At 35.6% G+C, this 72,089-nt stretch overlaps 1 long non-coding RNA gene across 2 annotated transcripts; it reads left to right on the top strand.

Moving 5' to 3' along the window:
* Positions 1-19,228: 19,228 nt before the first annotated feature.
* Positions 19,229-58,004, top strand: LOC106993271 (uncharacterized). Of its 2 annotated transcripts, XR_013404517.1 has the most exons (5): positions 19,229-19,561; positions 21,800-21,981; positions 32,639-32,752; positions 49,477-49,575; positions 57,234-58,004. It is a non-coding gene; the product is annotated as an uncharacterized LOC106993271 (long non-coding RNA). The 2 variants fall into 2 exon arrangements; XR_013404516.1 differs by lacking the exon at positions 19,229-19,561 and having other exon boundaries at positions 21,588-21,981.
* The last annotated feature ends 14,085 nt before the right edge of the window (positions 58,005-72,089 follow it).

Raw genomic sequence — 72,089 nt, forward strand, 5'->3', positions numbered from 1 at the left:
ATTCCCACAATAGTCTGTCATGTTGACTAACATAGAGATACTTGTTTCAAAGAGAATCATAGGGTAAACTTTTGTCAAATGAACTTACTTATCATTTATAAATAGAAGCCCTGCATTTTAAGGGTGACATATCATCAGAACACCACTAACAGTTGGTGAAAAGAACCTGAGACTTTTTAAATTTTCAAAATACTACTGGGCTTCCAAATTTCTAAGGCAGGAAGCAGTCTCACTGGGAAGACCTGGGAAAAGAAACCATTATTTTCTAACCTAGCAAGTACTATCTCTGGCACTTTCAACATTCTACCTGAAAATCATCTTAGAAAGATCTATAAGTACATTAAATACATATTCTGTCTTCAAAATTCACGAAGGCAAGAATTTTGCCAATATTTTTACACTATTATATGACACAAGTTACTACATTTCCAGCATGCTATATCAGCTTCTTTCTGAGTTTTCCAGCCTCTGCTAATGCTGTGCTTGCCTTTTTTCCAGTCTTTGGCAATGGTTTTTTTCATTGCTTTTACAGACACTGCATGCTGATCAGTCCTGATTTAGCTTATGATTCCTGTATGTTCTATATTTAGCTTATGATTCTATATATTGACTGATTAGATCTTTGGATCTGTGTCAGGTAAGTTAGTGGCTCCATAGTCTGTGACGGCATTATTCATATCTGGTGGTTATTTTTTTACTTGCAATGACAAGGGCAATTGGGCCATCTATCTCTTCATACATATCGCTCGTCATCCAGTAGACTACACTGAGCTTTGACACATGGCAGCAGTGTTCCAAGAATAGCAAGAATTTAAGTCCCTATGTGCAAGTGCTTTTACAAGCTTCTGTATGCGTGACATTTGCTTATACAAAATTGGTCAAGGCAAATAATAAGGCACTCTTAGTATAGGAGGGAATTATTAAATGGGATATATAAAGAAAGATAATTCATTTGCATTTTTCAATATATGCAATTTCATAATCTACAAATACTGTTTTTATTAATTTTCTGATGAAAATTTTGTTAACTTTTTTCATTATTCTCTTACATGAAGAGTGTCATTTTACTCTGGCTGATTGTAAGATTTTATCTTTATCTTTGTATTTCAGCATTTTGGCTATCAAGTGTCTATCTGCAGTTATCTCTGTTGGTGTTTGCTGAGGTTCTTGGCTTCATGCATTTAATACTTTCATGAATTTACAAAATCACTAGGCAGTATTTCTTAAATATTGTCCTCTGTCTCAGACGTTTTCTGCTATTCATCTAGTATTTGATTTAGATATGTGTCAAAAGGCTAAATCCTTGCCCACATGCTATTAAAGCTCACTTTCACATTTTCAATCTATTTGTAAATCTATTTGCATAATTTCTATCGCCTTGTCCTTCAGTACACAGATATTTTACTATGCATTGTCTAATTTCCTATTAAGCCCATTCATTAAACTATTGGTTTCAGGTATTGCATATTTTCAGGTTTAGAATTTTCATTTTATACATTTTTTAACAGTTTTCATTATTCTCCTGACATTTTCCACCATGTGGAAACTCTGACCTCTTAGTCCTCAGCCCATTAAATTAGCCTCCTTCTACTTGAGCTCTTACCGCTCATTAGCTTTGTGGACTGTGGAGTTCCTTTAAGGGAAAAGCAAGATGAATGTATATTTCTGTGTTCCCCTGGTTTCAAGAGCCATCTCACCTCCAGTTTCTGCCTGCTTTGTTTGCTTCCCAGTGTCTTCAAAGAGTTGTTAGTGCATTTGATTCTTTTCCAAAGTTTATACTTTTTACAGGCAGGAGGGTAAATCTGATATAAGGTTCTTCTTGGAAGCTACAAGGTTAGGGATGAATGTATTTAATTTCTACCAAAGTATTGAATATTAATTTATTGCATTTAACTGATATAAATAAATATTATAGGAAAATGTTGGCACATTTATCTATATGCAATTTCTGCTCACTTCATAGAACATAACCTAGAAAGGGAATGTGATGGTTAATGTGTGTCATCTTCATTGGGCTACAGATGCCCAGATATCTGTTTTAAATATTATTTCTGAATGTGCCTGTGAGGGTATTTTTAGGAGATATCAGCATTTTAATTGATGGAGTAAGTAAAATAGATTGCCCTCCCTAATGTAAGTAGGCTTTTAATCTTTTGAAGGCCAGGAATTAGAACAAAAAGGTGGAAGAAGGCAGAATTCTGTCTCTCTGCTGGAATGCATAACCTGAGACATCAGTCTCCTTCTGCCCTTGGACAAAGATTTACCCCATCAGCGATCCTGCTTCACAAGCATTCAGACTCAGACTGGAATTTAAACCACTGGCTTTCCTGGGACTCCAGTTTGCAGATGATAGAGCAGAAATTCTCAACCCCCGTAATTGTGTGAAACAACTCCTTATAATAAGTTGTGAAGTTTTTTCTTCCTCTCTCTTCTCTATCTCTCTCTATATACATATGTATATATTCCTAACATTAAATGTTGCTAAATTTTTTTGTAGAATGAATTTATGAATTTACGTTATTCAACAGCGGCATAATGACAGTTTCACCACATCCTCATTACATTAAGTATTGTTATTACATTACTCTTTTCGGAGATGGTAGATTAAATTATCATTGGATATAAAAATTGGTTTGATATTCAATTTTATTTACTTTATTATTAATAATGTGAGGTTGCACTAGCCTTCATTTTCTATGGATTGTCATTTGGCTAGTAGGTTTTCTAAGACAGTAAAAACTGATTGGCCAAACTAGTTATTTCATTCATATGTTTGCATTGGACAAGTCATGTAGTTTTTATCTTGTCAAAATTATAAAATTTTCATAATCAGCCCAGCTGACAGCATTTCAACTTGGGATTCTAAGAAGGCATTTTATGATGGGAAATCATTCAGCAACTCTAACCTGACAGCTGCCATTAGGTCATATAATTGGAACAAAAAAGTGACAGAGTGATGAAGCAAGACCAAAGCTGCTAAAATAGTTACTCATATTTCCACACCTGGTTAAACACAGTAAAATGGAAGCAATGCTTTTGATAGAAAGTGTGCAAAAAAGAAGACGTAATGTGACATTTTAACTACCAGATAGGATTGAATTGGCAGAGGACAATTATTTTTCTCATGAATTATACTTCACATTTGGTTGGTTGCCAGTATATTGCAGGAAGCTTTACGTTGCAGAATACGGATCAGGGAAATGAGCACAGTTCTAGGTAAAAGAAGCTGAAATAATATTAAAGTAACTCTTTATCCCTAGTTTCATTAACATTAAATTGTAATTACTTTAATTCAATGACAAAATACTGAACACCCATGTGTCCAGCACTTTTGTCCAGAGATTTTCTATGTGTGTCTTATTTCAATCCACACAATTGGGTAATTATCATTCTTATCAGTATTATTAGTGCCTATGTGCAAGGAAAGAAACTGAGGACCTAAAGTGCACAGTCACCACAGTCACACAGATGATGTAAGTTCAGGATTGCATCTCGGATCAGTAGTCTTTAAATTATAAACCAATAGCAATTTTATTGTGTATCATTAATAAAAATATATAGAAAGACAACTCTGTAGATGTAGACTGAAGCTGTTTCACATTTTACTATGTGTCAGTCTTTGAACTTTTCCTGTATGCATGTATGTATAATTATATATATTTACATATATATACATCTATTCTATGGTTTGAATGTGTCCCCTTCAAAATTCAGGTGATGACAAAGTGATAGTATTAAGAGGTGGGGCTTTTTTTTTTTTTTTTTTTGAGATGGAATCTCGCTTCTGTTGCCAGGCTGGAGTGCAGTGGCTTGATCTTGGCTCACTGCAATCTCTGCCTCCCAGGTTCAAGTGATTCTCCTGCTTCAGCCTCCCAAGTAGCTGGGACTACAGGTGCACGCCACCACGTCCAGCTATTTTTTTTTTTTTTTTGTAGTTTTAGTAAAGATGGGATTTCACCATGTTCACCATGATGGTCTCGATCTCTTGGCCTTGTGATCCACGTGCCTCAGCCTCCCGAGTAGCTGGGACTGCAGGTGCACACCAACCATGGCCAGCTGTTTTGTTTTGGTTTTTTTTGTATTTTTAGTAGAGACGGGATTTCACCATGTTCGCCATGATGGTCTCGATCTCTTGGCCTTGTGATCAACCCACCTCAGCCTCTCAAAGGCTGAGGTGTGAGCCACTGCGCCTGGCCAAGGTGGGACTTTTAAGACATGATTAGGCCAACAGCACTCCTACGTTGTGAATGAGATTAAAGCCGTTATAAATGAGGCTTCATGCAGGATTCAGTTTAGTTTGTTCTTCCACCTTCTGCCTCTTGAAGGCATAGCATTTCTCGCCTCAGGATAATGCAGCCTTTACAAGACAAACAAATCTCCTGCAGGCACCTTGACCTTGGACTTCCCAGTCTCCAGAACAGTGAGATATAAAAGCCTGTTTTTTATATAAATAACCAAGTCTCATATTAAGTATTTTGTAATAGCAGCACAAATGGATGAAGGCCTTTTACATATGTATAACTTACATGTGTTAACTTCAACTGCTGCCCAGCTGCAGCTCCAGATCCAGGCATCCCTGCACTCTCAGGGGCCCAGGAAGCCCCTGCAGGCTCAGAAGTGAGGAAAGCGGGGCTTCCTGGGCCACTGAGAAGGGGCTCTGCTCCTGCTCTCTGGCCTCTCCCTGCTCCTGGCACCTGCTATGATTTCGGAGCAAAGTTGAAACTGAGCCCAGGCACTGTCATGACCCAGCCAGGTGTGTGCACACTTGGAATCACTGACATGCTAGACCCCTGCTGACTTGACCCTCTCCAGACTTTGGGTGCTGACAAGCATGGGAGGGATGCTCAGGGTGCTGAGGGTGGCTTGGCATGGGCCTGCAGGCACTTCTTGGCATGAACAGCCTGGGTGCTGTGGACAGCATGTTGATGGTGGCAGGAGACAGACAGGTTCCTGGGTGGAAAGGAGAGGGTGCCTGGTGAAGCCCCATCTTCAAGGTAAGTATGACCTGAAGTCTGGGGGCCAGGCTGCCAGTTCTGGGTGGAGTCTGCAGCCCAGAGTGAGAATTTATGGTGCTTCTTCCTGGCCTGCACATGGCTGCCCATGAATCAGTCAGCACACACGTCCTCCGTTCTGAGCCCATAAAAACCCCAGACACAGCCAGATTCACACAGACATTGGGACTAACAGTTGTGGGAAATAGTATCCCACTTCAGGTCTCCTGGACATGTCAGGATCACCTGCCTGCAAAAAGGAGCTACCCACTATGGGCCTCCTCTCTACTGAGAGCTGGACACTCGTTGGCACAACCTGCCTGCAGAAAGGAACTATTCAATTCGAGTCTCCAGAGAGCTGTTCTGTCAGTAAAGCTCCTCTCTGCCTTGTTCATCCTCCAGTTTTCCGCATACCTCATTCTTCCATGACATGGGACAAGAACTCGGGACCTGCCAAATGGTGGGACTGGTAGAGTTGTAACACAAACAGGGCTGAAACATGCTACCCCCACCCCCACTTCCCATGCTGTGGGCAACAAGAAGAAGAGAAGAGCTGTGGCCCTTTGGAGATCCCAGACTTAGACAGTCTCTGAGCTAAGGCTTTGAAACCCTCTTTGGAGGTCTGCAGTTTCTGCCATCTCAAACGCTTCTGGGTACCACCTTGTTCCCTTCACCCTGATGCAGGTGCCCACAGCAGAAGCCACTTGTGGTGCATCTGATCCAGCTGCAGGCTTGCATGGAGCTGCCCGCCCCACCACAGCAGCCAGTGTGCCTGGTTATCCACAGTGGCCAGACTCCATGCTCACTTGCTCACACACCCCTCACTGCTCCACACCTGTCTCGCCCTTGGCAGGCATGGGATCCAAGCCAGTAGTGCGAGCCAAGCCAGCCTACTAGACTGAGTGGATGGAACAAGCCCAGTGGGACTGAGCAAAACTCGAGCAAAGGCTTCACTGGTCACAGAGGTTTCCAGCTGGAAAAGTGACACCCTAAGGATTCTGTGGAAAGTGTGGTGGTTTCCATCACATATATGTATATGAGGGTATTAATGTCACAGAATTTTGTTTCAACTCAAATTCTCCGAGGTCTGTTAAGCTATCATTATTAAACTCATTGACACAAATAACAACACATTTGTAATAATATCCAATTTTGAATGGTTTAGAAGCCTTCATCTGCATTACTACATGACTATAGTTCTCTTTCCCCCAAAATATCTGAAGGCCCTAGGAGAAGTCTCTCTTGTCCTCAGAAATGACTTTGCAGGTGCCAAGTACTACTGTTCCCTATCCTGCATCCCTGGAGAATCTTCAAGCTTTTTAGGACACTCTGCCTTGTCTGCTCACTATGATTGCTGCTTACTCTTCATCTCTTAAAGTGAAGAAGTCTTCAAATAACAAACAGACCTATATTTTCTTCAGTACTTTCTGCTTTACCAAAGTTGTGTCATTTTACACTTATTATAATACACTGTTCTGCTTTCTTCAGTTTCCTCTTTCTTTAGATGTTCTATATTTTTCTTACCATGAACATAAAAATAATTACTCTTATATTTTCTCCTTTTCCTCTCCATTTCCTCCCTCATCCAGTCTTTTAAAATGTTATTTATCTTAGTTTTTGCCTTTGTGCTAATTCAATATGCAAGAAATTTCCCAGTAGTTTTCTTTTCTTTCAACTTCAAATATTTATTTTCAGCTGTTATACATCAGGCAATTTGTGAGCTATTGTACATATGATCATCTCTTCCTCTTTCATACTTTGTAAGTTACATTTTTTTTATCTATTTGAGGCTATATTATATTTTTGTTCTATCCTACTAACCTTATGGTTACCATTGTTGTTTTTCTTACTTTTAGATTTACATTTAAATACACCCAATGTTTACTATTACCAATATTTTACCAAAGTTTTTCTTGTCATACTTTGATTAATTACAATTTGGCCTCTAATAGTTTTATCAACAATAACTCATGAGAATTACATTCTTCAAGCTCTTGTATTTTAAAAGTGGTTTGTCAGTAGCTTTATCACTTGAAGGTTAATTTTGTTTGAAGGTTAATTTTGTTTAATTTCCCTGGCTCACACAGTCTTTGTTGTTCATCTTTCTCATGTTTCAGCACTGTGAGAATGTCTGAGGCTAGTCTGATTTTTTAATCCCTAAAAGGCAAGCCACCATGTAGCCTGGTTTATGACTGATGTTCATCATAATTATTAATAACATGCAGTATTATTGTCAAAAGTTTCTCAATTAGATGAAAAATAATATGATTATGCTTATACCTATGTAAGTATAGGTACTTTACTTATTTTACCAAAATTCTGTTTGATTTTTACTCTGATAGTGTTTCTTAAATTAAGGTATAAATCATATTACTAACATATTTTCTAGTGTGCACTCTTCTGAGTCTCATTTGGTAAGGATAAGCCTACATTATGCTGCATTTTCAAGTTTTATCCTATAGTTTCTGTATGTTTTATATTGAGATTACCACTAAATATTTTTATACATTTTACTATTGTAATTTTTTCTTCCACAACATTGTGTAACTATTGTTTGTAAAAATAAAAATATTTATCTTTGTACAATAATTTTGTTTCCTTCTATGCTATTTAATGTCTGTATTTTGTATGTTAGCATTTTTTGTGTTTTTCAGATGCACATAATTATGGAATGCAAGTAGAGATAATTTTATCCATTTTCCAATTATTATGCCTCAAGTTTTTCTCCTGAATAATCACACTAGCTAATATACAACGCTGTATTCAATTGCAGTACACAGTAAAATCTTTGTCTTGTTCTTGACTTAGTAGAACTGTGATGGTTAATTATGTGTTAACTGTCTAGGCCTTGATAACAAGATATTTTGCCAAACACTAGTCAAGACACTGCTGTGAGTATTTTTTAAAAGAAGATTGACATTTCCACCTTAGACTCTAAGTAGATTACCCTCTTTAATGTGGGTGGTGGGTAAGCCACATCTAATCTGTTAAAGGCCTTAACGATAGCACTCACACATACAAACTGAAGTTTCTCCAGAAAGAAGGAATTCTACGTGCAGTCAGTCTTCAGACTCAATCTGCAAAATCAGCTTCTCCATGTATCTCCAGCATGCCATCCTACTGTGCAGCTTTTGAACTTGCCAAACCTCACAATCACAAGAACCTATTCTTACAAATAAATCTGTCTCTCCTCTCTCTCTCTCTGTGTGTATGGATATGTGTATGTATAGATATATCTATCTATATTTACACATGTGTATGTGTGTATATATCCACACATATAGATATATCTATATGTATCCATATACATGTGTGTATACATACACAATACACATATACATACATGTATGTGTATATATACACATAGACTTGCATATGGTAGTTAAAGCAAGAGAAAGGTAATAAAATCTAAACAGGAAATATATACCTAGACTAGGACTGGAGAATGGTCGACAAGTAAATCTGCCTAAGGAATACAGATATATCTCTTGGAATTAGCAAAATGTAATGTAATTATACATTAGCAAAATGTATATGTGTATACACGCACATACGTGTTTGTGTGTGTGTATACACACAGAAACACACACACACATATATACAGTAGAGGATACGATAATCACACACACACACATACACACACAGAGACATATATATATATAGAAAACGGTAAGGTAAAGTGCAAGAAAGGTAGTAAAGTCTAAATAGGAAAACATTCACCGAGACTAGCACTGGCGGATTGTTGACAAGTAAGTCTTCCTAAAGAATATGGATTTATCCCTTGGAATTGACAAAAGGTAAAGGGACCCACTGCAGAGGAAACTCAATTATCTAGCAGATGCGTATGACTAATTTAGTTGGTATCAGTCAGTGTCTTTTCTCAACCTCTTAATGTTTGCTCTCTGGGCTTAAAAAATTTGGAAGGAAGATTGGAAGCAAAACTCATATTTGTATTCGGGCTACTGATAGCAAATGAATGGGTTTCAGCAGATGTGAGATTTTGCACAAACAATTTTTTTTTTTTTGTAAATTGCCTGATTTAGTGATTGAGTATGCTGAGATCATCACTTATCATCCCCTAAAATGTACCTGTAAATCAGAGATGAAATAGCAGTTTTTACATTTATTTCTTCTGTCTTTCAATGTCCTGAAAACAAGTAAATCCTTGTAATAAATCCTTTTCTGTTTGAAATATTTGGAATAGGTATTGTATTTGTGACTGATCCATGTCTGATTTGTATCCTTATCTATAGTGATATACAGATATAAATAAATATGTATATTGTTTAAAGATCTCTATATATGTATATAAACTTGATCTATGACATCTAGAACAGTGCTAGATTCATATTAGATACTTAAAATTGTTTGACTCTTTGACTCACCAGAAAAATGCCCAAGACAATGAAACAAACAACATACTACATATCTGCTGAATACCTTTGAGTTGTAAGTCAAAGTTACCAAACTCTCTTTTAAACCTTGTGACAGTTGCATAATCTCTCTGAAGTAGTTTCCTTGTGTGTAAAATAAAAAGTTAGACTACATGATATCTGTAGTCTGCTTTATCCTTTACTATTTTCTGATACCTTTCCTATTTTTCTGATTCCTTCACTGTTCTTTATAAGATTTAATAAAGCTACATCAAAACAAAAATACAACTCAATAATTTGGGATATTACTCCAGTTTCCAGATCCATGATATCACACTGCTTCCTTATAGTGTTTCTTTCACAGATTAAATATTTCAGTCTTCATTTAGGTTGGGTTTTACACACAAGGAACCAAATGATTAGCAGTCTTAGAACAGTCAAACGGGCCATATGTATAGGCCAGCAATTTTAGGTGATAAGAAGAATTTTCCTTGCAGTTATAGTCCTTTCCTTAGCAGATGACTCATAAAGAACTGGGGCTGGAATATCAATATTAAGTGGAAAAACACAATCTTCAGTGTGAAAATTCTGATACCAATTTATTTGATGAGGTTGGAAAAAGTATATGACTTTTCTCCATCCTAATTGCCATTCTGTAAAATTGCATGCTAAGAATATCAATGATGGGATAGAAACACTGGCTCAATGCCTGACATATAACAGAAAAGGTATTTTCTGAAATAAATATTCTATTGCATGATGTAAAGAAATTTCCAGAAAGACAGAAATAAAAGAAAAAATATATTTAAAATGAAATGCTTATCTTGGATTTGTTTGAATAATTCTAGAATAGACAATATTGTACCCATTAAAGCATGGACTAAGGGAAGAGCAACATTCATTCCCCAAATTCTCACTGTTAATAGCTTATGCCTAGTTTAAACCAGGATCAGTTTTTTCTACATTTTCCTTTTTCTTTCTTAATGTAGAGAAAAGTACAGAAAGGATTAATGTTGATGTCAAGTGGTCAAGATAATATCTAATACAGCCAGACCTTTAGATTTCCACTTCCTATAGAAGTTCAGTGTCTGTCCTTTGCTAATATTTTTTGACTTGATAAAGAATCCAAATCACAAAATTTTAGGAATTGTGGAGAAGAAAATGATGTAACTACAAAAAGAAAATTGCATTTGTGGTTGCTGGAAGGAAATCTAAGAAGTGAGTAACAGTGGCCAGAACAAAAATAAATTGGGAAATGCAGATGAACTTTGATGTTGCACTCATGATACTTGTTGGCTTTGTTGAGGCAGAAAAGAGAACAAATAAGTATTATGTATCAAACACCTTCAATTGTCAGTCAAAACCCATATTACACTGACTTATAAGCCAAGGAAAAGACATAAAAATATAGTCAGAAAAACTTGGTGTTTTTTTGGGTTTTTTTTTCTGAGTTGGGTATGTCTCTTTAATGAATTGGACCGGAAAATGGGAACAATATTATAAATGTCTACCCACCCAGCTCAGAGAAAAGAAAATGAAACTCATTTATCTCAATTATTTGATAAGCCAGAGATGTTTTAGGCAGAAGTTATAAACTCCTGGGATTTTTGTTTATCTGATGTGAATAATAAAAAGAAAATCCTAGATGCAGCATAGAGACAGCAAACTACATTTGTCTATTAACAAGATGGATAGTGGCAGGATTTTAAAACAAATTTTTTTAAAAGAACTACTGTTTTCTGTGAAATTAAATAAACCTGACTGTTGGAGGTAAATAATTTTTGAAGTTAGTGGGAACAATTCTTATTATATTGCATAACAAGTGTGGATAAAATAATTAGTTTTGTTTTAGGACAAGCTGCTACAATATAGTTTTCAGTGGTTTTAGAGTTCAGACTGATATTATATAAATCTTACCAATCCTTCAAGTGGGAGGTACAGTCACACCTCACTCCTGAGGGAGCTATTTGTGTTAAAGAGGATGTGCCTTCTGGGTGACAAATAATTTATTCAACGATAAAAAGTACTTTCTCCTTTTAGAAATACCATGCCATTAATTTAATTCTGTTTATTAAAGAAGATCTGAAGAGTGAACATTATGAAAGATTTCTATAAATGAAAAACCCTAAGGTCAAATGATTGCAGAAAACATTGGACACTCTACCCCCAGTGAAAGTCACATTTGGACTTAGAACATTTAATGTACTCTAACATATCTTCTAGTAAGTATATCTAAAGTGCTTGTATAAGATATTATCGAAAGAACATCGTTTTTAGAAAAATGTTTGTGTATGGTGTGTCCATAGCACAATTCCAACACAAGCCCCTTTTACAAAAACAGTATAATTAGATAGAACACAAAAGAATACTTAAATAAACCATCAGTAGATTTGAATATAGAAGAAAACACCTTTTATTTCTTTAAGATAGATACAAGAACGAGTCAGGAAGTAATTAATACATGATAAGAGATGATGGAGATAGAAGAAACTCAGAGGACAAAAATAAATGCCTTACCACCACCTTGCACTAATGTGTCTTCTCAGGCAGCCAGGTTAGTGTTTTCCATTTTTTTAAGAGGTCTGTTTATTATAGCTAGCCTATGTGGCTTTTGGAATAAAGTAACAGCTAGAAGAACCGTCCTTGTCTATCAAAAGAGAGATTGAAATTAAATGTCTATTAAAAGTATGCTCTTAAAAAACAGGCAAAATAGTTTGTTGTAAGTTACAAAATGTGCTGAAGGGCTAAAGTGAATTAAATTTTATATCTTTTAAGAGAATAATTAAATATGAATTTATTTTGCAATGTAAGATTGCCAAATCTTTCTAGCTAGAGAGCGAAACATCAGTGAATGGAACAATCTTTTTTAAAATAGAATTTATAGTTTTTGAAGAGACACAGAAAATTTCTATAAATAAGTAAACAAAATGTACAATGAATATGTGATCATTCAGTACATTTTATGGTTGAATAGTGATAGGTATTTGAAGGAAGGATTTTTAGAAGAAAATAGTTACTTTAAAAATGTAAGGTGCCTACTAGGTAGATATTATAGTTTATTAAGTTGCAAGGTCTTTTAAAATAAAACTTATAAGCTCATAAGTTTAACAGCACAGATTAAAATTCTAAAATGAATAAATGAGGCTTAAGATGTGTTCATATTTCTGTATTGTCCATAATTAACAACTGTTCTTGAATTCATGCATGAACTAAATTATCAAATTATATTTTGTGTTATAGATTTGTGTAAGGTATGCATAGACAGTACTTTAAATTTATCATGGATAAATCTGACACTGAAAAATGTATTCGGTTGATTAAATTTATATGATGTACCAGTTATGGTAGGCTAGATTATGTTGCAGTAGCCAATGGCTACAAATGTGAATAGCTTAAAACAACTGAAGTTCTCCTCTTGCATCAGCATGTCCTGGATGTGAGACATAGAATCAAAAGAGATGACTTTGGAACTTTAAATTTTGATGTCTCCCTTGCTGGATTTTGAACTTGCATGGGGCCTGTAGCCCCTCTGTTGTGGCCAATTTCTTCCATTTGGAATGGTAGCATTTATCCAATGCCTGTACCCCTGTTGTATCTTAAAAGGAAATAACTTGCTTTTGATTTTACAGGGTCATAGGCAGAAGGGACTTGCCTTGTCTCGGATGAGACTTTGGACTTGGACTTTTGGGTTAATGCTGAAATGAGTTGAGATTTTGAGGGACCTTTGGGAAGGCATGACTGTGTTTTGAAATGTGAGGAGATAAGATTTGGAAGGGGACAGGAGTGGAATAATAAGGTTTGGCTGTGTCTTCACCCAAGCCTTATATTGAATTGTAATTACCATATCCCCACGTGTTCAGGGAGAAGCCTAGTAGGAGGTGTTTGAATCATGGGGGCAGATTCCTACATGCGGTTCTCATTTTAGTGAGTGAGTTCTCACAAGATCTGATGGTTTTATAAATCAGGTTTTCCTGTTCTTGCTCACTCTCTCTCATCTGCCATTATGTAAGTTGTGCATCTTCCTCTTACACCATGATTGTAAATTTCCAGAGGTTTCCCCAGTCATGCAGAACTTTGAGTCAATTCAACCCCTTGCCTTTTAAATTACCCAGTCTCAGGTATGTCTTTATTGCCATGAAAATTGTCTAATACAAAAGGTAATTTATGTAAATAGAATCAGAATGTTTACAGGTAAAAAATATAATATCTAAAAATTTTAAAAGTCCACTGAAATTAACAGCTGATTATACATAGCAGAAAAGATTGGTGAACTTGACCACATAGCAATAGAAATGATCTAAAATGCAATACAAAAAAATGGATGAAAAACCCTGAACTTTGTGAGCCAATATCAATGAGGTTACATATATACACCATTAGAGTTGCAGAAGAAATTAGAAGGAAAAAAAGATAAAATAATGGGAAAGAAAAATGTAAAACAATGTTTAAAATGAAATGAATGAAAAAAGAAACAGCATATAGTATAAATATATAATCAAAAAAAGATGGTAAATTTAAATAGAAGCATATTGATAGGAAAGCAAGATCCACCAATATGCTATCTACAAGAAACATTTAAGAAAAATACTGAAAAATAAAAGTAAAGTTAGTAGAAAACCATTTGAACATTAATTTTCTAAAAGCCTGGGCTGTAATATTGAAATAGACTTCAGAATAATGAACATTTCCTAATGATAGAAAAAATAAATTCATCAAAGCACATTAGAAAAATAAGTGTATATGCATCTAACAAAGGAAATTCAAGATACAAAAAAAAAAAAAATGAATAAATAAATAATGAGGAAACTAAAGAGGGAAATGAGAAAAACCTTGGGTAATATTTTGGGATTTCCAGCAGAACCTTATAAGCCAAAAGAGACTGGAGGTCAATATTCAACATTCTTAAAGAAAAGAAATTCCAACCCAGAATTTTGTATCACCAAAGTAGCTTCATAAGCAAAGTAAAAATAAGATTCCTGTCACACAAGCAAATGCTAAATAATTCATTATCAATAGACATATCTTAAAAGAGCTCCTGAAGGAAGCACTAAATATGGGAAGGAAAGACCACTACCAGTCACTACAAAACACATTGAAGTACACAGACCATTAACACTACAAAGCAACTACACAAACAAGTCTGCATAATAACCAGCTAACATCATGATGACTACATCAAATCCTCTCATGTTACTACTAACCTTGAATGTAAATGGGCTGAAAGCCCCAATTAAAAGGCACAGAGTGGCAAGCTGGATAAAAAACCAGGACCCATTGGTATGCTATATTGAAGAGACTTATGTCATATGAAATGACAACCATAGGCTCAAGATAAAGAGATGAAGAAAAATCTACCACACAAATGGAAAACAGAAATCAAGGATTGCAACAAAAAAAGATATTTTAAAAAAGGGGGCAGCATTACATAATGGTAAAGGGTTTAAATCAACAAGAAGACCTAACTATGCTAAATATATATGTACAACTAACACAGGAACATCTAAATTTATAAAGCAAGTCCTCAGAGACCTTCAAAGAGACTTAGACTCCCACACAATAATAGTGGGAGAGGAGACTTAAACACCCCACTGATAGTATTAAACAGATCATCACGACAAAAAATTAACAAAGATATTCAAGACCGGTTCTCAGCATGGGATCAAATGGACCTGACAGACATCTACAGAACTCTCCACCCCCCAAAAACGGAATACACATTCCTCTCATTGCCACGTGGCCCATACTCTAACATCAATCACAATGTTGAACATAAAAAACTCCTTAGCACATGCAAAAGAACTGAAATAGTAACAACCACTCCCTCAGACCACAGAACAGTCAAATTAGAAGTCAAGGCTAAGAAATTTGCTCTAAATCATACAATTATGTGGAAATTTAAAAACCTGCTCCTCTGTGACTTTTGGATAAATAATGAAATTAAGGCAGAAATCAAGAAGTTCTTTGAAACAAATGAGAACAAAGACAAAACATACCAGAATCTCTGGGAGACAGCTAAAACAGTGTTAAGAGGAAAATTGATAGCACCAAATACCCGCATCAAAAAGTTGGAAAGATCTCAATTTGACAATGGAATATCACATCTGAAAAACACAAAAAACAAAAACAAAAGGCTAGCAGAAGAGAAGAAATAACAAAAATCAGAAGTAAAGTGAAATAGAGTGCAGCATGAAAAACCATTCAAAATATTAACAAATGCAGGATTTTTTTAAACTAATAAAACAGGTAGACTGCTAACTAGATTAATAAAGGAGAAAGGAGAGAAAATAAAAATAAACACAATTAGAAATGACAAAGGGAATAATACCACTGACCAGACAGAAATATTAATAACTATCAGAATACTATGAGCACCTCTACACATATGAACTAGGACATTTAGAAGAAATGAATAAATTAGTGGATACACATACTCTCCCAATACTGAACCAGGAAAAAAATTGAGTCCCTGAACAGACCAATAATGGGGTGCAAAATGGAATCAGTAATAAATAGCCTACCAACTCCACAAAGCCCAGAACCAGACAGATTCACAGCTCAATTACAAAGAAGAGCATGTACCATTCCTACTGAAATTATTGCAAAAAATCAAGGAGGAGTGACTTTTCCTTAACTCATTCTATAGGGCCAGCATAATCCTGATACCAAAACCTGGCAGACGCAAACAACAACCAAAAAAAAAAAAAAAAAAAAAAGGAAAGAAAGAAAACTGCAGGCCAATATCCTTGATGAATATCAATCCAAGAATCATCAATATAATATGGCAAACCAAACCTTGGAGCACATCAAAAATTTAACTACCACAATCAAGGAGGCTTTATCCCTGGGATGCAAGGTTGGTTCAACATATGCAAATCAATAAATGTGATTCATCACTTAAACAGAACTAAAGACAAAAGCCACATTATTTTCTCCATAGATGCAGAAGAGGCTTTCAATAAAAATTAACATATCTTTATGTTAAAAACTCTCAACAAACTAGATAATGAAGGTGCATGCCTCAAAATCATAAGAGACAAACCCACTGCTGATATGATACCGAACAGGCAAAAGCTGGAAACATTCCCCTTGAGAACTGGCACCAGACAAGGATGCCCTCTCTCACCACTCCTATTCAATATACTATTGGAAGTCCTGGCCAGACCAGTCAGGCAGAAGAAGAAATAAAGGGCATCCAAATAGGAATATAGGAACGCAAACGATCCCTGTTAGCAGACAACATAACCCTACATCAAGAAAAGCCCAAAGTCTCAGCCCAAAAGCTCCTTCAGCTGATAAAAAAGTTCAGTGAAGTCTCAAGATACAAAATGAATGTACAAAAATCACTGGTTTTCCTATAAACTAGTAATAGCAAAACTGAGAGCCAAATCAGGAATGCAATCTTATTCACAATATTTATAAAAAGAATAAAATACCTAGGAATACAGCTAACCAGGGAATTAAAAGATTCCTACAAGGAGAACTACAAAAAAACTGCTCAAAGAAATCAGGGATGAGACAAACAAATGGAAAAACATTCCATGCTCATGGATAGGAAGAATTAATATTGCTAAAATGGTCATTATTCTGAAAGCAATTGATAGGTTCAATGTTATTTCTATTAATCCACCAATGAAATTCTTCACAGAACTAGAAAAATCTATTTTTACACACTTTCCAGAATGCACTTTTTTATTAAACATAATATTGCTCTTTAAAGTTTGAAAAACTTCAGCAGGATCAACTTTATTTTTTCAAATAATTCTAAAACAATTTGAATTTTGCCTAAATACGAAACCACTGACTAACCTTTCTAAAGATTTTCTCGATATGAAATTATGAAATAGATATCATTTCCTAAAATTTACAATGATTTTAGAATATAAATATGTACAGTTATTTTAAGTGAAAACCAAATTATAATATTTATGCTTATATAAGAATTCAGAAAATTATTTAAAATCTGAAAGTTTTGCCTTGTTTTGTTTTTCTTCAGATTGTCCCATGAACCTAACAGATCAACTACCTGAAATATATTACATTTGATCAAAGTTGAAAATATTTCATGTTTTTATACCTATTTCATTTTTCATCACTACAATGGCTCCTAAGTGTGCATCACTGCTGTTTTATAGAACCAAGAAGAAGTCAAGGTAAGGAAATCATCCAGTGCCAGAAAATTCATGGTCTGAAAGTCTAGAGCAGGATGGCAAAATCAATTCCAACTTCTTAGGTGAAAAGAAATTGATGTCATCATGTTCTTTCTATAAAGCCAAAAAGATTCTTCATTAGCAATAAAATGCACATGCTCACAACAGAAATTCAGATGACCTCTAACTATATACACTGCTACTTCCCTGGTTCCAAACCTTAAATTCTCTTATAGGATGACTGAATTACTCATCTTATCTCTTTGCTTCTCCTATGTTCACCCTTATCTTCCTCCAATGATTGATTAACAGAGAAGTCATGAATATACCATAAAAGTGGAAGTGAATCCAGATCACTCCTAATCTCAAAATCTCACATTTTTTCATTTCATTCAAATTGATGTCAAATCCCTTACAGGGGCTTACAAGGCCCTGCCCACTCTGTGCCCCATCCTTTCTCTCTCTAACACATCTTCATTTACTCAACTCATTCTGCTTAGGTCACATTTGCTTTCTTGGTATTCTTGCAACTCACCACATCCCCTCCAACCTCAGAAAAATTTTATAAGGTTTTGTTTCAGGCTGGAATCCATACTCCTCAGATAGCAACACTTTGATCACTATCTCCTCCTTCGTAAGGTTAAATCTGACTACCTTAATGAAGTTACACCTGCACCCAGGCAATGCTCCCAATCACCCTTCCCTTAAGACATTTTCTTTCCTCAAATTATTTTTTAGTTAACAAGGTGGTTGCAGTATAATTAAATGGCAAAAATTTACCTAAGTGCACAATTCAATGATTTTTAGTACAGAGTTGTGCAACTATGAACACTATCAAATTTGAAAACATTTTAATAACATTACAAAGAAAACTTATCCCCCTTTACAGTTATTTTCCTGTCCCAAACCCATCTCTAGGCAATTACTAATTTATTTTCCATCTGTATAGATTTTCTTTTTGGGACATTTAATATAAATACAGTGTTAAAAAGGGGCTAATTTTGTGTGGTTTCTTTTACTTAGCATGATGTTTTTGTGTTTCATTCACATTATATCATGTATCAGTATTATTTTCTTTTCATTGCTGAAGAGTATTTCATTATATGGATATACCTCATTTTTTGTTTACTCATTCACTAATTGTTGGACATTTGTGTTGTTTCCACTTTCTGGACATTATGAGCAATAAAGTTATGATGTTCAATTTGCAAGTTTTTGTGTGGACATGTGCTCATTTTTTCTATACCCCATTTTTACAGCATGTATCTCCTTCTTACATAACCATAAATATACTATTTATTCTGTTAATTACTTGTTGCCTTTTACCAAGTGTCAGATACAAGAAAAAGTTTCTCTTCAAAAGTTTAGCTTGTTTAGTTTCTTTGTTCTTTGTTCTCTACTTTCAAGGCCAAACTTCCTTTATCTCTGTGCCTCCCTGTCTTGGTTTCAGTAAACAACTCTCCTGCTGGTCCTTATCTACAGAGCCCAAATCTGTTACTCACTCTGTAAATTATCCCTCCTGTCGCAACAGCCCTTCCTGCCAAAACTGTCCTTCCCACCAGTGTAACCGCATTCCTGCACTTTTCAAGTTAGCCAACTGGGTTTGGGTTCAGCTTAAATTGTGCAGTCCAACTCCAGCCAATAGAGGCAGGACACAGTAGTAGGGACAAGCTGCGTTAGAAATAAAAACCCCTTCCTTCTTTTGTTTGGTGTGCTCTTGGGGTGATCAGAACTGTAAGAAGCACCCTTCTGCAGAAGTAAATTTTCCTTGCTGAGAAATTCTTTGTTTCAATACTCATTTTCTTTGTGACTATGAGTTTTACTTTCAATAATTTTGGGGGCCCACCCAGGATCCCATTCTCCTCTGGGGAGGGGTCTCTGATCATCTCTTGTGAGGAGACATGTCCCACTGCCTCGTTGCAGTGGCCTCAGGGGTAAGAGATTGAGACCCATCTGGCATGATGAATAAACCTGGATTCTCAGCAAGGTCGGAAGAAAAGGCCTACAAATAGATAACTCAGAGACCAGGTAACTCTGTGCACAGACCAAGGTAAGAAAAGTGCGGGGGCAATGAAGTATTTCTTGGTTGGGACTAAGGTAAGAAAAGCTGCAGGGGTGGCTAGCTTCTATTGACAAGTATCTCTGCCCCTCTAGAATAAATAAGACTTCTGACACACTTGTATCAGAAGTGCATTAAGCGCTGGATGGAGGTTCTGTTGTGACTGGGGAGATGTAATCTGGACCACCAAACATCAGGACTGGACCTCTCCAAGAGGAGGCTGCATTGATCTAAAACCCTAAATCCACTTTACCAAAAAAGTAACTCCCTCTAATTGTCAGTTTCAGCAGTGTAACATCTCCAACTCTGTCCCTACCTCCACCTACACTAACTCCACTCTAAGTCGCTTCTATGGCCTAAGAGCTAATTTTCATTCCGTGACAGACCCAATAGGAAATTTTGAAGTGTGCTTCATTGATCCTCCACCCCCTTTCCTTTATTCTTCCCTAAAACCTTGTCTCGATCAAACTGGTATTCTTTCCAATAACAAAGCCATAGTCTAGATTGTAGAAATTACAGATTTAGAACAAACTTTGACAGTGCTAACAAGATACCAAGATAGAAATCACTGGTTGAAATGGATTAAATATAAATAAATACAAGTGACGGTTTATACATTAAATAAAAGTGACGGTTACACTTGTGCAGGAGGCAGACCAGAAGCTCAAATAGCCCCTTTCCCACTTGGATGGTCCTCTGACTGATTGGGCATCAACTGCATGGTGAGTCTCTTTCAAAACCCCAAAGCCTGGGGCAGTAAGGCGTGCAAGACTCTCTCACTACTATTCCCTGAAGTCAAAGGCTTTGTGGGTCAGCACCCAAGAGCCATCCAGCCTTCGGCCTCAGATGTTAATTTTACCTTGTGTCTCTTATGGTAGGGGGAGAAATTGATGTCTCTTGGAGACCTAAAAGGGTTCAATGAAACTAAGCCTTTCCGAAAGCTTACCAGTCAATCTGTCCTTGTTCACTCCCAAACAGACGTATGGTAGTATTATGGGAAACTACCATTGAGTTATCTGCCAAATAACTGGAGCAGCACTTACACTCTAGTCCAATTGGCCATCCCTTTCACCCTGGAATTCCTCCAACACAGTAAGCAAAAAATTCAAGATTGAGTTAGAAGAAGCACTCCACCCAGATCTTTTAACCCTCATGTTTACACAAATGCTATTGGAGTCCCACGAGAGGTACCAAATGAATTTAAAGTTCAAAATCAAATAGCTACAGGGTTTAAGTACAACAAGAAATATAAATGTAGATTGGATAAATTACATATGTTACAATCAACAATGATTTGTTAATTATGCCAGGGATGCTATTAAAGGAATAGCTGAACCATTAAAGCCCAACAGTCAAATGGCTTGGGGAAACAAAATAGCATTAAACATGATACTAGCAAAAAAAAGGTGGAGTCTGTGTTATGACCAAAATCCAATGTTGTACATTTATCTCCAACAACACAGCCCCTGATGGAACAATTACCAAAACTTAACAAAGTCTCAGCTCACTATCAAATAAACTGGCCAAAAATTCTGGGATAAATGACCCCTTCACAAGTTTTATGAAAAGGTGTTTCAGTAAATGGAAAGGGCTCAGTCTTCAGTACTAACATCTCTTGCAATTGTCATAGGTGTATTTGTTCTCATAGGATACTGTATCATACTCTGCGCCAGGGGATTAATACAAAAACGTATCGAAATAGCTCTCACCAAAAACTCCCATAATTCCCCCGCCTCCCTATTCAAATCAACTTTTTCTTTTAAAAGGTCAAGCAAAACAACAAAGTCAAGATATGTTAAAAAGGTTTGAAGAGGAATACTTATAAACATTTAAAAGGGGGGAGTTGTCAGATACAAGAAAAAGTACCTCTTCAAAGGTTTAGCTTGTTTAGTTTCCTTGTTCTTTGTTCTCTACTTTCAAGGCCAAACTTCCTTGCTCTCTATCCCTCCCTGTCTTGGTTTCAGTAAACAACTCTCCCACCAGTCCTTATCTACAAAGCCCACATCTGTTACTCACTCTGTAAATTGCCCCTCCTGTGGCAACGACCCTTCCTGCAGAAACTGTCCTTCCCACCAGTGTAACTACATTCCTGCACTTTTCAAGTTAGCCATTCAGATTCCGGTTAAATTGTGCAGTCCAACTCCAGCCAATGGAGGCAGGACACAGTAGCAGGGACAAGCTGCATTAGAAATAAAAAACCTTTCCCTCTTTTGTTCGTTGTGCTCTCAGGGAGACCAGACCTGCAAGAAACACCCTTCTGCAGAAGTAAATTTGCTTTGCTGAGAAATTATTTGTTTAAGAGCTCTTTTTCTTTGTGACTCCAAGCTTTACTTTCAACACCAACCACTGGAACCTAAATTCAAGGATTTCTATTATTTTCTCCAACAACCTAGAAGAGATCTGGGTATATGGTAAGAACTCAAGACATTTGTTGAATAAATAGAAAGATGTTTACATGTAAAGTATGTTTCTGTTTCCAGATAAGACACATTTTAAGCAGCATATTTCTTTATGCTTTCACTTTTCTTTTTTCTTTTTCTTTTTGAGACAGAGTTTTGCTTTTGGTTGCCAGGCTGGAGTGCAATGACACAATCTTGGCTCACTGCAAACTTCGCCTGCTGGGTTTAAGTGATTCTCCTGCCTCAGCCTCCCAAGTAGCTGGGATTACAGATGTGCACCACCACACCCAGCTAATTTTGTAGTTTTAGTAGAGTGGAGTTTTGTCATGTTGGTCAGGCTGGTCTCAAACTCCTGACCTCAGGTGATCTGCCATCTCAGCTTCCCAAACTTCTAGGATTATAGGCATGAGCCACTGTGCCTGGCCTATGCTTCCATTTTTATATTGAATATGTATTTTATATATTTTATGTTGTAGGAACCATGTGAGGATGGATGTGTGTAAAACAGATAGGATAGAACATTATGCTCAAAAAGGTCACACTTGGATAGTGGAGAAATATATGTAAGGAAGAAACTACCAAATGATAAAAGGAATTGTGATAAGCAGAACAGATCCCCAAGATGTCCACACCCATATCCTCAGATTTGTGAATATGTTATATAGCAAGGGCGAATTAAAGCTATCGATAGAATTAAGGTTTCTAATTAGTAGATCTTATTATAAGATTGTCCTGGGTTATCTGGTAAATATAAATGTAATTGCTGTGTACTTTGAGAGAGGAGGGTGAGTCGGAGTCACAGCAGGTGACAGAAGGAAGCAGAGTGTCAAGAGTGATGTGATGTGAGAAAGACTCACTTTACCATATATGGCTTGGAAGACAGAAAGGCAAGGACTGTGGTGTGCCTCTAAAAGATGGGAAAGGCAAGAACACAAATTCTTCCACAGAGCCACTAGGAAAAATGCAGGCCTGGTGACCCCTTGCTTTTAGCTCAGTAAGAGCCATTTCAGACTCCTGACTTCCAGAACTGGAAGATACTGTGTTTGCATTGTTCCAAACTAGTAAATTTGTGGTACAGTAGCAGTAGAAGCTAATACAGGAACATTATTGCTAGCTAGACAGAAGGATGAGTGGAGGGGTCTGAATCCCGATTATGTTCATCAAGCTCCTGCTCTTGAGTGCACTCTCCTAGGCCCAAAATAAATGTCAAAGAAGCAGGAGTCATGGTCTCTGCTCTTGAGGAAATCAGTTTACAAACGAGTCAGATTTTCCAATGGGAAAGCACGACCATATGGCAAAGATGTTAGAAGCACAAAACTGTGCCAACAGGATAATCAACCATCATTTACATGGCCAGCCATCCCAGATAACTGGCAAGCAAGGAGCATCACTGTAGCAGCTGTTGCCATAGCCCAAAATCTTACAAAGTGACAAAAAAAGAAACAAAACAAACAAGCACATAGAAACCCTCTAAGAGCTTGAACTTGTAAAAATTGAGAGACAGCATGGTGTAATCCAAGGGAGTATGGAGTTACCTTAGGCCATCTAGAGACTGATCTCAACTCCACCCCACTGTAGGTTTGTGACCTTGGGCAAGTTACTTAATCATCATCTCTCTAAAATGAAGTTAGACCCTTCCAGCTATTCTCTGGGAACTGGCTGAGATCACTTCCAAAATAAGTTCATTTTCTTTTTCTTTCTCTTTCGTTTTTTAAAACAAACAGATATAAGCAAAAATAATTTTAGGAAAAAGTTTATGTGTAGGATTTATTTAAGAATATTCGCGTCTGATAGAGTAGCCATGAGCCACTTGTGGCTGTCAGGCATCTCAATGTGACTAGTGTGGCTAAGGAAATGGCTTTTTCATTTTAATAGCCATTAATTTAAATTTAAATAATCATATGTGGCTAATGACTACATTATTGAACAGCACAGTCCTAGATTATTTGCCAGACACTAAACAAGTAGAAAAAATTAGAGCTTCTTAAATTAACAAACAGGAGTATACAGGGATGAGTGAGGAAGAATTATCAGAAAGCAAAACAAAATGTATTACTGAGTACTTATTATGTGCCAAGTATACTATTAGGTACAAAGTATACACTAGTTAATAAATTTTCTTAAAATAAGTTAGCTTTCAAAGATTATTCAAAAAGTTTTTTGTTTTTAAGTTTATTCGTCATAAGTCCAGGATGTCTCTAATACAAACAAATAACATGTATATTTAGGAGTAATTATCACTTTTATATCCTTTTCATTATCATATAACTTTTTAAAACAGGTCCACAGTTTCTTATTAACAATTTCAAAATCCAAAATGTTTTTAAAAGTTTTCTGGAAGCTTATGGCAGAAAAATCTACCCCAATATGGCATACAGTATTAAGATAGGCATTAATATTCTTTATACCATTTAATGTCAATATTCATATACATCAGTGTAGAAATACAAATGTGTTTAACTGTGTGGTTTGATTATGACCAAAGAGATTGGAAGGAACTTTCTGTAGTAGTGGGAATTTTCTTGACCCTGATTGTGGTGGTAGTTGCATGAGGGTATACAATAGCTTAAGCTCCTCGGGTACACTTAAAATAAATGTATTTATTTATATATAAATTATACCCTATTAAAGTTGGTTCAAAAAGAAAAATAAATGAATACTAAAAAAAAATTGACTATCTACTTTATATGAGGCTGTTTTATACCTTTATAAATACATATATTAACATCTGCTCACATATACAAATAAGCATATAATTTATCTAGAGAACACATACATTTTTATAAAGAATATCTAAGGAGAGCATATACTTAATAAAGCACCATAGAAGATTATCATATATGATTGGAAAAGCAAAAGAAATTTTTACATGGCCACTGTGTTAGGGTTCTCCAGAGAAAAAGAACTGATAGGATACATGTGTGTGGATACATATGTATATATTTGCAGATACATATGTACATATGACTGGCTCACTTACAAAAATTGGCTCAAGTGATTATGGAGGCTGAGAGGTCAGATCTGCAGTCAGCAAACGGGGGACAAACGGGGGACTCATGGTATACTTCTAGTACAACAAACTTGAAAGCCTGAGAACCAGGAAAGACAATGGTATCATTTCAGTCTGAAAGACATCAAGCTGAGGACTAGTGAACTGATGCTTCAGTTTGAATCAAAAGAAAGAACGAACTAATGTTTCAGCTCAAGGCAGTCAGGAGGAAGAGTTTCCTTTTATGAAAGGGAAGGTCAACCTTGTGGTTCTATTCAGGCCTTTCCTTGATTAGCTGAGGCTCATCCATATTGGGGAGGGCAATCTTACTCAGTTTACAAATTCAAATGTTAATCTCCCTCATAGAGATCCTCACAGACACACCCAGGATAATATTTGACCAAGTATCTGGGCACCAAATGGCTAAGTCAAGTTGACACACAAAAATAAACATCACAGCCAAAATCCATTTCACATACACTGTTTTTTTCTTTCTGCTTTTCTGTTATTTAAATTAAATACTTCAATTCTGAAATGGTAAAACCTAAACAAATACTAAGTATTTCTAGTCAAGCACCATCATTTAAGTGTAATAAAAATGAGACTTTTGTCCGGGCGCTGTGGCTCAAGCTTGTAATCTCAGCACTTTGGGAGACTGAGGCATGTGGATCATTGGAGGTTAGGAGTTTGAGATCAGCCTGGCCAACATGGTGAAACCGCATCTCTACTAAAAATGCAAAAATTAGCCAGGTATGGTGGCAGGTGCCTGTAATCCCAGCTACTTGGGAGGCTGAGACAGAAGAAAGGCTTAAACTCGGGAGGTGGAGGTTGCAGTGAGCCAAGATCGTGCTACTGCACTCTAGCTTGGGTGATAAAGCAAGACTCCATCTCAAAAAAAAAAAAAAAGAAAAGAAAAGAAAAGAAAAAAAGAAAGAGAGATTGGTGGAATTACAAGTCAGCTTCTCTTTTGTCTTCTATACTTTTTCTGAAAGCTTGGTCCGAATTAGAATTCATCTATTAATTTGACAATTTCATGAAAAATCCAGGGATAAGGAATGTAAATCACCTGAATAGATGAATATTGATTAAGGTGGACCTACTAAATTTTTTCTTTAGTTTCCTTTTCCTTTTCCTAAAATGTGTTTTATTTTAACCCTACTAATACAAATCTTCAAATGTATATGCTTATCCTCTATCTTGGTAAAGTCGGTGAATATAACTGACAATTTTTTTATCACACACAATTTTGAAGTGCCTTAGTATGCTATGTGACTCACATCTTGTTTCTTTTGGAAACATAGATGCTATGAACGAGTGAGTAAAATATCTCCTGACCCAGGCTATTTCCTTGTCATTGTTTTTTTGATAGTAGGGTGGTATGGAGAGATTTGGGAACCAAACGGAAAATAAATTTTATCTTGGATGCACCATTATAGAGGGCTACGTCACCTTAGATTTTTGTTCTTGCTTTTTCTAAAGACTCAGTTTCTGTGCTTTTAAAAGAAAGGAACCCAATAGCTACTTCCCAACTAGGCAATATAGAGAAACAGACAAGAGTTCAGACATGTGACATTTTCAGAGAGTTATTTGATATTTATAAGACTTAGTTTTCTCAGATATAAAATAAGAGTAGAACAGAGTATCTATTCCACAGGGTTGTTGTAAAGATTAAATACCATTAGGTGTGCGAAGTGCTTAGCCTTGTTCCTTGCACAGAGTAAGCTTTCAGTACATGTTAGCTATACGTAAGATTACATTAGGTAATATGAGGCACATGGAATTTGAATTTTAGCTAGGAGATGCTCAAAAAATTAGAGGTTGCTTTTACTTTTTCACAATCTTTAAATAATTTAACTAATGAATGAAAACAATGTGCCAATAAACTAATTCCCAAACCCCTACTTTTATCTTTAACTTCCTCCATTTTCATTCTGAAAATAGTTTGAGATAATGGGCTAAAATTTATCTTGAGATTATTTGTCTTTAGAGAAAAGAGAGACGCTTTAAACCTTTTTACGTTTTTAGGGAATGAAATGAGACTTAATATCTCAACATCACGATTTCCAAAGCCTTGAACATTCATTTTCAAAAGTATTTGAAGGAATCTGACTGACTTAGGGAACAAAACAATGTCAGAATGTGTCTTAATTCTAGCTTTCCAATTTAATTAAAGCCCACAGTTCATTAGTGATTAAAAGCTGTTAATTTCACATAATTATCTGGTAGTATCAGGAATTATCAAGAGATAACTACCCACACCATTTTTGATCCAAGCTCTGATGGCTGGTTTTCCATAAAAATGAAAAATATTTTGCTCTCTCAGGTAAACCAGGGGTGGAATGAAGATATATTTCTTAAACTGTCTCTGTCACAATCATATGTAGCTTTAGAAGTATTAAGGAGTATAAATGATAATAAACAATTGCAGGCCACTAAAAAAACACTATAACAATTCTCACAAATACCAAAAGAAATATTTTAAGAAAGAAGAAACAATCTTCTTTAAACGTAAACATTTACTTTAATATATATAGTGTGAATATATTTAAGCAAAAAATTGATTCTCTACAAATATATGTGTATAGTGTGAACATATTTAAGCAAAAAAATGAGTCTCTTACTCAGACAGTATTTTGGTTATTTTTTGTTATCTATCCTAATTTTTTTAAGATTTTATGATTTTTGCTAGTGCAGTCAATTTTTTCAAAGTTATAAGTAATTCTTGACCAGATAAATGAATTAAAACTACATTAACCATTGTTGTATTCTTTTTAATAGAGTTTAAAGTATAAATTTAAAACATGTCTTAGTCTTCAGTGTAGAAATTTTTAAAAAGTAAGCCTGCATTAGTATGTGTAATTTAGCTAAGGAAAATAGAAAAATAATTGGGTTTTATTTACACAAATTGAATTTTAAAGAGTACTCCAAAAATCCACATCTCAAAGATTCCTCAGTAATGGTGTTTTGTTCAAATGGAAACTACAAATTATTATTATTATTTGCAAAATAACATTTATTAAACACTATGTGTCATGTACGCTGCTACCCCAATTTTTTCATTATTTCCTTTAATTATCACAAAAATCTAATGTGTTGATCAAATATATTATTACATCTATAAAATAATAAACTTATAAGAGCTTAAGTATCTAGTAATAGCAATGAAGATAGAAATTTGAACCCTGTTTGGTCTGATTATAAATCAATCTTATAGTATCATTTTTCTTACTAGTAAAACTAGAGGAGTGGTAAGACTCATAGATCTGTGAATGTATGTGAAGTGAATGAATGTATAATTAGACAAAACATTGTATAAAAGCCCGTGGTGAAGGGTCAGGCATAAAGTCAGCATTCGCCCCTGGCTTCCCCCTGATTAAAAAAAAAAAAGGCCCATCTGAGTCTTAAACTTATTATCTTCTGAGATAGACTAATGCATGCTTTGCTATGTTGAAATGAGGAGTACTTGTCATAATGTGTTATACGAAAATTTCCCATGATGTATAGTGTTTATGTATTTATTCATGTATAATGTATACCCACAATTTATGTAAAAGTCCTTTATTAAAGTTTTTACAGCTTTCAGTTTATAATATACTCTAAAAATATTTACCACAAGGACAATTAATAATTCATGTTACTTATTGTTTTTCATAAATAGAAATTAAACATTAAGCTTATATATAAGCTAGCTTTCTTGCTTTTCTTCAAATGGCACTTCTAGAATGCATTTTTAGTATAGAAGAAAATGATAGCTCCATTCTATGCTAGGTATGAGCTGCACTACCAAGTGACTCTGACACATGGGATATTTTTGCTTTGGCTTTTAAGTAGTAGATGGACTTTTCAAATCTTTAGTATCAAAGAATACATTTGAGTTTATTAGAAATATTATTATCAACCTGAATCCAAACCAATTAGATACCATTCAACACTGATTCTTTCAAAATATAAGGTTTGCATACGTGCGTGTGTCACAAATATTGGATACTGGATTGACACAGTCAAATTAGGCTTATTTCTGGGCATGTAGGAGCTCATTCTACAGTCAGGTACTAGATGAATGAGAATATGGAGGGGTAAGTGCTATAAATAAATATACAAGATAAATATTCAATAGAGAAAATCCACATATTTAGACATTTTTGAATCTTCAGCAAAGACACTAATAAAGTTAACAAACTGTTTGAAAATGCATCGGATAAACATTTGAATAATTCCTTTCTAAAGAATAGTTAGGGATTGGTTTAGCATAAATTGCTGAGGGAATCCATTATAAAGCTGCTTTGTGCATTAAGTGGAATAACTTTAAAAAATATTAAGCAATGTTCTTGCTCTTAACTTAGAGTGAATTATTAAGCACAAAACTAAGAGAAACTTCAATCTATTAGAATTCAGGCGATTTGGCTTTTAAGAATTCCTGCAATGATTCTCTGAGTAACAATGACAACTTAAAGACTAATCACTACTTATTTGTATTTCTTGACATTTTATGACATTATACATTCATGCCAAAGTTTTTACTTTAAGTACATTTTATTTTTTACACACATAAAAAGGACACAGAACATAACTATAAGTATTCATAAATTATCCAAACATGCACACTTGTGAAACCTCAAAAGAGGTTAATGCATAAAACATTTTGAGGGCCTCAGACACCTCTGGTCTTCCCTCAATTACTATTCCTGCTTTCTATCCCAAAAAACCCCCAATACCCTAAAATTTAACAGTGAAGGTTAATATGCCAGTTTTTAAAAAACTTTATGAAAAAGCATTTTTTGGTTGATGTTGTAGATGATAATTTATTTTATTTTATCCAAATTTATTCTTACATTTTAACAGCTATATATATGAATATATATAATTCTTGATTTCCTGTGCTTAGTAATTGATTTCTAGCTTTATTCCATCATCATCTGAAAAATATTTTATATATTTTTCTACTCTTTGAATTTGTTGAGGCTTGCCTCGTGACCTAAGATATGATCTATTCAGGAGAATGTTTCATGTGCTGATGAAAAGAATGTGTATTGTGTACCAGTTGGATTAAATATTCTGTAGATGTTAGTTAGGCCTATTTGGTCTAGTGTATAATTTAATTCAATGTTTCTTTCTTGATTTTTTGTCTACCTGATCTGTCCATTACTGAGTTTGAGGTGATGAAGTCTCTTACGATTATTATTTCAGTCTATCTCTCCCTTTAGATTTATTAATGTTTGTTTTATATGCTTGGGTGCTCTAGTGTGTAGTGCATAGATTTTTATAATTCTTACATCTTTTGCTATGTAATCACTTTAGCATTATATAATGACCTTTGTCTCTTTTTATAGTCTCTGACAAGTAGTCTATTTTATCTGATATATGTGTAGCTACTTTTGTTCTTTTTTTGTTTTGTTTTCATTTGCTATGAAATACATTTTTTCATCACTTCACTTTCAGTCTATGTTTATCTTTACAAGTAAGATGGGATTTTATAGGGAGCATATAGTTGGATATACTTGGATGTTTTTTATTATACTTTAAGTTCTAGGGTACATGTGCACAACGTGCAGGTTTGATACATAGGTATACATGTGACATGTGGGTTTGCTGCACCCATCAACTCATCATTTACATTAGGTATTTTTCCTAATGCTATCCCTCCCCCATACTCCCAACCCCTGCCATCCATTCAACCACTCTGTGTCTTTTAATTAGAGAATTTAGCCTATTTACATTCAGTATTATTATTAAGTAAGCAGTTATTACTGTCATTTTGTTGCTGGCTTTCTGGTTGTTTTGTGTTCCCCTCTATTCTTCTTCTTCTTTTTTTTTTTTTATCTTTTGTCATCCTTGGTGGTTAAGGATGATTTTTTTCCTGGTACTATGCTTTAATTTGTTGGTTTTTATTTTTAGTGTATCTATTTCAGGTTTTGCATTGTGGTTACTACAAGGTTTACAAAATCAGAAATAACACATTACTGTTATTAGATCACAGAAAGAAGAATAAACAAAAATAAACAAACAATGTCTATACTTTATCTTTAGTCCCCCCATTCTGATGTTTGTTTGTCTCAATTTACATATTTTATGTTGCCTGTCTGTTAACAGAGTGCTATAGCTATTGTCGTTATTGACAGACTTGCTTGGGCTTCATGGTAGAGTTTTAAGTGGATTGTACACCATAGTTACAGTATGTGAATATTCTGGCGTTGTCTTTGTATTTAATTTTACCAGTGGGTTTTATATCTTCATTTTTTTTTCCTGCACATCAGTGTTTTTTTTTTTTTTCTTTTTTTTTCTGATTGAATAACTCACGTTAGCATTTTTGGTAAGACAGGTCTGGTCATTATAAATTATCTTAGGTTTGTTTATTTCAGGAAGACTTTACCTCTCATTCATAATAAAAGACTAACTTGTTGAATAAAGTATTCTTGAATATCAGTTTCTTTTTTTCTTTTTTTTTTCAGCATTTGGAAAATTTGGTCCCACTCCTTTCTGGTCTGTATGGTTTCCATTGAGAAATCTGTTGCCAGATGAATTGGAGTTCCTTTATATGTTACTTGCATTTTTTTTTTAATCTTGCTGTTTTAGGATCCTCTCTTTGCCTTTGACCTTTAAGAGCTTGATTACCAAATGCCTTCAGGTTGTCTTATTTAGCAAATCTGTGTGGCATTCTCTTACCTTCTTATACCTAGACATTCATGTTATTCTCGAGTTTTGGAAAGTATTCTGTTATTATTTATTTCAATAAGCTCTCTACTCCTTGCTCTTGCTCAACGCCCTCCTTAACATCAATAATCCTTAGATTTGATCTTTTGAGGTATTTTTATTAGGTATCTCCATTTCCTTTTTTTTTTTTTTCCTTTTTTCCCTTCTGATTGTATAATTTCAAATAGCTTATCTTTGAGCTCACTGATTTTTCATTTTTCTCTGCTTGGCCCATCTGCTGTTTTAAACCTCCAATGAATTTTTCAGTATAGCAAATGTATTTCTCAGTTTTCAGATTTCTGGGTTTTTGTTTTCTTCAATCATTATGTTAAATTTATGTGATAAATTTCTGAATTGTTTTTCTCTGTTATCTTGGAGATCACTGATTTTCCTTAAAAGTTTTATTTGGAATTATTGGTCAGAGATCTCACATATTGCCATCTCATTGAGGTCAGTCACTGGTACCCTGCTTTGTCTGTTTGTGGTGGTCATAGTTCCCTGTTTGCTGTTGTTACTTCTACATGTATTATACATCAACGTCTTTGCTTTGAAGGTTTATTTATTTATTCTAGTATTCTCTATCTGGCTTGTTTTGGTTTTTGTTGGTTATGTTTCCTTAGAGATTCTTTATAATTTACCTGTTAAATTTCTTAATTTTTTCCTAGGTCATTGCCTAGTTTTTGGCACCAGATGTTACCTAAAGCTCAGGATTGCCTCAGCTCTAGCAGATCATAAGTGCTTCCTGGCAGGAATAGGGGAGGTCACAAATGGGATATCCTGGGAGCATAAAAAGGCCAGCCAGGGATTTGAGCCCAGGACACTTACAGAATGTGCCTCCTACAGCATGCTGCTGTGAATATGAATAGAAATGCTATTCTGATTTGTCATCTCCTTTGGCCAAGTTACAGAGCAGGGTTTCCAGAGATGGGGATGATGTTACCATCTTTCCCCTTTCTCTCTGGCTGTCCTCAAAGATTTGTCTCCCTTCAGGTACTCACAATACTTCTCGTGGATTGAGACATGAAAAGGTCTCCTGACGAAGGACCCAAGTTGGTGGAGAAGCTGATTGTCCACCTCGATCTCACTTTTTCCAGTGTGGAAATGGTAAGTTGGGGGAAATTTTTTGCACTCTTAGTGCCAGGCAGATTGGGGGGATAGTTGTTGCATACATGAAATTAAATTATCTTACTGTTTGCTCAGAGTTTTTAAGTTTTCTGTGACCCTGGGAAATTACTTACCCTCATCTTTGAGTTCTAGAATACTACTGGTGACAATCCCAGTGCTTTTTTAATATATATATATATAAAATATATATAATATATAATATATATAAAATAAATATATTTATTTTATATATATTATATATATATAGGTTTTCTCTTGGTAGGAGGGAAGCCAGCTGCCATTTTGGAACTGAAAGTCTCCCTGCTATGATACTTTCTATGACACCCACCTCAGCCTCCCAAAGTGCTAGGATTACAGGCCTGAGCCACCGGGCCCAGCCAGTCAGTTTCTTTTCACAAACGAGAGCTCTTATTTTTCCAGCTAGCTGGATAGTTTGATTTAAAAGACCTCTGTGATTTAAATTAGTGACAGGAAAAGTATATAATTTTGTTTCCAAATTCTTATTAGTTTTCTCTAGCATTTGTATAACATTTTTAAAGGTGTATATTATTAGCCCCATTTTATAGATTAATAAATTGAGACTATTATTTTTTTAACATAACAATAGGCTTTTTTCATAAGACTAGTGTTTTGTTTAAAAAGATTTAGTCTCATATGGGAATTCGAATTGAACAAAAATATTGTCTTAGGTTGATTTTCAGTGAGAAGTATGTTTTTATTTTTAAGCTCATAATCTCATACTGATCAACATCAATTACAGGAGAATATCTGAGATCTCAGTTCAAACAAACAAGTAACTGTATTTAACTGAAGAAGGTCATTGTTAATCCCAGTCAATAAAGTAACTAATAGACAATCCCTTTATAAAGATACTAGCTCAAGTTCAGTCTTTAAAAATGACATTTTCTTCTGACAATATGTAAACCCTAAAGAAAACTTTAAAAAAATTTTTTTCTTTACTTTTAAATTTAAAATAACCAATTCTGTTATTTAAAGTATTTTTAGTGTTGTTTTCTCCCATGCAATACATTACTTCATTAATCTCATTGTTTAGTCTTCTAAACCAATATTCTATTATTAGGTTTGTCTGTTTGCTGTGGCTTCTGCTCTAGGTAGAAAATTAGTTTTTGAACAAATTCAATATATGTGGAAAAAAATTAAATGTCCTGAATAGCCATTGTGTTGTTCTTGCAGAATTTTATTTTTCTATGGGCAAACTTTTAAAGTTTTCAATGTCTTAAGCTTATAGAGTTGAGTTACAGCCTCTTCTTCTGGAAAGTGTTGGTTCATAGAGATATAAGTGTTGCTTAATTAGTTATAATTTTGGCTTTTTGTTACGTCTGGTGGTATATTCTGCGATACAATATAGGATGGCATGCTGAAAGTTTTGTTCTTAAAGAACCTTTGCATTATCCTCAGGATGCCTACACAATTACCACCCCCTAAATCAATCAACGAATTAATCAAGCCTATTACCAAAATGGCCATTCTGCTCATCTGAACTTCTCATGTTGTAATTGTTGTCTTGGCAATACACAGCACCAGCTCCCATACTTTGTAAATGGAGCCACCTTCGAATGAAAGTGTATTCAACATCCTGGTAATCCTGTGAAACTTCATGCCTAAAATCAAATAACTCCCTACAACTTTAGTGTCAGCAAATTGTTCTTTACTTTGCTGGAAGTAATATATCTTCAATTGTATAAATGAAGCTAGATAGCTTAAAAGTGTTTTCAGTTGATATTCTTGGTTATCTGAAAGGCCATTCTTAACATCTTTCAGATCTGTCTAGGCCTTTTCTTGCCTCTGTCTTTTAGACTTTTACATAACAGTCTGTTTTTTGCTGGCGGGGGTAAGGTTGCACGTTTTTGTGGACAAAGAATGCTCCTTCACCTTCGTCTGTTCATCTTTCTTTTAAATAATACAACTATATGCTTCACCGAGGCATTGAAAACCACACCCTGGCCGGGCGCGGTGGCTCAAGCCTGTAATCCCAGCACTTTGGGAGGCCGAGACGGGCGGATCACGAGGTCAGGAGATCGAGACCATCCTGGCTAACATGGTGAAACCCCGTCTCTACTAAAAAAATACAAAAAACTAGCCGGGCGACGTGGCGGGCGCTTGTAGTCCCAAGCTACTCGGGAGGCTGAGACAGGAGAATGGTGTGAACCTGGGAGGCGGAGCTTGCAGTGAGCTGAGATCCGGCCACTGCACTCCAGCCTGGGCGGCAGAGTGAGACTCCGTCTCAAAAAAAAAAAAAAAAAAAAAAAAAAAAAAAAAAAAAAAAAAAAAGAAAAGAAAACCACACCCTGCAGGCAGATGGGCTAACGTCAAGATTTCACCATCAACCCAGTGGAAAATCCTGTTCTTCTAGTGAGAGAAACCAAGTCACAAAATAGCAGCCACAAATGCCACAAGTTAAGTGGCAACTGGCTTGATAATACACTGTGTGCAATGATAATGTACAGTAGCCATTGAAGACACACTGACCAGGTCCAAAATAAAAAGGTACAACCTGCAGAAACTAGACTGCCCTCTATTGCAATGCTTTTAATATGCAATAACATCTTCATCAAAATTCAGTGACAATTCTTAATATGTTACCAGGAAATTACATTAATGAACAGGTGAATTTTTCAATCAGTCAGAAATTATAATCCTGCCATCAATTTCTTTTCACTTCCCTTGGATTCACACCACTTTGTTCTTCTTGAGGTTAAAATTTTTTGTTTATTTAAAAAAAATTGTTTCACTCATTTATCTGTTACCTTAAACGTTTCTCAGACACTAAAACCTATGGCTATAAAAACAAGCAAAATGAGACACCTGTCTTCAAAGAGTTTACATTTAATCAATCCATTGACAATGTAAGTGCTATGTAAAGATGCAATTGAGATAAATAGCATCTTATTAATGATTTTTGTCAAGATATGACTCTTAGTACATCATGTCCATAAATTTACCTAACTAACTTATGTGGGACGAAAAAAAGAAAGAAGATTTCAAAGTTATAATCGTCAATATATCTACAATAGTAAATTTAGCTCCCTGAAAGTGTCCTCAATTTTAACAACTTCTGAAATATGACCTTTTAATAAGTCACTCCACCACCCTAACTCCATCTGCACCACCTGAAAAAAAAAACAAGGAACAAATTATGGAATAATCTTCTTGACAGTTTCATATATTTCTAATGAATGGATGTTTCTGAGTCCCCATTGTTTGCCATCTCCACAGACAGGATTCAGTTAATGAAATGGCTAATTAGATTTCTGTAATCCTGTTGTCACTGTGTTTGAGGTGACATTTTGTCGGCATTTCTCTTGTGGCTTCTTCAGTGTGATGGGAAATATTCTTGCTTAGCCAACTTGGCTTTTGCTCTTTTGTTAGAAAGGCAGTTCCCTCTATTGGTGTAATGAAATCATTGCCTTCCTAAATATAGCTCTGCCACTCAGCATTTAAATAGAAAAGAATAGGAAAATAATAATCAGATTAGACAAACAGGTCCATGTTCAAAATCCATTTCCAAAATCAAATAATAGAATTGGATTGAGTTCAGAGTGGAAGAATGACTTAGGTATTATTACATACAATAGTACATATTCTTTGACCAGCAGAATGTGGAAGGATTTAAAGTCTTATATTCTTATATTCTTTTTATGCTTCACGAGAGTGAAATTCTTAAAAAAAAAAAAAAAAGGGAGGGATCTTATTTCAGGTAGAATTCATAAACACAACCAACTATATTATATCAAAAAAGTGAAAGAACAGGACCAAAGTCACCGTTCAGTTATGTATAATTTATATTATTATAGGAATATATCAATTTTTAATGCCATGTATATATAAGCTATGTATATATGAATCATTTATGTAATTTACATATATAAGCAATATATGAAAATCATTTTTATAATTTATATATATAAATTATTTAAAACATTAAGATGGTAAGTAGTATTACAATTTAGGATTTGATAATTGTTAAGTATATGAACATTTTATGTATTTGAATTTTAATAAATATAATTTTATTGCTATAAGTTCTAATTTCTATTTTAAGTCACTTTTCTAGCAGAATGACACAAATTTGGTATTATATCGAAAGTGATTTCCACATTTTCCATCAGATTATGTCTGAGTTTTTAATTCTTTTTAACTTTACTTGGGAGTGGAGGTCAGATGTGTTTATCAAGCCAAAGACCCAGTCAAGCTTTCAACAAGGTGACTTTAACTCATCTGACCCTCAGTCCTAAATTCACACAGGCCGTACTCTAAATGTTCCTTGAGGCTCAGAAATGTTCTCTGCTGTTTCTGTGCTATTCAGAAGCATAGGAGATATCTACTCTCTTTCGACTGGGCATAGAAAATGTCTTTTAATCTAAGCAACTTACCTAACAAGATATATGATATAGTGATTTTTCCCATCCCAGATGTCTCAATTCATCTGTACAACATTATCCTAAATTGGATATAAAACTTCCCTCTCATCTTGAATCCTATAAACTTTATATGGGGTTATGCCAGCTCTCCAGTGCTCTACCTCTTTTCTACACTACAATCACCTTTGTTTATATACTCATCACTTCCATTTAGACCATATTACCATCTATGCCTATTCTCCACAAAATATTTGTTTTCAAATTAAAAGACAGAAATTAGGAATAATAAAGGCTCAATAGTCCTCATGATAAATTCTTCAAAGTTATTTATGTCTGCTGTAATGCTTTTGGTTCTTCAAGGGCCTTTGCTTTTGGGCCAAAAGAAAAAAAAAAGTATTTTGCTCTCATATTCTGCTATAGCATATACATTCCCTGATGTAGTATATGAAGGATGACAAAAGCAATGAGAATAAAAAGAAAAAGAAAATTAGAGAAAGGAGGAAAGAGTGGAAAAGATCAGTTCAAAAGTTCCGGCAAGCATACAAAAAGATTGATTGTTCTGTGCCCGTAGAAAACGTGTAACGATTTTGTGTTTTCACCTTGGGTAGACTAAACTTTCTTCTCTGGAATATCCTTGCTCCTATGTTATTTGGTAGGTAAACTACAAGAGTTATTGTCCTACAAAAGTTGGAGGAAGGAAGGGAAAAATAACCATTTTGTATCATGCATATTCCTTTTTTTCCTTATCCAATTATACCCTAATACAGGTTGTTGTTGTGAAGAGATAATGTAACAAAAATCCATAAAAAATGGTCATTAACTAGGAGAGATTATCCTGGGTGGGCATTACTTACTCAGTTGGAACCCCCTAGAAGAAGGCTATAAATTCCCTGGGGAGAGAGAAAGAAACTCACCTATGACAATAACTTGGTCCATACTCAGGAAATTCCAGCCCACGCATGATGCTTCCTTTCTGACCACCTACTATATATGACATTGGATTTGCATATATGTCTACACGTATTCTGCTTCTCTGTTTGAGCCTGACTAATACAACCCATTCAATAGATCAGTGACCACTCTGTTAAACAGACACATTTCCTTCCAGTGGAACTGAGTGAATCTCTTGCTTCTGAAAAAGTCAGCCAGTCAACAGTGAACACAATAGCTCTAAGAAGTATGCCTCTGAATACCAACCAGGCAACAACAGTCTCATCCTAGTGACTGCAATTCTACAAATGATGTCATCTACTGAAACTTCTAGAAGGAGTATCTACCAATCCCTGAACTCCATTTTTCCCTGAATCTCTATATAAAATCAGTAGTCTGCTCTGTTCTGCTCACAGAGACTATGACTGACCAGCACAGCTCTCTCTTATTATAGTGAACAATAAAATCAGCTTTGTCTCTTTATTTTAGATATCTAGTAGCCTCACCATCCTTAAAATACTGCTATGCACATTACATAAAAATATTATTCAGATTCCAACCAGTTCTTGCTATCTGCATTAGCTAGTCCAGGCTAGCTCCATGTTGCCTGAATTATATCCTTTTGGAAGTTTATTATTTACCCACAATTATTCTCTGTATTATCAACCTTATGGAATTTTTATCTGTATTTAAGACTGTTTAAAATAAATATATTTTTTTAAAAAGCCAAACATGCATTTAATTAGGTTGAATTCTTATAAAATATTTGGTCAATATTATTTCCTTATATAGCCACTCTCTTAAATATATTCTTGAAAAGATGACTTAGAAAATTGTAGAACCAAGCAAAGGAGGAAGTGATTCATATAAAGGGGCTTAGCAACATGCCTAAAACAAAATAATTACCCCCAAAATTGTTGTTATTATTATGCTTAATTAGGATATTTTAATGGAGAAAACTGTATTTTGACAGATGAAATTAATTGAGGATTTTCCTCTTTAATTTGACAAGAAGAAAGTGAGAAAGAAAAGAAATAAGCATTTAAAAAAATGAATGGCTATATTTTTTAAGAGGTTCATTAAAATGGTTTTAAAGTCCAAATGTAATGTTCAAAACTGAGAATAAGGGAAAAGTGTCAATTTACTTCAGAGAAGGGTGAATATAATGTGGGAAACACTTGAGAAATCACTTCAAAATTCTAGTACACAATTTTATAATCACTTTTCAAACTATAATCACATTCATGCAGACTAAAATTTGAAGAAAGTAAAGTACTTCAGTTAAGATTCATTAACAGTCTATTCAAGTTCAATAGTCAACAATCACTTTTACTTTGATGCATCTAGTCCTTGATTTACTTCTAATGTTTCTGAATATGCTGAAATAGGCCAGTAAATAACATAGAAAAAAAAGCTAATTTCAATATCTGCTGGAAGTAGAAAAGCAAAAAATGTTCAATTAATTGATTATTAAATGTTTTAAATTCCCTGAAATCATTATAGTCTATAGTTTACATAATATGTATGAATAATAAAGCTGGCTTACCATTTGACATTTTTTAAACCATTGACACCATTTTGTTCCTTTTCAAAATACTCCCTTTACATTGAGAAAATACTATTTCCAAATCAATAACATGTTCTTTAAACTTCTGTTGGTGTACAATTTAGGATAAGGAAATAAAGAACTTTATCTCAAAAAATATTAATGAGTCTTTTGTACATCTTATTTCAGATAAATCTGCATTACTTACAAGGAGTTTTCTGATTTCTCTTAGGATACTTTTTAATAACATGATTATCTTTTTTCTCAGTGACAGATTCATCTGTCAAGCAGTATCCCCAGTGAGGGTATGTACACTGAGCACTTTAAAAATAGGCCAGCAGCAAAAGCACATGTGATACCTTTTTTTGCAAACTGGGTCACATTTAATTAACTTTTTTTTCCTCCCATGATATTATGAATTATAAAGAGCTTTATAAAAGCAAATAATTGGTATTGTTCTTTTTGCGACTTTTTTTTTTTTTTTTTTTAAGACAGAATCTCACTCTGTTGCCCAGGCTGGAGTGCAGTGGTGCAGTGCTGCTATCTTGGATCACTTCAACCTCCGTCTCCTGGTTCAAGCAGTTCCTCTGCCTCACCCCCCGAGTAGCTGTGATTACAGGTGCACACAATATGCCCAGTTAATTTTTGTATTTTTAGTAGAGACAGGGTTTCACCATACTGGCCAGGCTGGTCTTGAACTCCTGACCTCGTGATCCACCTGCCTTGGCCTCCCAAAGTGCTGACATTACAGGTATGAGCCACTGTGCCAGGCTGGTCTTGAACTCCTGACCTCATGATCCCCCTGCCTTGACCTCCCAAAGTGCTGGCATTACAGATATGAGCCACTGTGCCCAGCTGAGACTTCTTAATATAATTAGTATCTTATTTGGTCCTATGCTCAGGAAATGAGTAGAAAAATGTGCCCATATGTAAATATTTCAAGTTATTCATACTATGTTTGCTTTAAATGTGGAGCAATTTCAGATGTTGCCACTTTTATAATTCAGACACTTATGATAGCCATTAAAATTCTTAACCCGATTTTTCATTGATCCAGACACAGATAAAGATTGAAAATATGTGAGTGGAATAAAGAATGATATAATAAAAGGGAAAGGAGCCACTGCATGTGGGATAAAATAATGTTGAATTCATTCTAATCATCAATTTGTTGTGTACTCCACTCCAATTCCTCTGTATAAGTGTTGAATTTGGTTTAATAGAATGAGCAAAAATTTTGGAGCAATACAGAGATGAATTTGAATATAGTTTGGTCAGGTACTGGACAAAGTAATTTTCCCCTAAAGACCTAAATTTTCTCATCTACAAAATAAATGTAATAATAGCTATCTTATCCATTTGCTGTTAGCATTGCATAAGACAAGCATAAAAATTCCTGGAAAAAGATCAGTGAAATAAAGTAGAGTAGGGTCCAGAAACAGACCCACATAGTCAACTGATCTGTGATGAAGGAGCAAATGTAATACACTAGAGGAGGGACAGTCCTCAACCAATGGCACTACAACAATTGGACATCTACAGATACAGAACTTACACCCTTTATAAAACCATCTCGATATGGATAATACATCAAGATGTAAAGCACAAAACTATAAAACTACTAGAAGATAACAAGGGAAAATATAGATGACTATAAGTATGATGATGAATTTTGGGGGGACAACACCCTGATTCATGAAATAAATAATTGCTAAGCTTGACTCCATTAAAATTAAAAATCTCTGCTCTGCAAAAGACACTGTCAAGAGAATAAGATAAGCAACTGACTTGGAAAAGATATTTGCAAAAGACGTATCTGATGAAGAACTGTTACCCAAAATATACAAAGAATTCTTACAACCCAACAATAAGAAAATAAATGGTTAAAATATCTGAATGAAAACCTCACCAAAAAAGATATACACATGAAAAAATAAGCATATGGAAAGATGTTCCAGATGATACATCATTAGATAATTGCAAATTAAAACAACATTGATACCCAGTACACCTATTATCATGGCCAAAATTCCAAATACTGATGCTACGGTTTAAATGTGCCCCCTTCAAAATTCAGGTGTTGCCAATATGATAGTATTAAGAGGTGGGGCCTTTAAGAGGTAATTAGGCCATGACGGCTTCTTTCTTGTAAATGAGATTAAGAAACTTTTAAAAGAGACTTTATGAAGCACACAGTTAGCTTGCCCATCTGCCTATCACAATATGAGGAAACAGCTTCTTCTTCTTCCCAGGATGTAGCAAAAAAGCCATCCTTTCTGAGAGAAGCTCTCACTAGACAAATGAACCTGCCAGCACCTTGAGTTTGGACTTTCTAGCTCCAAGACTATGGAGACAATAATTTTCTGTTCTTTATACATTACCCAGTCTCAGGTATTTTGTTTCAGCAGCACAATAACACCAAATGATGGTAAGGATGTGGAGCAACGGAAATCTCTTTCATTGTTAGAAGCAATGTAAAATGGTACAGCCACTTTGAAAGACAGTTTGGCAGTTTATTCCAAAAGTAAACGTACTTTAGCATACTATTCAGCAACTGTGTTCCCTGGTATTTACCGAAAAGGACTTGAAAAACAAAGGCTTTTGTGTCCACACAAAAACCTGCACACGAATGTTAATAGCAGATTTAATCATGGTTGCCAAAACTTGGAAGCAACCAAGATGCCCTCCAGTAGGTGAAAGGATAAATAAACTGAGTTACATCCAGGCACTGGAGTCTATTCAGTGATAAAAAGAAATGAGGATTCAAGTCATAAAAACACATGGATGAAATGTAAACATACTCTCCCAGGTGAAAGAAGCCAATTTGAAAAGGCTACATACTGTATGATTCCAACCACGTAATATTTTTAGAAAGGGCAAAACTATGAAGATGGTAAAAAGATCAGTAGTTGCCAGTAGCTAGAAGAAAGGGAGGGAAGGAAGAATTAGAGGAATACAGAGGATTATTAGGGCAGTGAGACGATTCTGTATGATTCACAGGTGGATACCTGTTTTTATGCAACTGTCAGAATCCATTTAATGTAAAGCACCAAGAGAGACCCTTAATATGAACAATGGACTTTGAGTGATAATGATGTCTCAATGTAGGTCCATCAGTTGTAATGAATATACCAGTCTAGTGCAGGATGTTGATAACGAAGGAGGAGGCTATGTATGTGTGGGGCCAGAGGATATACGGGAACCCTGAATTTTCTGTTAAATTTTTCAGTGATCTTAAAACCGCTCTTTAAAAAAGTCTATTTTTTATAATCCTGGATAGTAAAATAAAAATGTTAAATTTTTTAAAAAATCTTTTTATTTTAATTTGCTATATTAGAGGCCCAGTTATTGGTAGAAAAGTATAAATTTTGATTTTTTCTGAGAAAGACCAAAAATATTGTTCTTCTTTCCAAGTTAAGGAATGCTTTGTGCTTTTTTTTCTCAAAAAGAGTTTCTGAAATTTCTGTTGATTATTATTTTACTCTGGTTTTGATGAGCAACTGGCCTCTTGTTGATGTGTTTTTAAGTATTATTTTGACAAAAAATGAGGGAAGTGTAATCAGTCTTCATAACGAGGAACGATGTGGGTGAGAAGCAAAAAAGTGGAGAGAACAGAAAAAAAGATCTCTGAGCAAGATTTGGGGCTGAGTTAGAATGATAAAGTTTTCTGTATAAAGCACTAACTGCAAGAAGCAGTAAAATCAAAGCCCTCTCCAGCCATCTATTCAGTTGGTAAACCAGGGGAAGCTGACTGTGCCCAGAGCTCTCACACAATTTTAAGTCTCTGGGAGTGGACTTGATGCCTGGCTCATGCCACATATCCTTAACCCGTAACTATCTGCCAACCTTTGAGAGACTACAATATCCCTTAGTATCCTCATGGCAAGTGTAACGTTAAAAGCATCCATGAACAGGGTCTGGTGTGGTGGCTCACACCTGTAATCCCAGCACTTTGGGAGGCCGAGGCGGGCAGATCACTTGAGGTCAGGAGTTCGAGACCAACCTGGCCAACATGGTGAAACCCTTTCTCTACTAAGAATATAAAAATTAGTCAGATATGCTCCCTTGAACCCAGGAGGTGGAGGATGCAATGCCACTGGACTTCAGTCTGAAGGTATCCATGAACAATAAGCAACAGGCCCCATGCCTGTGGATAGGAACTTACCTGAGAATGCTGGCATGAAAAGAAATCATAAGCGAAGAAATAGCACAGGACATAGATGAGAGTTCACCCAACATAACCAGCTTTGTATTGAGCAGAGCCTAACTCCAAAAACTAGTGATGCAAACACGGGTAAGAAACTGTACTCTGGAAAAGCAGCACTGGCGTGAATTAGAATTCCAGCTGGAAAACTTATTAATTGATATCTTTATTCATTCATTCAGAAAAGCATTTTTGATGTTCCAGACACTGGATTATACGATGTTGAGTTAATATTAATAATCTTCCTAATTCACACTTTCATTATGTATAAGTAGGTATTGATAATGTCTACTTGAATATATTTTAAAGATCTGAGATAGTATGTTGTCAATATCTGAAAAATCTACAGCACTATGAACAAAATGGTTAGTAAATAATACCCAAAATAATGTAGTGAGCCACGTTAGGAGGGAGAGTTTATTCATCTAAAAAAATGCTCTGTGTTAGTCTACAGGCTAGAAATTGCAAGATTCTTTGGAAGTATCATAATCATAATTCACATTTAATCTTTTATCCCCTACCTCTTACAATATACATACAAACCACATTTTTTCCTGTCTCAGAAACTGATACTCCTTTATGCAGTTACCTGGAATTGAAGAACCTTACTACATTTTGAAACGCAGGGTTTAGCAAAACTTCTTTTAATTTCATGTGAGAGTAAGATGCAGTCAGATGTTTGTTTTATTTATACTGAAGACTAACACATTCCATATTACAAATGCCAGAGTGGAAAACTGAAGTCCCCATTCTAGGCTATTGGGAAACCCAAAAAAAAAGTGAAATTAAAGAGTAAGATTTGCCTGCTACTAAACTGCAGAACATTTCTTGTACTGGGGATGAATGATTCAATTCCATTCCAATGCAGAATGATGTGAGAATGAAACTGATAGGAGAGCAAATGGAAACAGCTGTGTTTTACTGCAACACAGACAGTCGGCACATTTTGCTGCTGATTTATAATGAAAATGGAAATTGTAAGTGACAGGCTGAGGGTAGTTTATAAAGCAAACATTTGGAAGCCTTAGAGGTGCTACTGCTTTATGAAAGGCAACCATCTGACCGACCTTTTCCATTCTGTGTGGTTGCTGAATTCCCTTACTGAGATGAAAGTACATTTTTACCTCAAAAAAAAAAAAAGTGCTCTGGGACTAGAGTACAGCAAAGTCTCATAGAACCCAGCAAAGTCTCATAGAACCCAGAGTGCATGTGATGGCTGTCTACATTTTTATCTAAAACCAGTTATTAATCAGAACCTCCCTGGTTTAGAGGCCTTTGGCGCTGCGCCCTCGGACAACAGGGTTTTTATGGTCTACATCACAAGAAGTCTAAAAATAGGCAGTGCAAGCCTGGTGCCATGGCTCAAAAATCTGGACAGTGATCCAAGATCTTTCTGTCTTTTTCTTCCTCCCGTCTGGATTTCATATTTTCTCTTTTGCTGCTGCACCTCCAAGCATGGTGTCCCAGTCACGATATCTAGATGAAGATGACTGGGAAGAAAGGGTTGAATTTGAGTTGAATCAGCAGTCAAATGGGGCCCAAATGACTATCAGTAAAGGTAACAATATTTTCTGCATTTCAGAGGTAGTTTCCATAATATATGCAAGTAACTTTGCTGCATAAATATGTTTATTTTCTGACAACACACCTATATTTCAGCCTTGGAACAAAGTATTTTCTATTTGCCACGGCCCTCTTATTCCTAAGGACAGAGGCAATTCGGTTCAAAGGTTGGTCAAATACAGCCTTGCACTGTAATTGCCAACCATTTTCTCTAACTAATTTCTCTAATTCATTCTTGCAGCTGAATTTGGATGCATTCTTCCAGGTTTCCTTTATATTACTTTATATGATTTGTCTTATACAGACCTGTTTATTGTTTCCCACCATTTCAAAACACATAAGAAGCTTTTCTGACACAAATACGCACGTGTGTGTGCACGCACACACACACACACACACCCCTGCACACAGACGCTCTCTAGATCTGGGTGATATTACCTATTTAAATACTAACACAATTTAATTCATCTTATGACACAGTAAGAAAGATGATGTTCTAACATACCATTTATTTTTTCTTTTGGACTTGTGAAAAATATCTATTACTTTGGCCTTAGGTTAATTTAAGCCCAGACCATTGCTAGTGTTTACAATGGGTTTTCCTTTAATGTGTGAAAGCCAATTGGCAAAATAATGTAGTGAGCCAAGTTGGGAGGGAGAGTTTATTCATCTAAAAAAAATGCTCTGTGTCAGGCTACAGGCTAGACATTGCAAGAAGCTAAGAATGAGTATGTCAAATTCTCAAGAAGGAAGCTGACAGAAACAGAAATAATTGCAACATAGGGTAACAATAGGCTACCTCAACACTATGAACAAGATCTGATGGAAAAACAGAAGATGTATTGAAAAGATATATTAGGCCGGGAGCGGTGGCTCATGCCTGTAATCCCAGCACTTTGGGAGGCCGAGGCGGGTGGATCACAAGGTCAGGACATCGAGATCATCCTGGCTAACACAGTGAAACCCTGACTCTACTAAAAAAAAAAATAGAAAAATTAGCCAGGCGTGGTGGCGGGCGCCTGTAGTCCCAGCTACTCGGGAGGCTGAATCAGGAGAATGGCATGAACCCAGGAGGCAGAGCTTGCAGTGAGCAGAGATCCGGCCACTGCACTCCAGCCTGGGCCACAGAACCAGACTGCGTCTCAAAAAAAAAAAAAAAAAAAAAAGAAAGAAGAAAAGAAAAGATACATTAAGTATGCCTGGGAGAAAAAAAAGATACTTTATAACAGAGTTATATGGGCTAAGGCCCAGGGAGACAGGAAGTGTTTGGATATTTTTTACCCAGGAAAAAATAAGTAAATCAAAATAACAATAAAACAAACAATGATAATAATATAAAAGATTGGGAATAAATGACAAAAACAATGGGGAAATATATTGAAATTTCTTTTTAATTATTTTCCTGTTGGTGAGGATGAAAAATGGGGGGATCGCATAACCCAACTTTTGAAATTTTGAATGCCATCTTTCAAAGCAATGTGGAAGGCAGCCTCACCCAGAGATGGCTAGCTCTAGGGAATTTCCTTTTACAAAAACTTTTCGCAAGAGGCCTTCCTATTGTGTTGGAAAAGTTACTGACTTTTGGTTTCAAATGCACCTGGTTTACAATCGTTCTTTGACAACCCAGTAGCTCAGTAACATAGGCAAATTTCATAAACTCTGTATTAGTTATCTATTGCTGCATGACAAATACAGAAAAAAAAATACACAGAAACAACAACAAAAAATTTAATGGATAAAAATACTTATTACCTTTTCTGTCTGTCATAAATTTGAGAGTGGCATAACAAGGAGGTTTTCACTCACGTCCCTCATAAGGCTTCATATAAAATGCAGTCAAGATGGCAGGAGGTCTCAGTCTCTGTTGGCCAGAAGTCTCCATCCTTTGCCATATGTTTCTATTCGTAAGGTTGCTTGAGCGTCCTCATGATATGGCTGTTGGCCTCCCCAAAGTGAGTGATCCTAAAGAGAACAAGGAAGTAGCCACAATTTCTGTTATAACCTGGTCTTGGAAGTGGCATGACATCTCTTCCACCATATTCTGTTTATTACAAGAGAGTAACTAAGTCCACCTCAAATTAAAGGGAAGGAAAATTAAATTTCAACTGTGGAAGGAAGGAGTATCACTAAATTTGCGGGCATACTTTAAAACCACCACACTCTCTAAGCTTGTTATGTCCTTGTTTGTAAAATGGAAATGGAAATATGCACGTAAAAGAGATGATGTAATTATTCTTCAGTCTGAGAGTCAGCTGTAAAAAAAAAAAAAGAAAAGAAAACCTCAACTCTTCCCTCCCCTACCCAACCTTTCTTCCCCATCTTACTCCTTTTCTTCCTTCCTCATATTCTCCTTGTTATGGTTGTCACTACTGTCATAATCATCATCATTATTGCATTGTGGCCTTTTTCCAAAGACATATTATGTGACTTAGTAAATTTGGAAATGGAAGGTGGGAGAACTTTCTCTGATTCATGCTGACCATAGATGATTTACTGAATACTTTTATGGTCAAAGCAGTCTTTCAAGTGCCATAAATAAATATCTATTCATATCATCCTCACAATATATGACTAGGCAACCTCACTCTTTTTGTTTAAGATAAAGTAACATAATGGAACTATTTCATGACTGGCTTCAAATGATCCTCTGTGAAATGATGAAAGCAGAGTTTAAACTGAGACCATCCAATGTCAAAGCCATGGTCTTGTCCATGATGCTATGCTGCCACAGGTTCCTCAATCTATATGCATTTTGGAAAATTGTAGAAACCAAATGGGAGAAACATGATATAGAAAAACATAACTTCAGAGCATTTTATGAACTTTTTAAAAAATTTATAAACAAGAAGAGATGATAGAGCTAAAATAAACAAACAAAAAATTTAAATGGGAAAACCACAGTTATCAGGGCTTGCACATAGTCTTTATTGATTTGAAGATACATTGTTCTGCAAAGGAAGCTTTTATAAAACTTTTATTCTCATGTAATTTTAACATAGCCCCTTGTAGCTAGAAATCTAATTCTATAAAAGTGGTTACTGAAAGAAAATAATATTCAAACTTTAGTTTTCAACCTACTGTCTACAATAGCTGCTGTACACATGAAACAAAAAAATTGGCCATTTATATTACTTTATCTCTGACTCTTTAGAATGGAATTATTTCATCAATACCTTTTTGCTAAGGAATATAGACATCCCTACATTTTGGAATTTTTATTGCAAGTATGTACAGTTTTACTTGTAAAGTGAATTTTTACCTCCACAATATTTGAGTAAATTATGAGGATTCAAAGCAAAAGGGTGAAACTGTCAACGAGAGGAGAAAGATTTCAAATAACTTTATTATGTCTCACAAATCTAGGGAGATAGTGTTATATCATAAATTTAATATTATTTTTAGGGAGGTAGAGGAACTAATTTTCAGTGAAAGGACTGTTCCTAACTAGTTGTGAGAGTTTGGAAGACTCATTTAAACTTGATGGACCACCACCAGCTCCACTTTAGAGCAAATGAACTGTAACTTTCCGATAGCATTATTCACTGTAAAAAAGACTTTCTGTGGATTATTGGATTTACAACATGAATAATTAGTGATTTTAGCAAATAAGGTGTACTAATAAGTGAAAAGGACAGTATCAGCACTGTACATCATTTAGCAGGTTGTATCTTGTAGCTGTGCAATGTGTTTGTGTGTGTGTGTGTTTCAGCTTTGTTAGGTTCTCCAGGTAATTTCGTAGATCCAATCTTATGTCTTTTCACATGTGACATAAGGACACACATCTTTTCACAGTTTTTTTTTAGTTTGTCTATTTTTTTGCATAAATGTTAAGAAATTAACACCCCCATTGTATTTCTTATTGAACTAGTCTACTAATATTACACCCATAGTGAATAGATTAGGTTGATGAGAGCAACTGTAGCAAACCAGTATCTATTTCTTTCTCATTTTAAATTTACTGATTCAGTCAACTGCACTGTATGATTTAGAAAGGAAAAATACCTTATGATAGATCTGAGAATGCTTAACAACCATCACTGCAATTCTGAAAATGCTTTTACTGTCTGTTTCATTCCAGCTTCTGCCAAAAATACCTATGGATCATGTTTAATACACTGTGGTATGTGCTTAAACCTTGACACAATGGGGAAAACACTGCAACTTAATATTGAATGAGGTAGTATTGGATTCTTTGTGTCTATTGCAATATACTTTTCTACCAATGCATGTCTCGTAAGTTTTATTTCATTTCATTGGCATTTAACAAAAACGAGTTTTGATTTCTTACCCCTTTCAGGTACACCTGCATTTTTATCTCTCTGTTCTTCTTGCAGATGTTGCAAAATATTCACTCAAAAGAATTGAGACTTTCTTAGGAAGCAATGGGAAATTTTAAAAAGGGTAATAACAGCTGAGATTAGATGTATCCTCACACACCACAAAACACAATTGTTTGCTTTATTAACAAGCCCTACTTCTCAACATATTTAGGTGTTACATTTTCTATAGAAAAAGAAAGTTTGGAGTTTAAAAGCTTCACTGTTTTATGCAAATTATGGTATTAAGAAGGTGATATTTTTGATGTAGGGTTATTTCCTTGACCTCTTCACAGGACTCGTGACAGGAGTGCCCTGTTTACTCAGCCCACTCTGCTCAACCCCTCGGGGGAGGGAGCACACCAGTGAGGGAGGGAGAGGGAGCGATCAAGTGCAAGAAACGGCAGGTAGCCTGGCAGGAGCAAACTCACGTTGACTCAGATCTGCAGGGCTCCACCCCATGCAGGAGGGACCATGCATGAACTGGCCAGCTACTTCAGCACTGGCAGGAGCAAACTCCATGCAGGACCCTCCCGCGGCATCCAGTTGTGGTGCCTGTGACCTCAAGGCCCAACAGGGCATGTTATAATACTCTATTAGCTCCACCATCCACAGATAGGAGTGTGTTATCAGCTTAGTGGGCCCCTTGCCTCATCACAGGGGGTGGTTGACCTCTCCCAGCAGGCAAAGGGCCAATGTGACAGCCTTTTAGGATACCTGCACTTGGTGCCTCCTGAATTCTTGTCCAGTGCCCAAGAGGAATGAGGTCACATGGATGAATTGAAGGATAGCGAATGTGGAGAGTTTTACTGCTTGATGGAAGAGGCTGTCAGTGGAGAGGGGAGCTGGAAAGAAGACAGGAAGTGCAGGTCGCTCTCCCTGGAAGTCAAGCTGCCTCTCTCTCTCTCTCTCCTGAAGTCAAGTTGTTTCATCCAGCTGCTGTCTATGAAGTCAAATTCGCCCCTTCTCGACATCCGGCCCTTCTTCCCAACCTTCAGCAGCTCCTCCTCTCTGCCAGCTATGTCTGGGGTCTTTAGAGGTTCAGGTTAGGGGCGTGATAGGCCAAAGGTAGTTTTGGAAAAGGCAACATTGGATTGGCAAGAAGACATTATTTAGAAAGAACCTATCAGGAGAGGGCAGGCACACGGGGATAGAAGTTCTCAGTTTCGGCCGCGGGTTTCAGGCTTTTTGGCTTGAAGGTAGGGCTTCACCAGGAACCTGCTTCTGTCTGCCTAGAGTCTCTCTACCTCCTGTCTCTATTGTTATTATGATACACATATGATAGTTACTACTAATTTAGATTATCATTAGATCTACCTGAATGTCCTAGTAGAATATCTCCTTGTCCATTCATGTGTTTGTTTACTTACCAGCTCTTAAGTGGATACTATATGCTAGGCACTACACAGGATCCTGGATATAGATAATAAGCAATAAAGAAAAATATTATTCTTATTCTCCTTGGTCTTACTCTCTTATAATTTAAACAAATACTATCTAATAATTGCAGAAATATATATGTACAGGTTGTAAAAATTCTGTGAAGGAAAAGTAATCAGTTTCATAGGAGTATTTAATGATGGAGCCTGAACATGGCATCACAAAGTTTACCAAAGGAAAATAAAGAATAGCAAAGAAAGAAATGGATGTTAGACAGAGGAATAGGAGGAATACATTCTATGTACAAACATCCTGTAGACTTGTATTTTCAAAAGCCCTCTGGAAGGGTCTAGGCAGGTTTGAGAGAAAGAGATAACTAACATGGTGTTTAAGACTTAAGGAAAAGACTACCTAAGATGCAATTTAAGAAGATAGTAGGAAGCAAATCATGTAGGAATTCATAGACCATAGTAAGGATCTTGTGCTTATCCTATAAGGAAGGAAGAATATTGAGAAGTTTTAAACAGAGAGTCTGTACTGATTTATACGTGTATGTGTTTGTATGAGTCCATAATATTTGCCTTTTGCAAAGGACATTTCTGTTTCAGGAGCAAGAATGTATTTTTTCCTTATAACTTCATGAATAATGATTATTTCTGTTTCTGTTTACATTTTGAAACCAGTATAATTGCTTTTATATTGGAAAAATTATTGAAAGTGAGATATCATACTGTTTTAAAAATATGAAAATATAATGATATGAATCTATGTATAATAACCTTCAAAAAAAAAGCACCAGGTTCAGATAATTTCATAGGTAAATTTTACCAAACATTTAAAAAATATAATACCAATTTTCTACAATATTTTCTAGAGCATAGAAGCAGAGGAAATCCTTTCTAAATCATTAAAGTTAGCATTTCCCTAATACCAAAAAAAAGGCAAAACATTAAAAGAAATGAAAAGTATAGACCAATATCTCTCATGAAGATAGAGGGAAACATCTTCAAAATATTCATAAATTGAATCCAACAAGGTTTAAAAATCATTATACTGTGTGACCAGGTGGGATTTATTCTAGATATGCAAGTCTTCATTATTTAAAAAATAATGTAATCTATCACACCAACAGACTCAAGAAGAAAAATCATTTATATGTATATGCAGAAGAAAACATTTAACAAGGTTCAACACATGTTTATGACAAAAATGCTCAGTAAAATAGGAATAAGGGGGAACTTCCTCAAATTTATAAAAAAAATCTACAAAAAAGCCCATGCTGCCATAATACTTAATGGTGAGAAAATAGATGAAATTCCCCCAAGATTGGGAGCAAGGTGGAATTGATCCTTCTCACCACTCCTAGTCAACATTGTACTAGAAATCCTAGTTAAAACAATAAAATAAGGAAAGGAAAGGAAAGAAAAGGTGTACATACAGAAAAGAAGAAATAAAACTGTCTTGTTTTGTCTATATAAAATATTCAAAGGAATATATATTTTCATATATGTTTATGTATGATAAATAATGTGTTTATATATGTGAATATACATTTATATATATTCAAAGAATATATATTCATATGTTCATATGTTTATATATGTTCATATGTGTTTATATGTTTATATATGAATAAACATGTTGTATATGTATGTGTATATACACATAAATACACATATGTGTATATACACATACACACACACAGCCATGTGTCACATAATGACATTTAGGTCAACGATGGTCTGCCTATATGACAGTGGTCCCATAAGTTTATAATGAAGCTGCCCTAAATAGATGTTCCATTTTTTTATCTTTTATGCCATGTTTTCATTGTACCTTCTCTATGTTTAGTCATGTTTAGGTACACAAACACTTACCAGTGTATTATAATTGCCTACATTATTCAGCATAGTAACAAGCTGTACAGGTTTGTAGCCTAGAAGGCCATAATAAGGCAGGAAATCAAAGAAAAATAAAATTAAAAAGAAAGAGAAATAAATTTTCCTGTATTAGGCTGACTTGTCCCAGAGGCAGCAACAGGCACAGCCCAGGCCCAGGAAAAGTCTTGATAATATTATCTAATGTGCTCTGGAGACTCCCCCAGCACTCCCTCAACATAGGGAGAAGAAAAACAAATTTTCCTTTGTTTTATGGAATGAGTTTATAGATTCTCGTTCTCTGTAACTAGTGGCTTCAAATATTATGTTTTATCTAAGAAAGATAACGAAGGTCATGAGAAGCCTGAGTGGGGACCTGAACTACAGCTGCATGGGCACCATAGTGAAAGTTGTAGGATAAACCCGTGCCCAAATCTAGATAACGAACATCTGGGTTGCTTGGCAACAGTCATGTGCAATCCTGCCTTTGTCCGGCCTCTGCATCCCTGCTTTCATGTCACTGTAAGCTTGCTTCAAGCTAGCCCACCCACTTTTGTGAAGTGTGCATAAAAGTCAGATGCTGTCTTTATTCTGGGCCCAGTTTTATGGACATTTAAGTCAGCTGGGCCTAAGTGCACTCAATAAAGATTCTCTTGCTTCAACCCGAGGTATCTCTCATCCTCCTGAATCCTGCTACATTTCTATATAGCCTAGGTGTGTAGTATATACTATGATGTTCACATAACAAACAAAATCACCTAACAACATGTTTCTCCGAATGTATCTACATCTTTAGATAACTCTTGAGTATATGACTATATATATGTATACACACACACATATGTACTCCTAAAATTAATAAGCAATAATTGCAAGATTGCAAGATATATGGTTTAATATACAAAAGTCAATTACTTTCCTATATGACAGCAACGGGCAATTGAAATTTGAAATTAAAGGAAAAATACATTCTGTTTACCTTAACACTCTCAAAAACGAAATACTTAAAAATATAACAAAATATGTATAAGATCTATATGAGAAAAACTATAACTCTGATGAAAGGAATCAAATAACTAATTCAATTAAGAGATAGTTCATATTTATGGATAAGAAGACAATATTCTTAAAATATCAGTTTTTCTCAACTTGATCTATACATTCATATTGCTTAAATAAAAAAATGCGGCAAATTACTTTGTAGGTATCAACAAATGGATTTTAAAATTTATGTGAAAAAGCAGAAGATCCAGGATAGTCAACACAATATTGAAAAATCAGAACAAGGTCACAAGACTGATACTATTCAATTTCAAGAGTTACGTAAAGCTACAGTAAAAATTCCAGTGTGATATCGGTGTAACAATGGGCAAATAAATCAATAGAACAAAATAGCCTAGAAGTAGCCCACACAAATATAATCAATTGATCTTTGAAAAAGGAGCAAAAGCAGTACAATACAGCAAAGATGTTCTTCTCAACAAATGGTGCTGGAACAAATGAACGTTCACAGGCAAAGGAAGTGAATCTATACCTGACCTTACACATTTTACAAAAATTTACTCAAGATAGAACACAGATCTAAGTGCCAAACACAAAAAGATAAAACTTCTAGAAGATAACATAGGAGAAAATCGGACTGAACTTTGGTTGGACAGTGAGTGTTTAGATATATCAAGAATGTAAGCCCTGGAAAACAAATTGCTAAGTTGAACTTCATTATAATTAGAGATGTGTTGTCTGTGAGAGTCACAATTAAGAGAGGACTAGCAAGCGACATAACATTTTTGCAAAACACATGTCTGATAAAGGACTGGTATTCAGAATATAAAAAAGTACTCTTAAAATTCAATGGTAAGAAAACAACCCAATTAAAAGTGAGCCAAACAGCTAATGCAGGAAGCTGAAGTGGGAGGATCGCTTGAGCCTGGGCGTTCGAAGCTGCAGTAAACTGTGATCAAGCCACTGCACTCTGTCCTGGGCAACTGAGTGAGACTATCAAAAAAAAAAAAAAAGAAAAAGAAAAAGAAAAAGTGAGGAGACTGAAGACCTTAAGAGACACTTTACTAATGAAAAAATGAAAATACTGATGGCAAATAAGTATATGCAAATATGTTTAATATCATACATTATTGGGGGAAGCAGCCCCCAATGTTTCAGCGTAGGTTCTTTCTATTTCCCTAAGTGTTGTCTGGTCTGAGAAATAAAGAGAAAGAGTACAAATAGATAAATTTTATAGCTGGGCCTCTGGGGGTGTCATCACATATTGGTAGGACCATGATAGCGACCCTGAGCTACAAAACCAGCAAGTTTTTATTAGGGATTTTAAAAGGAGAGAGGGTGTATGAACAGGGAGTAAGTCACAAAGATCACATGCTTCAAAGGGCAATAAAGATCACAAGGCAAGGCAAATTTAGAATTACTGTTGAGGGTCTACGTCCCACTGTGCACACATTGTCTTGATAAACATCTTAACAGGAAACAGGGTTCGAGAGCAGAGAACCGGTCTGACTAGAATTTAGCAGGCTGAATTTCCCAATCCTAGTAGGCCTGAGGGTACTTCAGGAAACCAGGGTGTATTTCAGTCTTTATCTAACCGCGTAAGACAGACACGCTCAGAGTGGCCGTGTATAGACCTACCCCCAGGAATGAATTCCTTTGCTAGGGTTTCAATTATTATTGTTCCTTTCTGGGAAAAGAATTCAGCAATATTTCTCCTACTCACACATCCGTTTATCCTCCCTGCAAGAAGAAAAATATGGCTCTAGTCTGCCTGACCCCGCAGGCAGTCAGACCTTATGGTTATCTTCCCTTGTTCCCTGAAAATTGCTGTTATTCTGTTCTTTTTCAGGGTGCACTGATTTAATATTGTTCAAATACATGTTTTAACATCCATTTGTACAATAGTGGTCCTGAGGTGATGTACATTTTCAGCTTATGAATATAACGTGATTAAGAGATTAAAGTAAAGACAGGCATAAGAAATTATAAGAGTATTGACTGGGGAAGTGATAAATGTCCATGAAATCTTTACAATTTATGATCAGAGATTGGAGTAAAGTCTGGCATAAGAAATTATATAAGTATTGACTGGGGAAGTGATAAATGTCCATGAAATTTTCACAATTTATGATCAGAGATTGGAGTAAAGACAGGCATAAGAAATTATAAAAGTATTAATTTTGGGAACTGATAAATGTCCATGAAATCTTCACAATTTATGTTCTGCCTCGGCTCTAGCTGGTCCCTCCATTCAGGGTCCCTGACTTCCCGCAACAATATATCATTAAAAATTTTCAAATAAGAACAGCAATGAGAGATCATTACACCCTTGTTATAATTGCTGAAATTCAACACTGACAATACTTATTTATTGCTGGTAGAAATGCTGAATGGCTCAGTCACATTGGAAGACAGTTTGTCAATTTCTTACAAAACCGAACATATTTTTTCTAAGTAAATGATCCAATAAAAACATTGCTTGATATTTACCCAGAGGAAATGAAAACTTACATCTACACAAAATCCTGTGCACGAAAGTTAATAGCAGTTATATTCATAATTGCCCAAAAATGGAATCAACTGAGATATTCTTTAATAGGTCATGGAAAAATGAATATTGTCATTCATTCTTCCCCTACAGAGCAAAAATTGTAAAAAATCACATTGATTTTAAGAGACTGGCAAATATCTTAAATCCCATCTGCATAATTAAACAAACCAATATGCATGGTGTTCTAGAAGATGAAACAGTCAAACTTGAAATAAAAATTGGTTATGGTGAATACTGCTTTCTTTAAAACATATATACAATTTATATAAAATGTCAGATAAGAGTAAAAATGTTTTATTGTGTAAATGGTGTAAATGAGTTATATAACATCCTTCTTCATCCTTCATTTCCTAAAAAGATAATAATGCCTACTTCTCAGAGTCACTTAATGAGTAAAAGGGAAATAATGTATATAAAATGTATTTGATAAGTTTTGTTTTCTTTTACAGCTCCTATGTATGTTGAAACACACATGCACACATACACACAGGAATCTGAGCTTCTAGTTACAGTTTTCCAAGTCAAACTAGGGAAAAAGTGCAGCCTTTCTCAGGAGTGGAGATAAATTAGCTAAATGCTAATTGGTTTGTAGCTAGACCGAAAACCCTCAATCTGCTGTATACTTAGGTTGTATAATAGACACTCTCAAAGTGTAAAACATCTCACAGTTCCAGACTCTGTAAATGTCCTGACGTTCTTTTATTCACAGGGGTGAGCACTGAGAATGTTTGGAAGAAAGAGGCAAAGCTCTACACCAGGAGTGGTCAAACACTTTCATTTCCTGGGAATAGTATAAAAGATTCTGCAATCTAGATAAGCCACTTTTCATAGATTGAATCCTCTCTAAAGGGCATGTGAACTGTTGATAGCCATCGACTCCACAAACCAGTTGATTTTCTCAATTCCAAATGCCTTGTGTGTCTAATATCCACTTTCATTTTCCACTCCTAGTGGAAATCATGTTGATATTGTTCTGCTGTCAGTTGAAATGTGCAAATGGAAACTTAGGAGGAAATTTGTTCTGACACTACAAACAGTAGATAATTTTAGTCTGTTTATTCTGATGAGGAAACTGATGTGTCTCTTTTGTTATTTCCTTCTCTCTGTTGTTATTACTGTCATCTAATTTTGAAAGCACAGTGTGAAAAATAATAGTGGTAGTGGTTGTTGGAATGTTTTATGGGAGAAGTCAGTTTATGTTTTCCTTTGCTTTATTAATAAAAAATATTTTACATATTTATGTGGTACATATGAGTACTTGTTACATGTGTAGCATGTGTAATGATCAAGTTCATGTTTTTTTTTTTTTTTTAAGACGGAGTCTCACTCTGTCACCCAAGCCTTAGTTCAGTGGTGCGATCTTGGCTCACTGCAACCTCCGCCCTGCCCAGGTTCAAGATATTCTCCTGTCTCAGCCTCCCAAGTAGCTGGGATTACAGGCGCCTGCCACCGCGCCCGGCTACTTTTTTTTTTTTTTTTTTTTTTGAGACTGAGTCTCACTCTGTCATCCAGGCTGGAGTGCAGTGGTGAGATCTCGGCTCACTGCAACTTCTGCCTCCTGGGTTCAAGTGATTCCCCTGCTTCAGCCTCCCAAGTAGCTGGGATTACATGTGCATGCAACCACACCTAGCTAATTTTTGTACTTTTATTAGAGACGGGCTTTCACCATGTTGGCCAGGATGGTCTCGATCTCTTGACCACATGATCTGCCCACCTCGGCCTCCCAAAGTGCTGGGATTACAGGCATGAGCCACCGCGTCCGGCCAAGTTTATGTTTTAAGTAGCCTATAGCCACTGGGCCTGAAGAAAGCTTGATGGTGTTGTAAGTTACCATCTATCCCTTGTCTTCTGGGGTGGCAAACAGCAGCCATTAGGTTACACATCCAACACTGAATCCCACATAGTCGGATGGAAACATCACAGGTGCTTCACTTCAGGATGAAAACTCCACACTCTTTGCAAGATAATTCTTTTATTCAATATTCAAAAAAAGAAAATTCTTATTTGCAGCTACCTCCAGCTAGGGAATGAGTTTAGTACAGGTATAATCTAACCATGTGGAGTTTACATTCTAGATGCAAAAATAAATGGCAAGTGAATAAACTATTGATATAGAGTTTACGTATCTTATATGATCACTTATAGCAATGTTATAACAATATTATAAAGAAGGAAACAAAGTGCTGGGATAGAGAAAGTTAATGGTATGAGGTATGCGAGGTTTATTTTAGGAAGGGTCTCAGCAAAGTTCTGTTAAACGTGACATTTAGGCTAAAACATTATTAAATAAAACAAGCAAGCAAGTAGAGGAGGAGGCGAATCTTTCAAACAGAAGTAACATCAGGTCAACAATCTCTGAGCTGCAAACAGCTTAGTATGCTTCAAACTCTAAAAATATAAGATGAACAAGGTGACAGTCTATGAGTAAAGGTGGAAGTTATGCAACACAGAGGTGAATAAACAGTGAGTCATATAATAAAGAGCTGACTTACTGAAGATTTACGAATGAAGTTCCAGACTTACTTTTATGCACTGGCTGACCATTGAAATATTTAAACAGGAAGCAACAGACTTAACCTTTAGATTTTAAAGGAATTAATTCTTACTACTAAATTATAAATGGATGACAATGGGTGATGGCTGAGTGTATTCAAGAATGAGAAAATGCTGGCCTGGGTAATGATAGAACAGTGTGGAATGGATGTGGAGAGCAGGACCCATTCAAGACCTGATTTGGAAATGGAACTGATAAAATGTGTTGAAGGATGGGATGTAGAAATGAGGAAAAGCATGCAGTTGACATTGACATCTAGATTTCAGGTATGAGTATTCGGAATGTAGGGGCTTCATTTTCTATGGTAGGAACACTTAAAGCAGAGGCAGTGGAAATCAAAGTCATTTTATAGTTAAATTCAGTTTGAGATATCTCAGAATCAACTAAAATAGCCAAGTACTGATGCATATTTTTGTTATTCAGGTGTAAGTTCATAGAGTAACATCAGTGAAAAAATTTATTTATCTCAAGAATGAAAGAGATTCCCTTGTGAAGAAGGAGAAAAAGCAGAAGAAAGCACATGATGGTATTCTCAGCAAATCAATGTTCAGTGCTTGAAAGCAGTTTAAATCCTATGCCTTTTTGATTTATCCAGGTACATATGACAAAGAATTGTGTGTGTGTGTGTGTGGAGACTCTCTCCATATATAGACTCTTTAATTGAGCTGTTTGTCTTTTATTGCTGTTGAAATACTATAGACGACATTCTAAGTTTAAAACCATATTTCTTTGAGGAAAAAAAAAAAAACCTTCGTAGTTTAGGAAATCTCGGAGCTTTCCAGATTTTTCTATTCAACACTTGCATTTTCACTGAATAACTGCACAAAGTTTAGTTTCTTTTGGCTAGTGGAGGCAAAAATTGAAATTTTAAAAGCTAGGCCACAGAGGAAGAGAGTTTATGGGGTTTTTTTTTCTCCAGCAAAATATGCACAAGCCTAATTTTGCTTTGCAATTTCTATTTGCTTCTGCCAAAGTCACACTTCTCAGGAATAATACTGTATATAAATCCCTTTATAATGCTGGTGCTTGAGGTAAGGATGTTCCAGCCAGATAAGTAGAAGAAGCCAGTCTTTTTAGGAGATCAATGTGTTATAACAGATTTTGACTGAATATGGTAGTTGTGTTTGGGGAAAAAATAGAATCAGGGTGTTTTCACAGATAAAAAGAACTTTACTCTCCATCCAGTCTCAATTTTACAGAAAACGAAATTGAAGTTCTCAAAGGTTAAGTTGATTTCTCAAGTCACATAGCTCATTAGTGGCAAATGTGGAATTTGAACTCAAATTTTCAGATTGGGGCCACTGTATCATACAACCTAATTTGACCCAGCACACACAAGTATCTGATGACTAGCTATTGCATCAATGAGTTCCTACTGAGTCTGTTCGGCTTTTGGCAAAATAACTGCTTAATTGGAGCTGTAATACTTTCTATAAAGTAAAATATATCTTAAAGTCTACAGGAGGTCTCTTCAGAGTTTAAGACTATAGGATCATCTTAGGGGAAGAGGCAAATCCAAATGCAGTTTTACTTTCTTCAACTACACTAGATGTCATTCTTCCTAGGTGTTGAGCAACTTCTTCTTTGACACTATAAGTCTGAGGTTAAGAATATCAGGGTTTAGAGAAGCAAAAAATCAATCATCTCCACCTCACACATAACCCTAAGTTTTTTAAAATTGCAGATGTTAGGAGTAACTTTGGATAAAATTAAAGTACATAAATTCAGATGTGCAAGGATTACATTTTCTCTATAATTGATTGTATTTATTTTTTAAATTCCTTTAAAGTTTTATTTATGTTTTATTCTTATAGATTTAGAGGTATAAGTGCAGTTTTGTTACATGGGTATAATGCATAGTGTTCAAGTCTGGGCTTTTAGTATACCCATCATCCAAACAGTAAACATTAAATATACATTCTTCCCAGCACCACATCGCACTTATTCCAAAATTGACCACATAGTTGGAAGTAAAGCACTCCTCAGCAAAGAACAGAAATCACAACAAATTGTCTCTCAGACCACAGTGCAATCAAATCAGAAATCAGGATTAAGAAACACTCAAAACCACACAACTACACGGAAACTGAACAACCTGCTCCTGAAGGACTACTGGGTAAATAATGAAATGAAGGCAGAAATAAAGATGTTCTTTGAAACCAATGACAACAAAGACACAAGGTACCAGAATCTCTGGGACACATTAATAGCAGCTGCGTAGGGGGAAATTTATAGTGCTGGATGCTCACAAGAGACAGCAGGGAAGATCTAAAATGGACACCCTAACATCATAATTAAAAGAACTAGAGAAGGAAGAGCAAACAAATTCAAAAGCTAGCAGAAGGCAAGAAATAGCTAACATTAGAGCAGAACTGAAGGAGATAGAGACACAAAAAACTCTTTAAAAGATCAATGAATCTAGGAACTGGATTTTTTGAAATGAAACAGACTGCTAGCAAGACTAATAAAGAAGAAAAGAGAGAAGAATCAAATAGACTCAATAAAAAATGATAAAGGGAATATCACGACCGATCCCAGAGAAATACAAACTACCATCAGAGAATACTGTAAATACCTCTATGCAAATAAACTAGAAAATCTAGAAGAAATGGATAAATTCCTGGACACATACACCCTCCCAAGACTAAACTAGGAAGAAGTTGAATCCCTGAGTAGACCAATAACAGGCTCTGAAATTGAGGCAATAATTAATAGCCTACCAACCAAAAAAAGTCCAGGACCAGATGGATTCACAGCTGAATTCGACCAGAGCTACAAAGAGGAGCTGGTACCATTCCTTCTGAAACTATTCCAATCAATAGAAAAAGAGGGAATCCTCCCTAATTTGTTTTATGAGGCCAACATCATCCTGATACCAAAGCCTGGCAGAGACACAACAAAAAAAGAGAATTTTAGACCAATATCCCTGATGAACATTGATGTGAAAATCCTCAATAAAATACTGGCAAACTGAATCCAACAGCACATCAAAAAGCTTATCCATCAAGATCAAGTTGGCTTCATCCCCGGGATGCAAGCCTAGTTCAATATACGCAAATCAATAAATGTAACCCATCACATAAACAGAATTCAAGAAAAAAAACCATATGATTATCTCAATAGATGCAGAAAAGACCTTTGACAAAATTCAACAGTGCTTCATGCTAAAAACTCTCAATAAACTAGGTATTGATGGACCATATCCCAAAATAATAAGAGCTATTTATGACAGACCCACAGCCAATATCATACTGAATGGGCAAAAACTGGAAGCATTAACTTTGAAAACTGGCACAAGACAGGTATGCTCTTTCTCACCACTCCTATTCAACATTGTGTTGCAAGTTCTGGCCAGGACAATCAGGCAGGAGAAAGAAATAAAGGGTATTCAATTAGGAAAAGAGGAAGTCAAATTGTCCCTGTTTGCCCATGACATGATTGTATATTTAGAAAACCCCATCATCTCAGCCCCAAATCTCCTTAAGCTGATAAGCAAATTAAGCAAAGTCTCAGGATACAAAATCAATGTGCAAAAATCACAATCATTCCTATACACCAATAACAGACAAACAGAGAGCCAGATCATGAGCGAACTCCCATTCACAATTGCTACAAAGAGAATAAAATACCTAGGAATTCAACTTACAAGGGATGTCGAGGACCTCTTCAAGGAGAACTACAAACCACTGCTCAATGAAAAAAAAGAGGACACAAACAAATGGGAGAACATTTCATGCTCATAGATAGGAAGAAGCAATATCATGAAAATGGCCATACTGTCCGAGGTAATTTATAGATTCAATGCCATCCCCATCAAGCTACCAATGACTTTCTTCCCAGAATTGGAAAAAACTACTTTAAAGTTCATATGGAACCAAAAAAGAGCCTTCATTTCCAAGGCAATCCTAAGCCAAAAGAACAAAGCTGGAGGTATCATGCTACCTGACACCTGACTTCAAACTATACTACAAGGCTACAGTAACCAAAAGAGCAGGGCACTGGTACCAAAACAGAGTTATAGATCAATGGAACAGAACAGAGGTCTCAGAAATAACACCACACATCTACAACCATCTGATCTTTGACAAACCTGACAAAAACAAGAAATGGGGAAAGGATTCCCTATTTAATAAATGGTGCTGGGAAAACTGGCTAGCCCTATGCAGAAAGCTGAAACTGTATCCCTTCCTTACACCTTATACAAAAATTAACTCAAGATGGATTAAAGACTTAATTGTTAGACCTAAAACCATAAAAACCCTAGAAGAAAACCTAGGCAATACTATTCAGGACATAGGCATGGGTAAGGACTTCATGACTAAAACACCAAAAGCAATGGCAGCAAAAGCCAAAATAGACAAATGGGATCCAATTAAACTAAAGTGCTTGTGCACAGCAAAAGAAACTGCCATCAGAATGAACAGGCAACCTACAGAATGGGAGAATAGTTTTGCAATCTACCCATCTGACAAACAGCTAATATCCAGAATCTACAAAGAACTTAAACAAATTTGCAAGAAAAAAATTAACCCCCATCAAAAAGTGAGCAAAGGATATGAACAGACACTTTTCAAAAGAAGACATTTATGTAGCCAACAGGCATATGAAAAAAAATGCTCGTCACTGGTCATCAGAGAAATGCAAATCAAAACCACAATGAGATACCATCTCACACCAGTTAGAATGGCGATCATTAAAAAGTCAGGAAACAACAGGTACTGGAGAGGATGTGAGAAATGGGAATGCTTTTACACAGTTTGTGGGACTGTAAACTAGTTCAACCATTGTGGAAGACAGTGTGGTGATTCCTCAAGGATATAGAACTGGAAATACCATTTGACCCAGCCATCCCATTACTGGGTATATACCCAAAGGAGTATAAATCATGATACTGTAAAGACACATGCACACGTATGTTTACTGCGGCATTATTCACAATGGCAAAGACTTGGAACCAACCCAAATGTCCATCAATGATAGACTGAATTAAGAAAAATGTGGCACATATACACCATGGAACACGATGCAACCATGAAAAAGGATGAGTTCATGTCCTTTGTAGGGACATGGATGAAGGTAGAAAGCATCATTCTGAGCAAACTGTCGCAAGGACAGAAACCAAACACCGCGTGTTCTCACTCATAGGTGGGAATTGAACAATGAGAACACTTGGACACAGGGCGGAGAACATTACACACCAGGGCCTGTTGTGGGGTGGGGGGATTGGGGAGGGATGGCATTAGGAGCAATACCGAATGTAATTGATGAATTAATGGGAGCAGCAAACCAACGTGGCACATGCGTAAATATGTAACAAACCTGCATGTTGTGCACATGTACCCTAGAACTAAAAGTATAATAATAAAAAAGTAAACATTTGTACCCAATGAGTAATTTTCATCCCTTCCCCCCTTCCTAGCCTCCCACATTTACAAATCTCCAATGTCTATTATTCCATTGTGTATGTCCATGTGTATCCATTGCTGAGCTTCCGTTTGCAAGTGAGAACATGTAGTATTTGACTTTCTGTTTGTGATTTATTTCACTTAGGATAATGGCCTTCAGTTGCATCCATGTTGCTGAAAATGACATAATTTCATTCTTTTTATGACTGAGTAGTATTCCATGGTATGTATATACCACATTTTCTTTATCCGGTCATCTGTTGATGGACACTTAGGTTGATTTCATAGCATTGCTATATTGCAAAGTGCTGCAATAAACATATGAGCTCAGGTGTCTTTTTTTCTTAATGATTTCTTTTCCTTTTGGTAGATACCAAGTAGTGGGCTTGCTGGATCAAATGGTAGTTCTATTTTTAGCTCTTTGAGAAATCTCCATATTGATTTTGAACGGAGTTGTACTAATTTACATTCCCACTGTGTATACGCATTCATTTTCTTCACTTGCTTGCCAACATCTCTTGTTTTCTAATTTTTTTATCTAATAGCCACTCTAATTGGTGTGATATGGTATCTTATTGTGGTTTTAATTTGTGTTTCTCTGATGATTAGTGATGTTGAGTATTTTTTTCCTGTTTGTTAGCCACTTGTATGTCTTCTTTTGAAAAGTATGTGTTCATATCCTTTGCCCACTTTTTGATGGAGTTACTTGGTTTTTTTCTTATTAAGTTGTTTGAGTTCCTTGTAGATATTGGATATTAGTCCTTTGCTGGATGGGTACTTTGCAAATATTTTATCCCATTCTTTAGGTTGTCTATTTGTTGATTATTTATTTTGTTATGCAGAAGCATTTTAGTTTAATTAAGTCACATTTGTCTATTTTTGGTTTTGTTGCATTTGCCATTGAGGTCTTTGTCGTAAATGATTTGCCTAGGCCAATGTCCAGAGGAGTTTTTTCTAGGATTTCTATAGTCTCAGTTCTTACATTTAAGTCTTTAATCCATCTTGAGTTAATTTTTTTGTAATTTTTATTATTTGCTATGTGTCCCAATTCTAAAAGTTATGTAAAATTCAGTCTTGGTCAATTGACCTTCTCTATTCATTTCCTGAATCACAAACAGGTTACAATAGCTTACTCAGTGATACTGGGTAGAACAGGAGTAGAAGTGTGAGGGTGAAGGTGTGATGGGTTTAAGAGAGGAAAATTGGCTGAGACATTCTTGTTATATTTTGCCTTCACTAATTCGTTCATTTATACTTTTCCTGAATGCCCCTGTTCCTTACCTGCCACCAATTACCTAAATGCCACTTAAGTTCCACTGATTGGGTGACAAAGATGGGTCTCCCACTGATGAATATTATCTATTGCAATGCTCCCAAAAATACCCCCTAAGATGTTCACTAGACGGCTCCTTCTACACTGGGATCACGTGGGTTTTGCACATCTATTATGTAACTCGGTGCTGTCCCACATTTCCTCTGCCCTTAGATCCCCAAACCTATTATTGGTTTCTTCTCACCACCATCCCTAGGGATTCCTAGAGGGTAGAGACTGGTGAATCATCAGCCTCTAAGCCGTCTTTAGTTCTCTCACTAACACTTCTTCACCCACTGAGATTGTAACTGAACCTGAGGCTGGCATGGTCTGGCAGCTCATATATGTTCTAGATCTGGTTTTTAAACCCAAATTATATTAGAATGTGAAGTTTTCCAACCCCAAAGTCATTTATCAGGTTTTCTACAAAAACAAATGTTTAAGGAGTAAGAGCAAGAGATACATGAAAACTGAGTTTTTGCTTTTGTTTTGTTTTGTGTTTTTATTTTTGCCCATATGTGCTTTAATTTTTATTTGCTATACATATTCAACTGAATATTTCCATTTGTGATGAAAACATGCTAATTTACTGTAAGATGATTGTTTCTCCAGCAGTGTCATTTGGGTGGCCCCTCTGTGTTACTGAATAATTTTTCAATAAACTTTTTATTTTAGAAAAACTGAAAATATAGTACAGTGGTTTCACATTTACCCCATGCCTAGTATACATTCTTGTTATCATGTTACATCACTATAGTGCCTCTGTCACAACTAGTAAACTAATATTGGCAGGTAATTATAAGATAAACTCTATACTTGATTCAGTTTTTCTTAGTTTTTTCCTAAGAAAACTTTTTTGTTGTTATTGCTCCAGGATACCACATTACTTTTTAGTCGTCATGTCTCCTTAGGTTATTTTTTACTTTGATAATTTATCAGAGTTTTTTCTTGCTTGTGATAACCTTGACAATTGTGAAAAAAAACTTGTTAGGTATTTTGTAGAATGTTCATTATTTGAGATTTGACTAGTGCTTTTCTCATAATTAGAATGAGGTTATGCGTTTCTAGAAAGATGACCATGGAGGTTAAGTGCCATTCTCAGACCAACAAAGCAAAAGTTCGCTTTATCAACTTGACTTATCGCTAATGATGTTAACTTTAACCACCTAGTAAAGGCAGTTTTTGTCAGTTTTCTCTATTGTAAAGTTGCTTATTATTTCCCTTTCCATACCATACATTTTGGAAGAAAGTCATTATGTATAGCTCACACTTAAAGGGTTGAAAGTTATGCCGCATGTCCCTGAGAACAGAATCTATATTAGTTATTTGGAATTTTTCTGCCTGTATGGAAGATTTGTCTCACCCTACCCTCAATTAATTTATTAATTGAATCATTCATTTGTATCAATATGGACTGATGCATATTTATTTTATACTATAAATTATAATTTAATGCTACACTATTTTATTGCTCAAGACATTCTATAGTTGGCCATTTGGAGTTCATTTAGTTGGCTTCTGTGTCCCTTTGTCATATCCCCATCATATTGAGCACTTCTTTATTTTTTTGGAGCTATAAAATACTCTGGTCTCATCTTGCATGTTATTCTCCCCAACCCTAGAATCAGCTATTTCTCTAAAGAGCCCTGGCTCCTTTATTGAAGGATCCTATCTGAAATCAAGATCTGTGCGCTAGATGTACCCAGTATAAATGAATGACATCTCACCAGGCAGAGCTAGGAAATATGTATTTGCACAAATAATTATACCTGTGTATTTTCTATATATTTTCATCAGAATCTGTTAAGCTAAATGCAAGTTATAATGATGTCTCCATCTTCATCCAGTACCACATGGTTCATTCAATAAAGATTTAGGGTTAACACCTAAAGGGAACCTACATAATAAAAGTATGAGGAAACATATTACTTATGTTTACTTTATGCATGGTTGATATCATGTTGCTTACATATGAGTCAGTATCACCTAGTGCTTAAGAGCACAGACTCCGGAACTGCTGTGCCTGGGTTTGAATACTGCCTCTGCCAATTACTAGCTGTGTGACCTCATGCAAATTGCTTAATGTCTCTGTTCTTCAGTTACCTCACTTGTGGAATGAGGATGATAATAATACTTAACCTACAGAGTTATATGTGAAGGTTATAAACTCAATCATATGTAAAACGGCTTCACATGTGGTCCTCTGATCTATTGTCCATAATATTTATTATATTAAAATCTTATGTCAAATCATGCTTCATGTTATTAGATGAAAATAAATTGAAATGCATATACATGAAAGATAGCCACATATCTATGACATAGGAGTCACTGTTCTATTGGTATGAGCATAGCTTCATTTAATAATCAGTGATAATCAAGGAAAAAGAATGAATTTTGGATTAACATACATATTATTATTTTATCAAAATCCAGCAAGGAGTGATTTTTGTGAAAATTATTAAAATTTTCTATCCTGATAATTTTTCTGAAGAAAGGAGCTAAAAGATAGTTATATAACAGGACTGTTAAAAGCATTACTGAGATTACATAGGGAGATAAGTGGAACAAAATAATAGTATAATTCAGTAAGTCACTTATTCTAAGATCTCTGCTAACTATGCACTCACTGTGCTCTGTGACTGGTCTGAATATACTCATGAACTTTCTTTACAGCACTTTTATCTTAATAAATGTCTCATGTCCCATTTATTTCTGGTTTACTCCCTTCCTTTACTCTGTTTTTTGGAAAGTCTATTGGGAAGGACGAGCTCTCTCTGCAGCCTGATTGGGGCTGATGATGAGTAAGAACCATGTATTAGTCCATTTTTGCATTTCTGTAAATACCTGAAACTGTGTAATTTATAAAGAAAATAGGTTTAATTGGCACATGGTTCTGCAGGTTATATAGGAAGCATAGCAACTTCTGCTTCTGGGGAAGCCTTAGGAAGTTTCCAATATGGTGGAAGGCAAAGGGGGAGCAGGTGTCTTACATGGCAAGAGCAGGAGCAAGAGGGCAGGTGAGAAGGTGCTACTCACGTTTAAATGATCAGATCTTATGAAAACTCACTCAATGACAGTACCAGGAGGAATGGTGCTAAGCCATTCATAAGAAATCCACTCACATGATTCAGGCACCTCCCACCAGGTTCCAACTCCAACACGGGGATAATTCAACTTGAGGTTTGTGTGGGAACACAGATGGAAACCATGTTAAACCATATCCAAGACATACTCCTTGCTATCTTCAAATTCTTTAAAAATCTTCAATTATTGGATATATGCTATGTCTCCCTTCTTTACCAAATATAAAGTTCTTGTACTCTGACTCAAAATTGTAATTTCTTGGTCAGATGCGAACAAACTCCTTGTAAGCTGAGTGGTGTTGATTTGTAAGGCCAGGGTCCAGCCTGTGCTTCTGTCTACTCAGCTGTGAAAACTCCCAACAAATGTGAGAGGGAATTTTCCAACAAACATCATTCTCTCTCAACTTTACGGCAGACCCTAACCTCAATAAACTTTGTAACTATTACTCTTTTCTCTCAGAATATACCTGGAAGATTCTCGATTATGAAGAGCTATATAGTGTTAGATTTCTTTTTTTTTCTCTAGTCAGCATTTATAATTCTTAATTTTCTGACAATTTTATTCTATCATTTATTCACATCTGTTGTCATTTATTGTTTTATTCAACAGATATTGTTAAGCACTAACATCGTAATAAATGACCTGAGAATACAGGAGGACAGAGGGGAACAAATTGGCTCTAGTGTAGCTTATAATATGTAAGAGGGGAGAGAAACACACAATTAAATGTATAGGTGTAAGTTCATAATTACAAGTTGTGATACATGCTGGTTTAGAAAGACTCCTGTTATGAAAGAGGACATGTAAAATGATAGTTAATTTGTGGGTTAGAGACAGTGTCCCTGAAACAGTGCCTTTAAAATAAAACGTGAAGGAAGATAGGGAAAAATTAAAGACTGGGGGAGGCATAGCTTTATAGGTAGGTAGAGGAATAGGGACGCACAAGTGAAGTGGGAAAAATTTAATGTTTTTGAAGAATTGAAAGGAACCCAGTGTGGCCAGTGCACCAGAGTCAAAGGGGAGTATCACACAACATGAAATTGGGAATGTATTCATCTGCTTGGGCTACCATAACAAAATACCAGAGAGTGGGTGGCTTGAACAACAGAAATTTCTATTTTTGCAATTCTAGATGACTGAAGTTCAAGATGAAGGTCCAGCAGGTTCGGTTTCTGGTAAGGGCATTCCCCCTGGCTTGCAGAAAGACTCATTCTAGTTATATCTTCACATGGCTTTTCGTCTGTGTGTGTAGAGGAAGAGAGAGAGAGAGAGATCTATGATCTTTTCCTCTTCTTATAAGAACACCAGTAATACATGATTAGGGCCCCACATTTATGATCTCATTTAACCTTAATTACCACCTTAAAGACCCCATTCCAAATACAGTTACATTGGGGGTTAGGACTTCAGCATAGGAATTGAGGAGGAAGAGGCAGCACAATTCGGTCCATAATAAGAAAATAGCTGGGATCATGTAAGATTCATAAACCATAGGCATAATTTCATATTTCAACTTGGAGAGACATATTAATGAGTTTTCTATTCCATAGTATTACACTGTTGCAAATATTTAAATGTTTACATAATTTCAGCTGTCAAAATTTAGGGGAGTTTTTTTTCTCTGCAAATGTTTTTTAAATAATCTGCATGTTCTCTGCTTTTTGAATCATAATTGGTGACTTTTCTGAATACCCATATTTTAAAATGAGAGAGAAACAAGTACAAACCCTACTTCTGCTTTACTGCTTCTGTGAACTTTGGAAATGTATATAATCTTTTTCAGCCTAAGTGTCTTCACAATTATAGTGGAAAATTCCACATCCATTTTATAAATTTAGAAAGTACTTAATTCTGTGCTTTCAAATCAATTAGCATCCATGTTAAAAGTTCAACCGTTTTGTATAAAATTGCTAACAGATATTAATCATTTTCCTGTTTTCTTAGAGTACATTGAAGTTAATTAATACCCTTATTTTATTTTCCAGTCTTTTATGAAACTCTTTTTTTTCTTAATATGCTGAATATCTCTGTATTCACTGTGTTCTGATTCCTTGTGTCTACTTTTTGTTTTTTCTTGCCTTTTCTTTTATTACATGCTATTACTTCTGTCTGCTTAATGAATGTACCTGCCTATTTCAGTTTTTTCTCTACATGATCAATTGGTTTTTTTCATTTGGTTTGCACATACAAAGCAGATTATCAATCTTAAAATTATTGTCTCTATTGTGTTACATAAATTCTGAATTTAATTATTCATATATATGCCCACAGCATGTAGTTTGTACTATAATTTTTGAGGCATCTGTTTTGGCAATCAATATGCCTTTGATGTGACTTGCTTTATCCTTCTCAGTTGCTAAGGAGATACTACTTAGTTTCAAAGATTCGTAGGGTAAGGTTAAGATATTTATTGCTTATACCATAATCATGATAAAGTAGACATATTTTTTTGCCCAAGCTACAGCAGCTGTTGATGCTGGGAGTTATCTTAAACACCATCTCATTCAACTTCCTCATTTTATTTTATTTTGAGACAGGGTCTTGCTCTGTTGCCAAGGCCGGAGTGCAGTAGTGTGGTATCAGCTCACTGCAACTTCTGCCTCCCAGGCTCAAGCGATCTTCCCTCCAAGTAACTGAGACTGCAGGCACATGCCACCACGTTTGGCTAATTTTTGTATTTTTTGTAGAAATGAGGTCTCACTATGTTGCCCAGCCACATCTCAAACTCCTGGGCTCAACAATACACCCTCCATGCTCTTTGAAAGTGCCTGGATTATAGGCATGAGCCACTGGGACTGGCCAACTTCCTCATTTTAGACAGGAGGAAAATGGCAAGCAAATTGACTTCTTCAAAATATACAGCTAGCTATGAGCAGATATAAAGCCCAACTGCTAGGTTTTAATTAATTCCACATAATTGTGTTGTTATCTTATAAATAATAACTTACTCTAGTGCCAGAAGGTCTGTCTAACTACAGTTTTAAATTTTATATGATGACGATTAAAACATGTTTCTCAAATCCAGAGGAAATACAAGTTAGCAGAATTTGATAGCATTGATCTAGACAGCTATCAATGTAAATATGAAAGATTAGTACTTTAAGGTTATTTTACTTTTTTTTTTAATTATCAAGACAGGTCAGTCATACTTTTCTGTAATAAATTGATCTTTTCCTTTCTCATTTCAAAGACTATAAACACTTCCTA

The sequence above is a fragment of the Macaca mulatta genome, chromosome 14 (genome assembly GCF_049350105.2).
Source record: "Macaca mulatta isolate MMU2019108-1 chromosome 14, T2T-MMU8v2.0, whole genome shotgun sequence".
Lineage (NCBI taxonomy): Eukaryota > Metazoa > Chordata > Mammalia > Primates > Cercopithecidae > Macaca > Macaca mulatta.